Genomic DNA, 64913 nt, shown 5'->3' on the forward strand with positions numbered 1-64913 from the left:
GCCAGGAGGTCACCTTGGTATTTTCGGAAGGGAGGGACAGATTGTCCTCTGGCTCCGGCTAGAGAGGAGGAATTCTCGGAAACAAATGCCGACTCAGTGGAACCCCGAGGGAGGAGGGGGCTTCTCCCCTCCTGCCAGCGGGACCCCCTTCGGGCAGAAATGGGAACCATCCCCGGAATAGTCAAAGGGGTGAGGCAGGGGAACCGCAGCAGGACGGGGCTGGGGCACATGCCACAGGATCTGTCCATCAGAGGCAGGCAGGGAGGAGGCAGTTTTGGCCAGAGTACCCCTCCCTGCAGAGGGACAGCAGCTCAAGGCTGGGGTGACCAGCCCCTGCCCCTGTCCTTACTCCCCTGGGCCTCTGCTATTTTCTGCCTCCTGCTGTTTGCTTTGGCAGCCTGCCTGGTCACAGGACCTTACTGCTTCTTCCCTCCCCTGCCCTTTAGGGCCTAAAGCCCAAGGTCCTGGTGGGAAGAAGGAAGTGTCAGATCAGAAGGTGCAGAGGAAGAATGAGGGAGTGGGGGTTGAGAAGGAAAAGTGGGTGACCCTGGCCTGGCCACTTCTCTGCTGGCCTCCGTTCCCTCATCCGTAACTCATCAGGACTGGCCACCCCTACCTGACCCTGAGAACGCATCAAATGGTGCTTGGGTCTTCCCCTTGCGTCGATGTGGAGATTACTAGAATCGCTCGGCAGCAGGAATGCTCAAGATCGAACCGCAGAAGGCCCTAGACTCTTGGTGGCCCTTCAGTGCCAACGGGCCCCTGAAGGGTAGACGGGGGCAGAGGCAGGAGGCAGACGGAGTGACTTTTGCTTTGCAGACAGTTCTGGGCCCAGGGGAGGTGCTGCCCACAGCGTTCGAGGCCTCTGAGAAGTGGCCCAACCTGATCCATGGGCCTCTTGACCAGGGCAACTGTGCAGGCTCCTGGGCCTTCTCCACAGCAGGTACGTCCAAGGGTGGAGGCTGGGGCAGCAGGAAAGGAGGGCCAAGGCCCGAGCCCCCTGACGGCCCTTCTGCCTCCCCCCCTCCCCCACCAGCCGTGGCATCCGATCGCGTCTCAATCCATTCCCTGGGGCATATGGCACCTGTCCTGTCGCCCCAGAACCTGCTGTCTTGTAACACCCACAACCAGCAGGGTTGCCGTGGTGGGCGTCTCGATGGGGCCTGGTGGTTCCTGCGACGTCGAGGGTGAGCAGCAGAGGGCGTGGGCAGGGAGGAGGATGTGAAGCGGGGGCCTCAGGAAGGCAACCCTCAGGAGGGGCCAGGGCCACGCCCATCACATTCGCCTCTCCTTGCTCCTTCCTCCTTCTCCTCCAGGGTTGTGTCTGACCACTGCTACCCGTTCATGGGCAGCGAGCGGGACGAGGCTGGCCCCGCGCCCCGCTGTATGATGCACAGCCGGGCCATGGGTCGGGGCAAGCGCCAGGCCACTGCCCGATGCCCCAGTAGCCATGTCCATGCCAATGACATCTACCAGGTCACTCCTGCCTACCGCCTCGGCTCCAGCGTAAGTTTATACTTGGTTGAAGGGGCAGAGGCAGGAAGGCTGGCCAGAGGCTGGAGCCTCACGCCTGATCGACGCTCTCCTCCCCACCCCCAACCCTCCAGGAGAAGGAGATCATGAAGGAACTGATGGAGAACGGCCCTGTCCAAGGTAAACGCCCCTCATCCTGCCCCCTGGTTCCAGAAGCTCGTGCCTGCTTGAGACCGAGCACGGCACGGCAGCACCAGGGGTCTGCACGGCATTGGGTAGCAAGTCCCACTGGGGCTGGGAGTCAGTGGGACCTTGTCCCCTCCCCATGGGCAGCACCCTGGGCGGGGAGGGGGGTGGGGGGACACTTAGAGTCTTGGTATGGGTCTGGGCATGCGTCTCCAGACCTGTGCCGATGGGCTGAGCCGGGCCTACTTGGACCTCTGCCCACAGCTCTCATGGAGGTGCACGAGGACTTCTTCCTGTACCAGGGCGGCATCTACAGCCACACCCCAGTGAGCCTTGGGAGGCCAGAGCGATACCGCCGGCACGGGACCCACTCGGTCAAGATCACAGGGTGAGGGGCTTGGGGGGCAGAGAGGGGAGGGGGCCGCAGGGCTTGCACTGGGGGGCTCCGAGCCTACCTCGAATCCGTCCCGTCTCTCTGCAAAGCCCCGCTTCGAAGAGGAGGAGACCAAGACAGAAAAAGAGGAGAGGTTTGCCTCGCACCGAGAGTGGGGGCCTTTGAAGGTTTTCTAGGAACTGGTTCTCCCTTACACACTGTGATAAAATTCACTCCAGTGTAATACAGACAAGGATTCAAGGGTTGCTCAACCTCTCTCCATCTCAGCACCCACCCCAACTCTGCCTGACTCACGGACCCCCACCCCCGGGCTTCAGTTCCCCCACCTGATATACCCAAAGATGTTCGAGTCACTGATTTCAGTTGTCCAACCAATGAAATGTACTTTGCAGTGGGAGTCTGGGGCCTCCAAGGTACCCCAACCTTGCGGTCCCTGGTACCCAACCCTCCCTGGCTTCCCAAGTGAGGAGAGAGGGCAGGCAGACGTGTGAAGTTGTGAGGTCCTGGAGACCTGGTCCCCAAGATGTGGGGCCCTGGAGGAGGGAGGCCCAAGTTCTCCCCCTTTCCGCTCACCCCTCCAGTTAGTCCGTTGGTGCCCAACCCCACGTGGGCGTGGGCACACAGACTTTGAAAGGTGGGGACTGAGAGTAGAGAGAGGGTTAGAGCCCCGCCCAAGCCTGGAAGGGAAAGTGCCCTGGGGTTGGAGCCCCTCAAGGCAGGTGGAATCAGCGTCCTCTCCCTCCCTGGCTCTGCCGCGCCCTCCTCAGGTGGGGACAGGAGACGCTGCCGGACGGAAGAACGCTCAAATACTGGGTGAGTCCCTGCGGGGGGTGCGGCCGCGGCCTTCTCACCGCCCCCCACTCCCCCTGCCCGCCCCCCTCACCACCGCCCCTCCTCATCCCCAGACGGCGGCCAACTCGTGGGGCCCAGCCTGGGGCGAGAGGGGCCACTTCCGCATCGTGCGCGGCGCCAACGAGTGCGACATCGAGAGCTTCGTGCTGGGCGTCTGGGGCCGCGTGGGCATGGAGGACATGGCGCACCGCTGAGGCCCTGGCACCGCGCCGGGCTGGCCGGCGGAAGAGCCCCTGGGGGGGCGACGCTGCCCACCCCGCCCCGCCCGACGGAGCTCCGGGGGCGCAGGCGGGCGCCTGGGGTCTAATCCCCCTCGCGCAGGTTCCGCTGACGCAGCGCCCCGCCTGGGAGCCGCGGGCAGGCGAGGCTGGCGGAGCCCCCAGACCTCCCAGCGGGGACTGGGCAGGGCCTGGCCCGGGAGGAGCGGGCCTGCAGATCCCAGGCCCCGGGCACCCCCCCGGCTCAAGACCACGGAAGCCAGGACACCCCCAAGTCTCCAGCCCCACTACCCCATCCCACCCCCGTACTCTTATCCTCCAAAGATATTTATTTTTCTTCTCACGGTTTTAAAAATAAAAAGAGTACTGATAACTGTAGTACCTTGGAACTTTGGGGAGTGGAAAGCCAGGCCGGGGCTGGTATGGCATACGGTCAGACAGCAGGAAGGAGGGCCTGAGGCCTTGCTGGTCGGCAGGGGTGGGGAGGCTAGAAATCTTAGCCGCCATTCGGCCCTATTTGTCAGTGGTCCTGGGCACGGACCCACTTGGAGGTGGGGCATGGATGGCATGGCCTCTGGCCCTCAGAGAGACATGGGCCCGTGGGAACCACCTTTCAGACGCTGACTCAGCGCTGCCCGGTGGGGGGAGCCTGACCCACCAATCAGCAGAACTGGCGCCAGTGCCCAGCAGGCAAGGGGGGCACAGCCCCACAGAGGCTGGAGCCTCTGTCTCCGCAGATCAGCCTCTCCAAGCCACCCAGGCGAAGCCCCCCCCCCCCCCCACTGCCTCCTCCCCCTGCCCCTGGGCCATGCTGGACCTGCCTCTCTGAGTACTCTCCCTACCCCACCTCCCCAGGATCCCCGTATTTTTAGGCCACGAGGACCCATTCCACCAGCCTCCTCACCAAAGCTTCTTCAGCCGGTGCCCAGGCTATTCATTGTCCCTCAGATGTCCTGTGCACAGGCAGAACCGTCAGGCATTTGCACATGCTGTGCCCCAGTCTAGATGCCCCTCCATTCTATCCTCCGCTTGTCCCTCTGCTGTTTCAAAGCCAACTCCACTGTACCCTCATTCAGGTGGTACCTGAAGGGGCTGCTGATGTGCCAGGTATTGTGCAAGGGACCCCAGCTTTCCTAAACCACCACCCCACCCAGCATGGCCTAGACACCTCCTGCCTGGACTCATCTACACCCTGCCCTTTCACCCAGTATTTTCACTTCTCTGGGTGTCTACCTACCTCCTCTGTTATGCTGGAAGTTCCTTGAGAGCAGGGACTGGGTCGGGTTCATTAGGGGTCCTGGCACCCACACCTGTACCCTGGTATAAGGGGGCATTACGGTTCGTGGAATGGTTGAGTGGCTAAGCCCTGTTCTTTATCCCTCCACTTGGCTCCCAAGACCCCTGCCCAGCGGGTCCCTCTGGACGCTGGTGTCCCTTTCTTTCCAGGAGCCCAGGAGAGCTGCGCTTGGGGAGGGGGCTCCCGGAGGCAGCAATCGTCCTGGTCCCGACCGCAGCCTACCGAAAGGCAGAGGGAGCCTGAAGGGGTACAGCGGGAGGTCCTCCTCCGGGACAGGCAGCCCCTCGGGGCCGCGTCCCGGCATCACCTGAAAGGAATGCGGGGCTCCCGATAAGCGGCCGCCTTTGTCTCATTTCCTGTTTGCCAGGACGTCCCGAGCCGGCTCCCCTGGGCGGCCCGCCCGTCCGCAAGGAGCCAAAGCCGCCTTGGGGGGGTGGGGGGTGGCGGGCGGGGACGAGGGTGGGAGGGGAGTCCCGAGCCGGGCCCGAGGGGGCGCCCGCCCACCACCGCCTCCGCGGGGCCGGGACGCGCCCGGCTGCTCCCACCCCGCTGGAAAAACCCCCGTCCAGCGCCCGCGCGGCCGGGTGAGGCTGGAATTTTCTGCAAGGACCTTTGGCGGAAGCAGAGCGGGGTGGGGAAGGGAGGGGAACAGGGGCGCGGCCGCGTCTCGGGCCTCCGGCTGCGCCAACACGGGGTGGGCGGGCGATCTGCGGACCCGTGGCGGTCGGCCCAGCCCTTCCTCAGTTCTGTCCGCGGCCAGGGAGCCCCAGGGCCTCCCGGCCGCCCTGGAGCGGGAGAGGGTGCGGGTGCGGGTGGCGGAAGGGTGCTGGGGAGGGCTGAGCGAGTACCTCAGTAACCTCCGTCAGCCAGGGTACCTGCCCTTGGGTAGTTCATAAAGAAATCCTGGCATCCCACTCCCTTGCTGTGTGTCCTGAGGCTGGTCCCTTTCTCTCTCCCGGCCAAAGGCTTGGGTCTTGAGGCAGACCTGGGTTTGAACCCCTGCTCTGTTGGTTACCCTCGCCATGCTTAATCTTGCCGTCTCAGAGCCTCTGGTTTTCTCTTTAGTGGGGATGATAGTACTCATCTCCTGGTGGTGTTGGTAGGATTACAGGAGACAAAACATGCCAAGCATGTAGCGCAATGCTTGGGACTTATGAAGGGCTCAACAAATGGTGACAGCTGTAATCATTTTAAGGGCATTGGACTTGATAATGCAGAGGCTTTTCATAATGAGCTAAGCATTTATTGAGTGCTTAACCACAGCTTTCTGCCAGCACATTGTTCTGAGTGCTTTACGTATACGATCTCATTTAATACTAGAAACAAACTCCTATTTCCTTATTTTGCAGATAAGGAACAGAAGCATAGAAGAATCTTGAAAGTTGGCCGATGCAGGATTCAAACCCAGGAGGGCTAAATCCTCCTACTAATCGGCTTTGCGTTAGTGGTAGTGGCTGATTGGCAGTGATGGTCCAGTGTCCCTTCCCAGTCCTCTCCCTGCTTGGGAAACTCTTACTCGTCCTTAAAACCCCAGCTCAAACGCTCCTTTCCTGGCGTCCATGGTCTAGTTCACCATTCTCGGCACAACCGGAGTGAGTACCTGTTGACAGCCTTTGCTCCTACACAGGAATGAGGCAGGATTTTTTTTTTTTTTTTTTCTTAGTCCTGTCCTTTCCTATCCACTAAATGTTCTGCTTGGGCATTCATCCTGGTCTCCTGTGGGGCTCTGTGGGGTCCCGAGTCACCTGACTCTAGTCTCCCCGGAGCTGCTGAGTTCTATCGCTTCACGAGTACTGACGCCTCACATCTTCCTGGTATCTTTGCCAAATCCTCATCCTTGCCTGGTGCCCATTAAGGGAAAGGAATCCATGCTTACCGAGCCTGCAGCAGGCCGGGCCTTGGGTTGGGCGCTTCACATGCTTTAGCTCATTTGTTACTACGCACATCCCTGTAAGAAAGTATATCTTTAGAAATCGATGCCAACCGGAGAGGTGACTCTCAGACTGCAAGGGAGAGGCCAACTCCTAGATTGTGAGCAGAGCTGCTGGGCCCGAGCACAGCCCAAAACAGGGGCCCAGATACTGCTGGGTCTACCGACTGTCCCTCTCTCTCCTCTGCCTTTCCCTCTGCAGACGAACTGCCATGAGGAAGGACACGTGGCCAGTGATGACAGCTCCTGAGCTTTTCAGCCCGCAGCGATTTTCTCAGTTTGGGTTCCAAACAAGACCGATGGAACAGGGAAGGCTTCTGATCAGCCTGGCTGTGGTCAGATGTCCACCTGTGGGCCAATCACTTGTGGCCAAGGGACAGGATCATAGGAGTGGGGACAGCCCTGGCTGAAACAGTGTTTGGAGCAGAGGAGATCCCCAAAAAAGGAGAGGGCTGCTGTTCCAGGGCAAGTGGGTGAAGCTGAGCAGATGGCAGAAAAATGCCCATGGCAGCTAGGGATCACTGTTACTCCTACTTGACAGACAAGGAAGTCGAGGCTCAGGGTGGGGGGTGACTTGTAAGGCCACACAGCTGATAAATGGTGGCGCTGGATACGGACCACACTGTCTTCCAGTGAATTTGTAGAGATCCCCTTTGCAGGTCAAAGAGTGAGAGATTCCTCCTCCTGCCCCCCCCCCCCCCCCGCCAGCTTTTCCCCCACGACTCCCTGCTGAGCCCTGGGGGATTTCACCCACTTCCTGAAAATTCTGTGGTTCTGACCACAACCTGCAAGGCGGCCTCTTCCCAAGGTGAAGCAAGGCTGAGTCCAAGCAACCCTTGGAGGGTAGCATCCTGCTTCCTATTCCAAGGGTCGTGGCAGGGTCCACCTCTCTATGCGACGACGAGATGGTTAACGAGAGTTTGCCATTTCATAGATCAGGGAGACGGCTGCCAAATGAGCCTTACTGGACATATGTGCTATAGGCAAAGATGGTTATTACCCGCCCCCCCCACGCCCCCTCCCCCCCCGTCTTACGGGGAGGAAACGCTGGGGGAAGGGGAGGGAAAGTGAAGTGCCCTCCCCAAAGACGCATTGCTAGGAACTGGTAGAGAACTTCAACTGTCAGGCTCCAAAGCCTGGGTTTTCCCTGCCCTCTGTCCTTGTGCACACGCAGCCGCCCTTCATCTTGTACCCAAGCAGGCTCTGTGGCCTCTAACTCTGCAGGGATAATTAGGGCCTGAAGTTTGGGGGCTCACAGAAGCTGGTGGTCGCGGTGTGCCTGGAGGGAGGGGGAGTCATGTGGGTTATGAACACCCAGGATGGCTTGGCTTGGGGCTGCAAGGAGGTGTGAGAGTCTGCAGAGCAGGAGCAAATCACTGCTCATCCTGGAAAGTCAAGTTCAAAAGCCTCCTCCTCAGGGGCACCTGGGTGGCTCGGTCAGAGTCAGCTCAGGTCATGATCTCATGGTTCGTGAGTCTGAGCCCCAGAGCATGGTCTCTGTCGTCAGGGCAGAGTGTGTTTCAGATCCTGTTGCCCTCTCTCGCTCTGCCCTTCCCCACTTGTTCTCTCTGAAAAATAAACATTTTTTTTTTTTTTAATTGAAAGCCTCCTCCTCTGAGAAGCCTTCCTGACTCTGTATGGTCATCGCAGTCCTCTGAGTTCCTACCCCCACCCCACTTTGTCCAGCATAGTATGCCTTCCTGACTGTAGGCTTCTCAAACAGGGCTGTGCCTTGCCCTCTGTGCTCTTGGCATCCCTCCAACCTCTACTGGGCACAGAAGGGACACAGGAGCTGTTTGTTGGGAGAGTGGAGGAATGATTGAAGGAAGGGATGACCCTGGCGGGGCCCAGATGCCTGGTCACCCTTGGCAACAGGGCCCCCTGGTGGCTGAATCCGTAGGTCGCCCTACCGCAGCCCAGAGAGATCAGGAAGAGATCCAAGCTGACTGTGTACCAATGTTGGACATACATTCCCTCATAACTGCTCTTTGAGGCTGGAGACTGGCCCAAGGGGATAAAGAAGGAAGGGGCAGAACTGGGGATGGCTCTCAGTCTGTTGGCCTTCAGAGGCTTGTGGTTGCTGTGGCCCCCATTCTGCACCTGTTACCCACATGTTGTGCCCCAGCCTGTCCACGAGAGGTTTTGGCTTTGAGGTTTCTCTCACCTGTGGCATCATCCCCCCCCCCCCGCCTCCACTCAGGCTGCCCTGTGCCCCCCCTCCCCCATCCCCTGCCAGCACGCACACACACACACATACACACACACACTTCCCTTGGAAAGCCTCTAACTCAGAGCCGGACAGACCCAGGTTCAAATTCCAGCTCCCCTAAATAAATTCCCTGAATCTCACTTTCCACTCTGATCTTCAGTTTCCCAGTCTGTACAATGGGAACAGGGACCTCTGTGAGACATAAATTGAGAACTTCCCTAAGAATGAGGATATGAGGGAAACAAGCTGGGCCCACTGAGAGTTGGACAGAAGAAATTGATATGTAATGAATCAGAGCAGAGATGTCCAAAGTCATCTCAAAGGGCCAGGCTAGTGTGGTCCTGCAGAAGCTGACAGGCATTAAGTGAAAGTATTGACCCACCTAAAGTAATAAAGCATCCTCAAAGGTGGGTCCCCGTGACCCCAAGATACTGAGTTTGGCCAAGGAGAGACAGCTCTGGCTATTGAACCAGTGGCCAAGCTGGACAGGTGTTGAAATGGACAAGATGGGTGTTACTGATGGGCTTTGAATACTCTCTTCCCCCCCACCCCCCCGCCCCGGGCACTATGACGCTCTGGAGACCTGGAGGCTGTGACTCTCTTAGCCTGGGGCTATGAACCCAGGGTCTCCGTCTCAATGGTCTTTGAGACCAGGCAGATCCAAGAGCGAGCCAGGAGTGTGAAAACAGGGAGTGGTGGCGCCTGTGTCCAGCACATGTTAGTGCGCCCTTGCCTAAAGGCATTCAGAATCAATGACTTAAACACACGATGCCAGCCTGCATCACTCAGGGTCCCAACAGGAAACGGATGGCATACTTCGATTAGGGGAATTGGGGCAGCATTTATTTTTAAAAGGACTAATGACAAAGCAGGGCGTAGGGGAGTCACAAGGGAGAGTGTAAGAGCCTGGGGCAGCATTAGCAGCAGCAGCAAAGCTTTCACCCCTAAGCCTGCAGGGTCAAAGCCAGGGAGAGGTGACCCGTACTCAGATGGAAAGGGCTTCTAGAGCAGAGGAGACCTCAGAGAGAAGGAGCTGGGAAATAAACACCCCGATTCCACTCTCTTCCTTCCATCTCATCTCCTGCTGGGATCCCCATTTGCCAAACCCCACAGGATGCCCCAGCTGTGGACTTTGAAATGAACAAAAAATACACTTCTCTCTTATTTTAAGCACTGTTTTTAGAGTCTTTGTCACATTGGTCCAATCCTAAGCAATACGATCGTAGAGGAAAACACCTGCCAGGAAGTTAGAATAATCACGAATTTATATGTATCGTGAACTTATATTTATTTTGGTGAGACATATAAAGCGAATCTGGCAGGACTGTAAAGAGAAAGTAACGTATCTATAAACAAAGTGGGAAGTGTTAATTAAACTTTCGTAAAACCAGTGGCTCAAGTAGCAAAGCATTAGTGAGGATACAGAAGTTTGAAGAATATAATTAAGGAGCTTCATCAACTGGGTGAACATAAACTTCTATTACAGCCCCCCCAACACAGAATTGTTTTCAAGCTCAAGTGGAACATTAAAAAAAAATCACATACGTGGCATGAAGAAAGTCTACAATTTTTTCAAAAAATCAGTATCACTGCCAAGTTCTCTAATCCCAGTGTAATAAAATCAGAAACCAACAATAAAAGGTTGGCCAAGGAAATCCAATATGCTTTGTAACTTAAAAACTCATTTCTAAATAAGTCATGGGATAAGGAGAACATTATCATGGAAATTACAAGATATTTAAAACTAAATCACAATAAAGCTAAAGTGGAACTTGAAGGAAAAATTCTAGCCTGAAATGCATTTATTAAAGACAGGAAGGATTGACAACAATGAATTAAGTGTCTGACTTGAGACGAGGAAAAGGCCATCAGAAAACCCAAAGAGAGCAGAAGAAAGGAAATAATAAAGCAGGAAGGAACGCTATGGAAACCAACAGAAAGTTGAATTCTTTTAAAAAGACTTAGTAAATTCTTTCAAAAGCTTCAGCAAAATAAACAAATTATTTGCACAAAATATACCATATTAGGAACAAAGAGGATAGGACTAGAGATGCAGTCAAGCTTTTAAAAAATCACTTTAAAACACCATGGAGAGTTCTGACGAGATGTCAAATTAAGATAATAGATAAAACACAGGAAATAAACCCAGAAAGAAAAAGGAGCTTGCAAGAAATGGAAAGCAACAACATGATTAAGCGTGGGAAATTCAAATAAGAGCGGACTTAAGAAAAATTCTACAGGGGCGCCTGGGTGGCTCAGTCGGGTGAGCATCCAACTCTTGATTTCGGCTCAGGTCACGATCCCGGGGTCATGGGATTGAGCCCCAAGTTGGGCTCTACACTGAGCATGGAGCCTGCTTAAGATTCTCTCTCTCTCCCTCTGCCCCTCCCTCCTACTCCCGCACACACGCACTCTCTCTCTCCGAAATAACATTTTTTAAAAAATGAAAATTTTACAGACATTTGGGGAATAAAATAAAGAACGTAAGACCAAAAAAAAAAAAAAAAACAAAAAACTGGGAACAATCAAATTATAGGCAGGAAGCTAAGATCAGGGTTCAAAAGTATTCTAACTAAGGTCCTTGATTGTTCTAGAAGAGGACATTGATTAACTTTAGACTTTGTTAAGTTGAAGTGGGCATGTTAAAAAATTTTAAGGATGACTAATGAAAGAACAGAAATAGAATGTATTCTAAACCTGCAGAGAGGAAACAAAGGGAATGAAGACAGTCCAATTCGTCCACCTCCAGGCAGGAAATGACAAATTAAAAGAAGCAAAGGAAAAGCTTGGTGTGGCTGTCAGTTTCCAAGATGGCCCCAATGATCCTGCCTCCTGGGACCCACACCCATGTGGAGTCCCCTCCCGTAATGTGCAGGTGGGACTTAGTGACTTGTTCCTGTGTGGTAAAATATGATAGAAGTGATGGTATGTCACTTGCAAACAGGGTTGGCCGTCTTGGGAGTATAACCCACGTTCTGACAAAGGCCACTGTCCTCACTAGGGCTCCATACTTGGTTTAGTGCTCTGCTCTCGCTGACTTGAAATTCCTACAAATTTAACAAGGGTCCCCACGAGTTATGTAGCCAGTTTTGCTTCCAAGGTCAGGTTATCAGTAAGGTTGCCAGATAAAATTCAGGAAGTCCAGTCAGATTTAAATTTCGAATAAGCAATGAATGAGTATTTAGTATAAATATGGCCCGTGCGAATATTGAAATAGTACCTGAAATTTAAATTTAACTGTGCATCCTGTATTTGTTGGCTAAATCTGGCGACTCAATTAGAAGAGACCCACAGCTTTCATCCTGTTGCTCTCTCTGTGTGCTGTCTCTTGCGGATCACTCACTCTGGGGAAACCATGTTACAAGCATGGAGAAGTTCATGTGGCAAGGAACGGAAGCTTCCTGTCTCTGGCCACGGGAATGAACTTGGAAGCAGATCCCCAACAGACCCTTCAGATGGCTGTAGCCCTGGCCGCCAGCTTGACTGCAACCTCACAGATAGCCTGAGCCAGGATCACGTAGCTACGTGGTTCCCAGATTCCAGACCCTAAGAAATTAGGAGGGATAATAAATGTTTGTTGTTTTGAAATGCTCTTTTGGGGGGTCGTTTGTTACATAGCAATAGAGAACTATTGATCATACATGTGGTAAATGGAAAACACAAAAGAGGATTTAGAAATAACGTTCTAAATGCTAGTAATCACAAAAAATGTCAATGGACTGGTTTCAGCAGTTGCTAGATTATCGTAGTGCAAGAAAACACATAATCTAGCTATATGCCGCTCCTGAGAGACACCTAAAACAAAGCTGCAGAAATATTGAAAGCAAAAATATGAAAAAAGACACCTAGGGTATAACTGCCCATTGTTTGAGCAACAGTGCAGCCCAAACCTTTTGCACTTTGACACTGAATCCTGATTTGCTTTTTCCTTCAGGGAGGAGGCAGAGATCTGTTGGTCCAGGAGGAGTGTCTGTCCACCAGCCTCAGTTTATTTCCTGTGATGCCAAAGTACCAGCTGCAAAGGATGAATCACGATTTGGTCTCAGCCGATCATGGAATCTCATTTCTCTTGGTTAGTGATTAAGGAAAAGACGCTCAAGTGCCCCAGTTCTGGAAACTGGGATGTAAAGAGAAATCTGGAAGTGTTTCTTTCCCTTTCCCTTCTCCTGCCTGGCCCGTGGACACCAGTGCCTCAGAGTGCTGCAGCCTTTTTGCAATCTTGATGACAAGCGTGAGCACAAAGGCCTCCAGGCTAACGCTCAAGAGAAGGAAACACAGAGCAAGCCTGGGTACTGATGAAAACATACATCAGTTTGCTTCAGCCACTGTTGGGTTTTGTTACTTGCAGCTAAAAGCATTTTTATAACGTTTATTTTGAGAGAGAGAGAGAGAGAGAGAGAGAGAGAGAATGAGCAGGGGAGGGGCAGAGAGAGAGGGAGACACAGAATCTGAAGTAGGCTACAGGCTCTGAGCCATCAGCACAGAGCTCGACTCGGGGCTCAAACCCACGAACTGCAAGATCATGACCTGAGCTGAAGTCAGACGTTCAACCAACGGAGCCACCCAGGTAGCCCCTAAAAGCATTTCTAATAAGCGCAGGAGGCAAATACTAAGCCAAAAAAAGCTGGTGTAGCTTTATAAATCTCAGATGTAATGGACTAAAGGCATCATCATGGATAAGAGAGTCATGGTATAATGATTAACAAGAACAATTTTTCAAAGAAAAGAAAAATTCACCAGGGAGATATAATTCTGAGTTTCTTTGAAGCTAATAGCCTAGCCCTCAGGTTACATAAGGCAGAGTCAACACACTTTTCTTATAAAAGGACAGATAGCAAATATTTTAGACATTGTAGACCATACAGCCTCTGTCTCAACTACTCAACTTTGCCATTGTAGTAAGAAAAAAGCCATAGGTCATACATAAACAAAGGAACATGGCTGTGTTCCAATAAAACTTTATTTTATTTATTTTTATTTTTATTTTAAAAAATTTTTTTTTCAACGTTTATTTATTTTTGGGACAGAGAGAGACAGAGCATGAACGGGGGAGGGGCAGAGAGAGAGGGAGACACAGAATGGGAAACAGGCTCCAGGCTCTGAGCCATCAGCCCAGAGCCTGACGCAGGGCTCGAACTCATGGACCGCGAGATCGTGACCTGGCTGAAGTCGGACGCTTAACCGACTGCGCCACCCAGACGCCCCTAAAACTTTATTTTAAAAAAATAAGGAGTGGGCCAAATTTGGTCCACGGACCATAGTCTGATGACCACTGATAGAAAGTGAAACTTGAGACAATTCAGAGAAAGATGGATGAATCCCTAATCCTCCTGAGGATCTTATCTTTCCTTTCTCCATAGTTACTAAGCCAAGTGGCCGTACGATTCGTAACTATGTAGATTATTTGAATAACACAATTAAGAAGTTTGGTCACAAAAATTGGCATTCTTTTCATGCAGTATGAGAATGTTTACAAAAATTGTTCCCATACTAGGTCATGAAGCAAGTCTTCCCACAAAGTGAACTGATGTCTCATAGGCCCTTTTCTATGACCACAATCCACTAAAATGAGAAAACTGTAACAAAAAGGTAAATTCTCATTGGAAAATTAAAATCAAACCAAAGGCTCAATGGGACAAAGAAAAAATACAAAATATAAGAACTGGCTGATGATGAAAGCAATACATTTTGAAATTTAAGTGCAGCGAAAACAACCCTTGAGGGGATGTGTATCCTCTTAAATGCCTATATTAAAGATTGCACCTTGGGGCACCTGGGTGGTGCAGTCGGTTAAGCGTCTGACTCTTCAGTTCGGCTCAAGTCATGATTCCAGAACCATGGGATCGAGCTCTGTGTTGGGCTCCACGTTGAGCATGAAGCCTGCTTGAGATTCTCTCTCTTTCTCTGTCTCTCTCTTTCTCCCTCTTTCTTTCTTTCCCTCTGCCCTTCCCCTGTTCATGCTTTCTCTCTCTCTCTCTCCCCCCCCCCCAAAAAAAAAAAACATTGCACCTTAATAAAGATTTCCCACTGGTGACCTAAGCATTCCACTTAGGACACCAGAAAGAGACAACATAATCATGTCTCCCCCCCACCCCCCCCCCCCCCCACCCGTAGCAGGAAATAATAAAGATAAGAAAAAAAACAATGAAACAGAAAGCAAAGAACCAGCATGGATGATCGCCAAAGCAAATGACTTATAAAACAGGTACATTTGTAGTAAGCGTGGTTAAGAAAAAAGAGAGAAGGCCCAAATGAACAATGAAAAGAGGGAGTTACCTAGACAAAGATTTTTGCTGACCGAGAGAAACAACTTTGTGCGTATAAATCGGAAATTGAAGACGCGGTGTGTCTTTAAAAGATAACTTATCAAGACTGACGTAAGAAATGGAAATGAAGGGGCCCCTGGGTGGCTCAGCCGGTTGAGCATCCGACTTCAGCTCAGGTCATGATCTCACAGTCTGTGAGTTCGAGCCCCGCGTCGGGCTCTGTGCTGACAGCTTGGAGCCTGGAGCCTGCTTCGGATTCTGTGTCTCCCTCTCTCTCTGCCCCTCCCCTGCTCATGCTCTGTCTCTCTCTGTCTCAAAAATAAATAAAAACATTTAAAAAAAAAACTTAAAAAAAAAAAAAAAGAAATGGAAATGAAAAAGAAAACGTCACGTTAAAGAAACAGTTGTGTAGACTGTTCTCTCAAATCTCCCCTGGCTCTATAGTGATCACATCCTTTTCATTCTTAATATTTACTTATTTGTTCCTTTTTATATGCAAATCAGCCTCGGAGGTTTGAGTCTTTTTTTAATCTTTTCAAAGAACTCACCTAATCCTCTCCGCTGTGCCTGTGTTTTCTATTTCACTCATTTTTGTTTGCTCTCGTCTTCATCGTCTTCATCGTTTCTTCGCCCTGCTTTCATGGGGTTTACTCTCTGGTTCTTTTTTATTTTCTAAGTGAGAGAAAGAATTTTTCAGCTTCCCTGCCGTCGTCCCAGAGGAAACCGCTATTCTTCTGTCACTGTAGATTAATTCTGTCTGCTTTTGAGTTTCACGCAAATAGAATTATGGAGTATTTACTTTTTCTGGCTTCTTTCACTCAACAGTCATTCTGCGACTTTCCCCCGTGTCGCCTGTCACAATTGTTAGGCACGTGTGCTTGCGTCCGATGCGTTTTGGGATGTAGCATCCCACTGTCCGAATGTACTACAACCTATTTATCCATTCAACTGTTGATGAGCATTCGGGCTGTCTCCAAAAGCATGTTTTTAAATTTCCAGACATGTGGGAATTATTTATTGTCACAGATTCTTAAGTGGATTTTGGTGGGAGAATATGGTGTGTGTGACTGGTGTGTGAGACTTGCTGTGAGGCCGAGAATGTGCTCAATGTTTGTTAAACGTTCCACGTGTGCTTGGGAAGAGTGAGTCTCAGTGTTGGACTCTCTTCAGGTCGGGAAGCTGGGCTTGTTCAGTGTGCGGTTCAAATCGCCCATACTTTTCATCATTCTTTTTCTGATTAGAAACAGCAGTCCAGGGGCGCCTGGGTGGCGCAGTCGGTTAAGCGTCCGACTTCAGCCAGGTCACGATCTCGCGGTCCGGGAGTTCGAGCCCCGCGTCAGGCTCTGGGCTGATGGCTCAGAGCCTGGAGCCTGTTTCCGGTTCTGTGTCTCCCTCTCTCTCTGCCCCTCCCCCGTTCATGCTCTGTCTCTCTCTGTCCCAAAAATAAATAAACGTTAAAAAAAAAAAAAATTAAAAAAAAAAAAAAAAAAAAGAAACAGCAGTCCATAATAAAGAGAGGTGTTGTAAACTATCCCGCTTGGAACCCTGTATTGCCGATGTATTATTATTACTGACTTATTTTGCTTGTCTCTACCCTGGTACCTTTTGCTTTCTCTTTGTCTCACCTTTGCTTTGCATTTCATTCTCCTTCCTTGCTTTTTTATTTATTTTTTATTTTTATTTTATTAAAAAAAATGTTCATTTATTTTTGAAAGAGAGAGGGAGAATCCCAAGCAGGCTCTGTGCCTTGGGGCTTGATCCCATGAACCGTGAGGTCATGACCTGAGCCGAAATCGAGAGTCAAACACTTAAACGACTGAGCCACCCAGGTGCCCCCTTCCTTGCCTTTCTAAAAGTAGACTGAGTTTTTGTTTTCTTATTCCTTTTTCTGTCTGCTGGTTTGGAAGTCATTGACCCCATTCCTATTCTTAGAGTGGTTCTCTTAACATTTTGACCTTGCACCCTTAACACGGCTTATATTTAATATCCCATCCCTCTTGCCAAGCAGTACAATCACCTAGGAACACTAACCCCAGTATCTGTCCCTTCCACCTGCACCCAACTTGCATTTCAGCCTGTCCTTTTCTCAGCGCACAAATTTGCTTTCATGCTCAATATATCGTACGACGTGTGTTTAGATCTACCTACGTGTTTATCACTGTTTTTTTTCTCAACACTCCTTCTTCATCTCAGACTCGTCTTCTTCAATCATTTTTCTGCTCTCCAAGGTACATACTTGGACGCTCTTTTAATGTAGGTCTATTGGTGATTTAAAAACATTTTTGAGGGGGCACCTGGGTGGCTCAGTTGGTTAAGCGTCTGACTTCGGCTCAGGTCATGATCTCGCGGTTCGTGAGTTTGAACCTTGCGTGGAGCTCTGTGCTGACAGCTCGGAGCCTAGAGCCTGCTTGGATTTCTGTGTCTCCCTCTCTCTCTGCCCCTTCCCCACTCTCACTCTGCCTGTCTCTCTCTCTCTCTCTCAAAATGAATAAACATTAAAGAAAAACTTAAAAAAATTTTTTTTTAAATTTTGATATAATTGTATGTGGGAGCTGGGGAGGACGGTGAATCTGAAAACCATTTGAACACACTTGCAGGGTCCCCGTTCAACGCAGGAATCTCAGGCTCAGTTTCCCCAGCTTGCTCCCGGCCCCATCAGCACTCCTGTGGTGTTGAGTAGGCGTCTGCCTTAGGTAACACCTACTCTGACTATGCACCCCTCAGAGCCCTGGGCTCAGCTCACAATATTGCTTTGTCTCTCTAGAGATTTCACTTCCTAGAAATTTACCAGTAAAATTTTAAATTACACTTTTTTTTTTTCCTCCAGCATCTGATTTTTTGGGATTGGGAGGCCTTTCAGAGAGTACCTAGCCTGCCAGGCTGCCAGACGCAGGTGTCCTTTCCATGCAAGCTTGTATAATTTTGCTCCTATCGTACATATCCGTGAACAGTTGATAGTACTGATTTGGACGCAGTTTGGACAAATTCGCTAAAGTGTCAACAAATGTGCGCATGAGGTTTTCACCGTGTTTGATGAAGGCAGAGTGGGGAGAGAACAGGGATGGGCCCCGAGCCTTGCCCTGGGCCTCGGAAATGTTAGGGATAGCCTGTCAATCAGTACGTATCTCTCCAGCGCGTTCGTCTTCACGGTCTACTTTGTAGCTCCGCTCCGACAAGGTTGACTTGTACATTACTCTGTTGTTTCCAATCTTTCACTCTCCCCGGTGTTGTAATGAACATTCTTGTATTTGTCAAGAGTTGTGATTTATTTCCAGAACTAAAGGGCTAGGTCGGGGAGCATGCGCAGACACGCTGCACTGCACTAGATTTTGCCAGATTGCTCTTCAAAGTGGTTATAACTTAAACCCTTTTTGGCATGAACAAGAGTTCCCCTGTTCCACCTGTTCCCCAACACTTAATAGAGTCAGGCTGGAAATGTTGTTTGCATTACCATCCTGGGGAGTGAAATTCCAACTCATTATTGTTTTCATTGGCATTCTAAAAATTACAAGTAGGATTCAACATCATTTCACATATATTTGTATTGTTTGCCTATTTATGTCTTACCCTTGTTTTTCTGTTGAGTGGTTTGTAACCTTTTCATTGATCTCTAGAACTTCCGTTGTTTTAATCTTTGTTTATTTTTACTTTTTAAATTTTTTTAATGTTTATTTACGTTTGAGAGAAGGAGAGAGACAGAGGCGTGAGTGGGGGAGGGGCAGAGAGAGAGGGAGACACGGAATCTGAAGCAGGCTCCAGGCTCTGAGCTGTCAGCACAGAGCCCGATGCAGGGCTCGAACTCCCACACGATGAGATCATGACTTGAGGTTGAAGTCAGGCACTTAACCGATTGAGCCACCTAGGCACCCAATCTATAGAACTTCTTTATGCAACCTGAATATTAATGCTTTGTTGTGTACATTATATGTGTATCTTCTCCCAGCCTTGTGGCTTGGATTTTAATTTTCTTTATCATGTTTTTGTTATACAATACTTTGGAATTTTATTTTTTATTTTTTATTTTTTTTAAATTTTTTTTTTTCAACGTTTATTTATTTTTGGGACAGAGAGAGACAGAGCATGAACGGGGGAGGGGCAGAGAGAGAGGGAGACACAGAATGGGAAACAGGCTCCAGGCTCTGAGCCATCAGCCCAGAGCCTGACGCGGGCCTCGAACTCACGGACCATGAGATCGTGACCTGGCTGAAGTCGGACGCTTAACCGACTGCGCCACCCAGGCGCCCCAATACTTTGGAATTTTAATGTCGTCAAATCTATCTGTGTTTTCTTTATTGTTTATGCTTCTTAAACTTATTTAAGAAATCTTCATACTGTGAGGTCTAGAAAAGATTTTTCAAATATTTTTTAAAATGTTTATTTCTTTCTTTGGGGTGAGGGGAGGGTCAGAGAGAGAGACTGAGACAGAATCCCAAGCAAGCTCCACACTGTTGGCGAGGAGCCCGACTTGGGGCTTGCTCTCACAAACCGTGAGATTATAACCTGAGCCGAAATCAAGAGTCGGACGCCTAATTGACTGAGCCACCCAAGCACCCTAGAAAAGATTTTTTCTTTAGAAGTGTTAGGTTTTGTTTTTTTTTTTTTCACATTTAATATCCCTCAGCATTGACTTTGGTGATCACAGGGATATAGGAGTGCAATTCTCTTTTTTCCACATGGAAAACCAAATTTCACACCACAATATATTGGAAAGAACTGTTTTAACTATCTTTTTTTTTTTTAAGGAGGCTTCATACCCAGCACAGACCCCAGTGCGTGGCTTGTGGGGCTTGAACTCACGACCTTGAGATCAAGACTGGGATGCTTAACCTACTAAACCACCCAGGTGCCCCTCTTTTTTTTTTTTTAAAGTAAGCGCTACCCCTGACATGGGGCTTGAACCCATGACCCTGAGATCAAGAGTTGTATGTTCTACCAACTGAGCCAGCCAGGCACCTGATGAAAGGAACTGGTTGGAATGCCACCCTTGACATATGTTCAAACCTCCAGTCTGCACACTTCTGTCTCTGAACCCTCAATCCTGCCCCATTTATTTATTTGTACATCCTTCTGCCAATATCTCCCTGTCTCAATTACTTTAGTTAGTTGTATAAGTCCTGACATCTAGAGGGTGATTCTCCTCACTGTGTTCATTTTCTTCAAAGTTGCCTGGCTACACCCTTAGCTGTTCTTTCAGATGACTTTAGGATAATGTTTCCAAAAACATTAATTTAAAAGCCCCTTTGTTTAATCCTTTGACAGTGAAATAAATGTAAAGATTAATTTGGGGAGAATTGACATCTTTACAGTCGAGTCCCTCCTTCTACAGGCGAATTATACCTCTCCATCTATCTGTATCTTTTGAATGACCATCAATCAAGTTTTCTAATTTTCTGCATAAAAATCTTGCACATCTCTTAGATTTATTTGTAGGCACTGAAGAGTGTTTTGTGCCTTTTTATTTTTTATTTATTTATTTATTTTTTAATTAAAAAAAAATTTTTTTAATGTTTATTTATTTTTGAGACAGAGAGAGACAGAGCATGAATGGGGAAGGGGCAGAGAGAGAGGGAGACACAGAATCAGAAGCAGACTCCAGGCTCTGAGCCATCAGCCCAGAGCCCGACGCGGGGCTCGAACTCACGGACCGTGAGATCGTGACCTGAGCTGAAGTCGGACGCTCAACCGACTGAGCCACCCAGGCGCCCCTGTGCCTTTTTAAATGGTACCATTTATAAATAACACTTTATGTCTGTTGCTGGCACTCAAAAGTGAGATGGCTGAACCATCCATCAAGAATGTAAAGGATCTGGGATTTTACCCCATCAGACTCTTAGCTACCACAGCATCAGGGATGCCACAGAAGACACGAGACTTACAGGTCAGAGACAAAGGACTTCATTACTCATGGCTCAACGAGAAGCATGTGCCTCATGTTTGAGCCAGCAGCTCTGCTCCTCTGGTTCCCCAAGTCCCACAGGGATGTTGCGCATGCACTCAGTGGGTTTGCATATTCACTGAGGAACCCTGAGCTCAGGGAACCCAACTGTCTGATCTTTGCTGCAGAGGGAGACATTATCTTCACTACACTGGGTAATAAGCAAATCTGCCTTCTGCTCCGGAGGAAGAGATTTACTCTATATTCCAAAGATGGTGGACAAACAAACATCTTTGAAGAGATTGTCCAAAAAAAAACCCCCAAAAAACAAAAACAAAAGTCCCAAACCAAAGGTCAGTTAGTGCCTCTGTTTGCAAAGCATCCAGAAATGCAACCGACCCAAGGAAACTCTCAATATGAATCTTCTCGATAATTTTAATAGCTGGTCTGTAGAATCTCTTCCATTTTCTAGGTAAACAATCATATGATCTACAAATATATGATGACCATTTTGTTTCTTCCTAGCACGGGTTTGGGAATCCAGTATAGCTCTGAACAGAAGCAGAGGTAGTAAACATCCTTTTTAGGTTACTGACTTTAAAGGAAATGCCTTTAAGTTTTTACCATCAAGTGATACATTTACTGCAGGTTGTAGAAAGATACTCCTTATCAATGTATCACATTGAGGAAGTTCCCTCCTATTTCTAGTTTGCCAAGAATTTTTATAAACAGCTTAATTTTATCAAATGCACTTTCTCCCATCTGTTTCATGTGATTGTAGGATTTTTTATGTCTTTTAATCTGTTAATGTTGAGCCTTAAAATAATAATTTTCTAATGTTGAAATTATTCCGGCATTCCTGGAATAAACCCAACTTGGTCCTTATGCATTTTTAAATATATTGCTGTATTTAGTTTGACAACCTTCTTTTTAGGATGTTTGTATCTATGTCCAGAATTCACTGATCTAAGATCTTCTTGTCTGAAACTTCCTAGTCTCGGTTTAATATTAAGTTTTTACTAGCTGCACAAAACCCAATGGGTAATTTTCACTCTTTTTCTACTTTTTAGAGCAATTTGGATAAGATATGGACTGTCTGCTCTCTGAACATGTACCTGAGCCCAAGATACTTGATTGTTCTATCCACATGCCACTAAGAGTGGCCAGGAGAGGCATGGCTGAGCCTGTGAGCCACTCCCTGTGAAAGGAGGGCTCAACCTGCTTCCCCAGGCAGTGATGGAGGCTCAGTAAACAGCCCTCGCCCTAAGCTAAGGCCTTTACAGCCATCACTTTACATCACCAATAACAAAAGTGATACTTTGCCTTCCATAATTACTCTTTTACTTTATTTCCTGGCACGTCGGAAACAAGCCAAGGAGGAGAGGCACTATTGAAAGGAGACCTCTTTGGAGGGCCTTGGCAGGAATGCAAAGAAAGCTCAGGCAATTGATTCACGGGTAACCGACATGATTATTAATTAAAGAAATATTTCCCAAAGTACGGTACATGCACCATTGCTGTGAATGCTATTTGGTGGTAAATAAAACTTTTGTTATTTGTTTAATGTTTATTTATTTTTGAGAGAGAGACAGAGTGACAGAGTATGAGTGAGGGAGGGGCAGAGAGAGAGACACACACAGAATCCGAAGCGGGCTCCAGGCTCTGAGCTGTCAACACAGAGCCCAACGCAGGGCTCGAACTCACGAGCCATGAGATCATAACCTGAGCCAAAGTCAGATGTTTAACTGACTAAGCCACCCAGGTGCCCCTAAACTTCTGTTGTCTTAAGAACTGGGTGTATAGGGGGCATCTGGCTGTTAAGCAACCGACTTCAGCTCAGGTAATCATCTCCTGGTTCATGAGTTCAAGTCCCACGTGGGGCTCTGTGCTGACAGCTCAGAGCCTGGAGCTTGCTTCGGATTCTATGTCTCCCTCTATCTGCACCTCCCCCACTCACACTCTGTCTCTAAAAAAAAAAACAACAAAAAAACAAAAACAAAAAACACATAAAAAAACCCTACGAATATAGATTAGAAAATACAACTATCTAATTACAAACCACAAGAGATACAACTCTAACATGAAATATGCAATTTGATAGGTATAACTAGCGGAGTCAGTTTAAGCAAAAGTCATACCATAAGTAAATATTCTGTCTGCCGTTGGCTTGAGTGGCTGGTGTTGAGATGGGCAAGTTTGTGTAACCTGAAAATGTGGGGCCGGTCCTGGCTGGACGCTACTCCAGTCATCATGAAGAACATTGGTGACGGCACCTCAGACCGTCCCTACAGCCACACTCTGGTGGCTGGAATTGCCCGTGATCCCTGCAAAGTGACAGCTGCCATGGGCGAGAAGAAAATCACCAAGAGGTCAAAGATCAAGTGTTCTGTGAAAGTTTAGAACTACAGTCACCTCATGCCCACAAGGTACTCTGTGGCTATCCCCTTGGACAAAACTGTCATCAACAAGGATGTCTTCAGAGACCCTGCTCTTATTTTTTTTTTTTAATTTTTTTTTTTTAACGTTTATTTATTTTTGGGACAGAGAGAGACAGAGCATGAACGAGGGAGGGGCAGAGAGAGAGGGAGACACAGAATCGGAAACAGGCTCCAGGCTCTGAGCCATCAGCCCAGAGCCCGACGCGGGGCTCGAACTCACGGACCGCAAGATCGTGACCTGGCTGAAGTCGGACGCTTAACCGACTGCGCCACCCAGGCGCCCCGAGACCCTGCTCTTAAATGCAAAGCGTGACAAGAGACCAAGGTCAAGGAAGAGAGGTACGAGAGGTACAAGGAGAGGAGAGGTACAAGACCATCGAGAACAAATGGTTCTTCCAGAAGCTGCAGTTTTAGATCTGTTTCATTTCAGTCATTAAAAATACCAAAAAAAGAGAGAGTAAATATTAATACAGGTAGTAAGAAGATATGGCAAAAATAGAGATGCTGTTATGAGAATCACCAAAATTAGAAAATAATTCAAAGAAAGGCCTGTTTAACGAATAACAAGCTAGCCTCGGCCACCAACAATCCCCTGCAAACACATACACATCAGGAACATACAGAGAGGGGGTAGATTAAACAGTGAGAGAGAACTCCTTTCTAAAGAAATTGAGCAATTTTTCTCAAATGGACCAGAATTCCTATTCAGAGTGTTGGCGATCTAGAATAAATCCCTCCTTATGTTGGCCCGGGGTGAGAACCTGGGTGCCGGCTTGCCTCTCTGCCTCCTTTCCACATGCCCTAAAGCGAAGCCTGTGGGTTGATGTCCCCACTCAGTAAGAGTAAGGACAAATTTAAAACTTTTTCAGACATGCAAAGCTTCAGAAGACTTTCCTTCCATGCACCCCCTTTTAAAAATGTTATTTGAAGATATCCTCCAGCAAAACAGAGGTAAACACCAAGTAAGAGGTAACAGATTCACCAAACAGTAGAATTAACCCACAAGTGCAACGAATAGAAATACCAGAGGTCCATAAAGCCATCAGTCAAAATTAGAACAGGAAGTCCGGGTTTGGAGGAAAAAGTCTTTAAGAAGAAAATGGGCTTCATTCAACAAATAATGTAATTAAGACGCTGGAAGATTTTAGTGACCTGATTAAAAAGGCATATGTTTCTTTTCTCGAGAAGAAAAGAGAAAAGCAATTAGAAATTCCAGGAGAACAAAAACTCGTATAAGAAAGTCGTGGTCCAGATATGAAGTGAATTAAAATACAGCATGACTTTGAGTATCTGAGGGAGTATAGGAAAATACATTTGAACTTGAAGCCTGGAGCATTTCCCTTCAAGCAGCATTTAAATCATAAGATTACCGTTCCTTCCCTCTGGGTCCCCGGATGCTAGTTAGCTCTGCAGAGAATAATGTTTACATAATCACAATATTTTTTAAAAACACTTTATTGATTTTCGATTTTTGAAATTCAGAGACAGACAACACACAAAACCAGAACATTTTAATTATGGATACAGAACTAGATGCAAATGTAGTGGTTTAGCAAGAAGATTTAGGAGGAGGGAGGGCAGGTGTGATAAAGGAGGTCTCATCTTACACAGTGGGGAGTCAAGAGATATTTCATGAAATGAATGGCCTAAGAAAGAAAAGCTGGAAAATGCGTATCCAACCGAACTCTGGAGGGAAGTTACCTTTCTAAACTTTTCATCTTTCATAGTTGGGCATGGTGCCAGGCACTGTGAGTTCAGTAACCAGCTCCCCTCCTTCCCTTCACAGAACCCCTGCGTTTCCCTGGACACGTGGCTATCCAGAGAAACAGAATATTTCCCAGGCTTCCTTGCAGTTACCTGGGATCAGGTGACCAAATTCAGACCAACTGGATGCAAACAGAACTGATGTGGCTGTCCATTAGCTGGAATACGGATGTGACTGGCCATCTCTGACCGAGGCCAAGAGTTTTGGGGTAAATAATAATAGCTAACACTTAGACATATTCTAACTATGTTTTCTAACAGGTCTTTTTTTTTGTAATTAAAGTTTTTTTTAATGTTTATTTATTTTTGAGAGAGAGAGAGAGACAGAGCGGGAGCAGGGGAAGGGCAGAGAATTCAAAGCAGGGTCCAGGCTCTGAGCTGTCAGCACAGAGCCCAACATGGGGCTTGAACTCACAAACCAGGAGATCATGATCTGAGCTGAAGTCAGACGCTTAACCAACTGAGCCACCCGGGCACCCCCTAGTCATGGTGGTTTTCTAGGTGCTTTAACCTAATGAGGATGTGTATTCATTACCTTATAGCCGCTGTAACAAAATACCACACACTTGGTGGTTCAGAACAACACAGATTTTTTTCCCTTACAGTTCTGGAGTTCTGAAGTTTAAAATCAAAGTGTCATCTAAACTGCTTCTTTCTGGAGACTCAGGGGAGAATTTGTTCCCTTGTCTTTTCAGCTTCTAGTGGGTCACCTGCCTTCCTTGGCTCCCAAGTCCTTTCTCATGTCACTGTGGCCTCTCATTTCCATCATCGCATCTCCTATTACGATTTCCATTTCCTGCCCCCTTCCTTTAAGGACCCTCGTGATTGCATAGGGCCCACCGGAGCAGTCCGGGATAATATCCCCAACTCAAGAGTCTTAATCACTTCTGCCAAGTTTGTTTTTTGTTTTGTTTTTGTTTTTGTTTTTTTGCCATATGAGATAACGTTCACAATTTCTAGGGATTAGGGCATAGACATCTTTGGCAAAACATTATGCTCCCTCCCTCAGATTCATAGATAGTATCCCCATTTTACGGATGGCGAAACCCAAGCACAAAGAAATTAAGTGGCACGCTCAGGGTGACACAGCAGCTCAGAAGTGGCAGACCCGTCACTTAAACCTGGACAGTCTGGCACCAGAACCTGTGCTCATGACCGTGACAACACTTCTACCCTGGCTGTACTCTGGCTTCCCGAAGACTGCAGAACCCGTCTAGCCGGCGCTGGATGGCCTGTGGAGAAAAAGAAACTTCCATTTCCTAAGGCACTGTCATTTGGGAGTCTTCATTACAGGGGCTGTATTCTAATACCAGAGTCGATAGCTACTGTAGATAATTGAAGGTAATGATTTTCCTTGATCTCATTCCTAGTGATTTGAGCCTATGATGAGAAAAATGGGCTTTGTATTCATTGCAAATGTGTTTAAGTTGGAGGGCCCGGGGTGTGGATCAATTCACATCACAACCTTGCTTAAACCCTTCAGGGACCCCGCTGCCTTTGGGATGGAGCCCAAGCCCCTCAGCCTAGATTCAGGTCAGCTTTTCTTTCATCCATCTTTCTGTTTCTTGCTGCTTTTCTTTTAGGGAGGACCCTTGGACCCCACTGGCATTGACAGTGGACCCAGAACAGACCTTTGGCCGTGTCTACCCCTCACTTTTGCTCCTCTCACCCCCTCTCCCTGGAATCCCATCTTTCTTTCTCTCCCCCTCCTTTTTTTTTTTTTTTTTTAATGTTTATTTATTTTTGAGAGAGAGAGAGAGCAGGGGAGGGGCAGAAAGAGACAGACACAGAATCCGAAGCAGGCTCCAGGCTCTGTGCTGTCAGCACAGAACCTGACGCGGGGTTCGAACTCACAAGCTTGTGAGGTCATGCTCACCGACTGAGCCACCCAGGCACCCCTTCCTCTCCCCGTCCCGCTCAGCATGTCCTACTCAAAGCCCATCTGTGAACTCCTAGTCATCCCTCAAGACCCAGCCCAAGTTGCCTCTGGAATATTTTTCTGTTTATCTTGGTCTTTCTCCTGTTAAAGATTTTCCTCAAATGTCTGGCAGTTCAGATCATGGTTAAACAAAACAAAACAAAACAACTCAGTCTACACACACACACACACACACACGTACACACACCCCTCCCAGAAAGATCAGGCTTCTCTTTCTTTTCTTTTCCTTGTGTGTTCCTGGGTCAAAATAACCACATCAGCACACATTTACCATGATCATTGTTTGTAACTAATATTATTTATAATTTTAGGATTTAAGATCACTAGTAGGCTCCTGCACCAGTATGTGACTCAAAATAAAAGCAATACCAAATGACAAGATAGCCATAAGGACATCTGACAAAACCCTGATTTTTCCCATGATGACCACTCTGATTTTTTTTAAATATTAAATTATTTAAAAAAATTTTTTTTTTAACATTTATTTATTGTTGAGAGCCAGAGAGAGACAGAGTGCGAGCAGGGGAGGGGCAGAGAGAGAGGGAGACCCAGAATCCAAAGCGGGCTCCAGGCTCTGAGCTGTCAGCACAAAGCCTGACACGGGGCTCGAACCCATGAACCTCAAGATCATGACCTGAGCCACAGTCGGACGCTTAACCAACTGAGCCACCCAGGTGCCCCGATATTAAATTATTTTTAGATACTGTGTGTATGGAAGTATGAGTCTCTGTCTTGCCCCGCCACGGCTGCTCTGCTCCCCTGCCTGTCCGCAGTGAATCCTTACGTGACTCTATACGGAAAACCTTCCTGTTTTTGCCCTTAGAACCCGTGAAACGAGGCCCAGAGAAGCAGCATTAGTTTCCTGCGGCTGCTATAACAGATTACTGCCAACCGAGTGGCTTAAAACAACACAACTTTTTTTCTTGCCACATTTCTTTCTGGGGGCAAGAAGTCCAAATTGGGTCTAATGGGGCTAAAAGTAAGGGCTGAATTCCTTCTGGAGGCTCTAGGGGAGAATCTGTTCCTTGCCTTTGCCAGCTTCCAGAGGCCGCCCGCCTTCCTCGGCTTGCGGCCCCTCCCAGCGCTGGTATCACCCCAACCTCTGTTCTGTCACCACATCTGCTCCTTCTAACCCTCCTGCCTCCTATTACAAGGACACCCGTTATTCTATTGGGCCCACCTGGATAACCCAGGCTAATTTCCCCATCTCAAGATCCTGAATTTAGTCCCATCTGGAAAGTCCCTTTTGCCTTGTAATGTGTCACAGGTGCCTGGGATCAGGATGCGGACATCTTTGGGGGCCACTACCCAGCCTGTCACAGAAGTGACGTGACAAGTCCCGGATCACACAGCAGTAAGCTGTGAGCTAGGAGACTGACCCAAGTCTTTCTGGCCCAGCCCCTTCGCTCTTTGCCCCTGCCCTAGCCTGAAGATGCTCTGTAGCTTGTGAAGTCACCAAGGATGACCTTGGCCTGGCTCTGGGTGGGCCTTGGGACCCCTGCTCTCTCAGTGGATGTCCACCCCCTTCGAGCCACCCAAACCCTGAAGGAGGGCCAGCCCTTCCTGGGAAGAAGGGGCACAACTGAGCATCTGGCCTGGAGACATGAGGTCCCTGGGTCCTTCCCGTTGGCATGGCGCTTTGCCAGGAGCTCCCAGAGGCCAGTGCTGTTGGGCCCGAGGACCGAACCCCACAGCCTCCTCAGTGGCCTGCCAGGCTCAGCGCTCAGAATCCCCCACTTGGGACCCACGGCCCCGCCCCTGCTGGCCCACCCCTCATCCCTGCACACACCTCTGCCTGTTTTCTGATTTCTGATCTCCTAAGAGGCGCCTCTGCCCTGCCCTGAGTGTTCCCATGCACAACCCAGGCCTGTGGCAGCATCAGCAAGTCGAAAACCCAATTACATTCCGATTATTCTAGTCCTAGCCCGACAGAGGTTACTGTAAGTCACTCTGGAATTGAGAGGGACGGGGAGGCAGACCTGGGGCTGGTGCCCGGGGATAGCACTTAAAGATGGATGTGACAGGGACCTGTGGCTCAGAGGTTCGGGATTAGATCAACAAGGCCGGGGATGGCTGGTTCCAGGAAAGAGGTCATGTGGCCACCAGTTTGACAGACAGCTCAGGCAAAGCAAAGGCTTCAGGCCGGTCCTTCCTGGTCAGAGCGGGTGCCAGGGCTGAGTGCCCAGCCTGGAGATGGAAGGCATGAGGTCCCTGGATGCCTCCCCTGGGCACTGGTGCTTGGCCAGGAGTTGCCAGAGGCCAGTGCTATTAGGCCCGAGGACCAAAGCACCACAGCCCCTTGTGGGTCCTCCAGAGTGTCACTGGCCCCTCTGGGTATCGCAGGATTTTCTCTGAGCATCTGCCCAGGGGTCTCTCCCTCGTGCCCACCTCTCCAAACAACTGGCCTCTCTCCTCAGGCCATGGCTGAGGGAGCCAGACTCAGGACCAGAGGGACCTGGGGGCTCAAAGCCTCCTCCCTGACCAGGGTCTGATAGGGAGAAATATTGCTGCCTGGGGGGTAGAAGGAACCACTCCTGATCCTTCCTCCTGGAGAGCAGCCATCTCTGGGGTCCCCAAGGATGAACAGAGGATTGGCCTTTGGGATCCCTTTTAAGGGGAGCTGAGACTGGCTCTGTGAAGCTGAATTCTCAGCCACGAGTCCTTCCCCACGCTGACACATGCACCCCACGTATAATGGTTTGGGGCACCTGGGGAGCCCCGTGCTCACACCAGCCCAGGGGGTATGGGAGGTCCCGGACTATGGCATCCCAAGCTCTGGGCTGGGTTCTAAGCCTGGGCTGTGCTGGACTCCGCTGGGGCCCACTGCCTGGGTGGGTGTCTGCGTGGGTCTCTACCTGTCGCATTACCAGCTGCACCTTGTCGTTTTTGCTGCAGCTGGTGCTTGAGTGTCCCCGCACGATCTGGCTCCCACCCCACGTCGTAGCCCCTCCCCAGTCCTTCCACAGCAAGCAATCACAGCTCTAGATGGGCGGGGGGGGGGGGGAGGTGGGTAGCGTGGGGGATGAGATGAGTCATCGCTGTGGGGGCAGACATACCAAGCCCCACAAACACACAGTCGCGGTGCTGCGGACACAAAGGCATGCGCACACTCACGTTCCCACGCTCACAGGGGCACATGCCAGGAGGCCCGTGCTCCTCAGAGCCACAACTGCACATTCAGACACACACACACACACACACACACACACACACATACACATTCCTCATGGACACAACCGCACAAAGCGAAGCCCCATACAGACACATCCCACCCAGGTGACCCCCACGTCACCACCCCAGAGCCTGTTCTCCACTCACGCACACACTCAGAGACACAAACACACACACAGTCACATGTTAGGTTCTTCAGACATACACTCACAGCCCCAACTTCTAAATACAGAAACACACACACGTACACAGGCGCACACGCAGTCACACACACACACACACACACGCGCGTGTGCACTCGCACCAGGCACTTCTGTCTCGAGTCCCCTCATCCATTCCCCTGCCTCTGCCAGCACCCCAGGCAGGCAGGACAGAGCGCCAGAACCATAGGGACACTATGCCCGGCACCCATCCTGCCCAGGGACAGTGCTGTGCCATGGGGTCAGCTTCACTTCTCCTCCTGTTCTGGGGAGGTGAAGGTCACTGACCTGTCCCCTGTGTTCCTCCAGCTCCCCTCTCACACACTCTGGGCCCTAATGGTCCATCTCTAGCTCCTCTGAGAAAGGACTTTGGCTGCCACAGGGAAGATGGAGATTACATCTCAGGAATCACCTCCAGGGAGCAAAGGAGTGTGAGTTTCCTAAGGTGACAGAGAATGGTGGGATCTGATGTGTTAGGAAGGTCCTATCCTGAGGCAGGCACAGCCAAGGTGGCTGCCTGATGCCCAAGGGGTTACTCGTGGCCTACCTGTGGTTCCTGAAACGCCCAACCTCCATACCTTTGCACCTGCTGTTTCCTCTACCTGGAACCCTCTCTGGGGCCACCACAATCCCCCTTGCAAGGCTACCTTCTCATTTTTCAGGTCCCCGTGTTCTCGCTCCAGGAAGTCTGTCCTGATGCCCTGGCTGAAGCAGTCTGTCCTTCTGGGTCTCCTCACAGCAATCCTCGTGCGATAGCATACTTGCTGGCTTGGGAGCCTCCCACCCCCAGCCCGCCTGGGCGCCTCTGTCCGGCAAGGAGGTGGGTAAACCCAGAGAGAATCACAGGCCTGAACCCCACCTCTGCCTCTGCTGTGTGGCCTCGAGCAAGCCACTGAACCCAGTGAGTCCAGTGTCCTCATCCGGAAAATGGGGACAATAGCAACTACCTCCCCGGATTGGCCTGAAGAATAAGTGAGATCACGCATGGTGGGGCCTATGCAAGTGGCAGCTGTGTTTTTCTAGCTCATTGGCTGGCACACAGCTTAGTACGTGTTTGTTGAATTAGTCAGCCCCTCTGGCTTCCCTCTTCCTGCCCCCACCTACCATGCATCCATCTTGGGAGGGGGTTAAAGTAGGTACCAAGGAAAAGGATGGAGGGGGGCAGATAGAACGGGGCAGGGGGGGCGCGCTGGGAGATGGACGAGAAGGGCGCTCACTGCAGCAGCTGCAGCCGGAGCCTGGCCGGGGGCGGTGCAGGCACCGGCTCTCACTCCTGTGACCCACCTGTGCCATCATCCTCGTGAGCTAGGTGAGGCCGCGAGGAGAGTTGGCGCTGGGACCACCCCCTGCTCCGCGCTGTGGCCCTCCGAAGCTGCCCAGGGCCCGCCAGCACACAGTAGGTGCGCTCTGAACGCCCAGGGACCGGAGGCGTAAATGCCGACTGAACGCGAACGTATGAATGAACGGACGGACGCGTGAATGGAGGTGGGATGGAAGCAAGAAGTGGCAGACGAGGAGGAACGAGCGTCTCCCCCGCCCTCCCAGTCTCGGGCTGAGCGACGTGAAGCCGAGACCGGCTGGGGGCTCCCCTCCCCGCCGGCCCCTCCCGCCCGGCCGCACCCCCCCCCCTCCCCGCGGCGCGCAGCCCGGCGGAGCCCGCGCCCAGCCAGAGCCCGCGTTGGAGCCGCCGCTCGCGCCCAGCAGAGCGAGCCCAGGCAGCGCAGCCTTGGGAGGGGGCTTCCCCGGACCCCTCCCCCGGCCCGGGCCCCTGGAGCCCGACCTTCCGGGCAGGGAGGCGGAGTCCCCGGTGCAAAGTCCGGGGACCAGCAGCCGAGGACGCCAGGGTCCCGGAGCCAACAGGTGCGGGGCTTGGGGGAACCCCAGGCCCGGGGTGGGGGTTCCAAAGGACCCTCGGCGGGAGCCAGGAGTCTCGGGGCAAAACCTGGGTGCTGGGAGGCGGGGTCCCCAGTAGGCAGTGCCCTCCTCCCGGCAGGCTTCTGCAGAACCCCTAGCGCCCTCGCTCCCCCACCTACTCCCCGCAGCCTCCCACAGCGCCCGAGGTGCAGGGAGGTCCCGCTGAGGGAGTGGGCTCGCCGGCGCTGGGAGGGGGTACGAAGGAGCCCCCCTCGCCCTCCCCCCAGCGGTCACCGGGGCCCGGCAACCCTCCCACACACGTCCGGGGTCGTCCCTGCCCAGCCTTGGGAAGGAGGGGTCTGAGCGAAAGAGGAGGGGCGGGGAGCGAGGCCCGATTTATGAATGGAGAGAGCGGCCTGCGCGCCGGCCCAGCGACCCCTGGCGGCCGTCGGGGCGCATCGCGGCCCCGGGGGTCTGAGGGGCCTGGCCGCTGAGCCTGGGGCTCTTCTCTGGCTTCCAGGGAGGTGGTCGGTTCCTCCCTACACCTCTTCCGTGTGTGTGTGTGTGTGTGTGTGTGTGTGTGTGTGTGTGTGTATCCTAGCCGGGAGGGTCCAGGTCTGGCGGGCGGGGGGCGGGCCCTGGGTCTCTAACGCATCCCTTGACCATTTTTTCAACCAAAAAATTCAGGCCTGTGAACTGACTCAGGAGAGAACATTTGCCATCGGGATGGCTTCCCCTCACAAATCTATGGTGTTTGGTGGATTCAGACAGACCTGGCATAGTAGCTTGGTGACCTTGAGCAAGGGGCTCAACCCCTCTGAGCTGCTTCTGCAAAGCAGGGTTCTCTAATGGTAGCCCCAGGCGACCCTGAAGCCGGCTCTCCCCGCACCCCCTCAGTGGGTAAAGCACTAGACATGCATTAGACCTCACTACGCCTCACCGTGGCCCTGTGAGGCAGGTGATTATTACTCCTTTGGATAGATGGGGAAACCGAGGCTGAAAAGGGCGACGTAAGTTACCCAAGAGCAACTTGCATGGAATTGAGATGCGAGCCACATCTGTCTTTCTCCATCTATTTCGGGCTCACTGTAACCTAACAGCACTGTGAGAATTAAGAGGGAGCTTATATGCTAATTGCCTGGCACACTCCTAATGTTCTTTCTTCTTTCCTCCCCTCCTTTCTTCAGGAGGTTTGGGGCTGGGACCCCAGAGACCTAGGTGCAAGGGAAGTGGGCTGAGGCCAGGCCAGGGCTCCCCTCCCTCTGCAGAGCCCAGGATGCCCCTCGGCTGCAGCAGCTTCTGAGCTCATGGAGCCCTCAGCCACCCCAGGGGCCCAGACGGGGACCCCCACTGGTGGTGGGGAACCGTCACCGTCACCGGTGCCTCCTGACTACGAAGACGAGTTCCTGCGCTATCTGTGGCGCGATTATCTGTACCCGAAGCAGTACGAGTGGGTCCTCATCGCTGCCTACGTGGCTGTGTTCCTTGTGGCCCTGGTGGGCAACACGCTGGGTAGGTGTTTAGGTTCCTGTGGTGCTGCGGATCTCCCTTGGGGACTGGAAGGGGTCCTGGGCTTCACTTCTCTCTCTCCCCCTCCCCTACCTTCCCTTGGCTGGGTAGTGTGGGGGATGGTTTGGGTAGCGTGGGGGGGGGGGTTGGTGGGGGAGAGACACTGGCTAGGATGGGCGTGGCTCTGCCCCTGGCTTCATCTCCTCCTCTTCTTCCCACCTCCCCACCTGCCCTGCAGTCTGCCTGGCCGTGTGGAGGAACCACCACATGAGGACGGTCACCAACTACTTCATTGTCAACCTGTCCCTGGCTGACGTGCTGGTGACAGCCATCTGCCTGCCAGCCAGCCTGCTGGTGGACATCACTGAGTCCTGGCTCTTCGGTCATGCCCTCTGCAAGGTCATCCCCTATCTCCAGGTGAGCTCTGCCCGGGTGCTGCTCGTCACCCCTCTGTCATCCCAAGTCCAGAAACCACGGCCTTGCCTAGACCTCAGTGACCCTCAGACTTGCCTTTCAGACAGGACACGGTGGCCTGGTTCCTCTGCACTGTCATTCTCCATTATCAGCAGGGGCAGGCCATGAGGCCTGACACTTGAGGACACAGACACAGCCCCACACACTCCCCCTGCAGAGATCCCCTCCTGGTCACACCCGCAGACCCTCCCCCACACAGCCATGTGTGGACACATGTACAGTCACCTCCAGGCGCCTGGGACACAGTGGAGGAGAGAGGCACAAGCCCGTGGTGACAGACGCAGATGCACGCTGAGCCTGTTCTTTGATTTCAAGGGGGCTGGTTTGCGGGGGTCGCTGGAAAGTATCCCCCCTCCCCTACCATCCCTGGCCAGGGCCTTCCCTCCCCCAGAGGTGGGAATCAGGATGTCCAGATGGGGTTGGTGGGGTGGAAAGAGGGCTGACCAGAGGCCAGAATGGCCCGTCAGCTGCACCCCTCGACCCTCTCGTCGTACCCCAGAGGGCAGAGGGGGGGGCTCTTCTGGAGGCAGTGCCCACCTTCACCTCTGGCCTAGGCTTGTGTCTGCCTCCCAGGATGAGGCTCTTTCCTAATGGCCCAGGGAAGGGATGGCATCCTGGGCAGAGAGAAATGCCTCTCGGATTTCCATCGTTTTCAGGTCTTCCGCTCAATGGATTAACCCTGGCAACCCTGAGAATAAACACAGGGTGGGTGGGGGGGGGGGAAGCGGTGAGGACATTCACCTCAGGCAAATTATTTAACCTTTCTGTGCCTCAGTGTCGTCATCTGTGACACGGGGGTGCGAGTACACATCACGGGGTTGTGGTGAGGATAAAGAGAACAGTGGCACGGAGTAGTTTCCATGAGCGTAAGTTATTATTCATCGTCGAGGAGCCAGTAGGGGCCAGGTCTCGACCTGGACGTTTTCCATCCATGATTTCATGGATTCTCATAAGAATCCCTCCAGGTGGCTGACATGGTCCCGTCCTGCAGATGAGGCTCAGGGAGGGTGAGTGATCTACCCACATGCGCCCAGCCAGTGAGTGGCACGGTCAGGACGTGCACCACCCCTGGCTGCCTGGTATTTCGGGGCTCGGAGCCCCGTCCCTCACCCCACATCTGTGGGTGGCCCCCCCAGAAGGCTGACGTCCTGTCCCCATGGGGCAGGCCGTGTCTGTGTCAGTGGCAGTGCTGACTCTCAGCTTCATCGCCCTGGACCGCTGGTATGCCATCTGCCACCCGCTGTTGTTCAAGAGCACCGCCCGGCGTGCCCGTGGCTCCATCCTGGGTATCTGGGCTGTGTCACTGGCTGTCATGGTGCCTCAGGCCGCCGTCATGGAATGCCGCAGCGTGCTCCCTGAGCTAGCCAACCGTACCCGGCTCTTCTCGGTCTGTGATGAACACTGGGCAGGTAACGGCGGGAGCCTTGAGCAGGCATCCCTGAAGTGGGCACCTCTGGGGCACATACCCCTAGGGCAGGTGTCTGTCCGTGTACTTCTGGGGTGGGCTCCCCCAGGGTGGGTGTCTCCCAAAAGGACACCCTGGAGTAGCCTTCTATCGGCTACCCTCCCAGGATGGGTATAACCCCTTCATGGATGCCATAGAACAGCCACCTACCAGGGATACCTCCAGGGTGGGTACCTCCTCGAGTCTAGACATCTGCTAGGCGTCCCTCCAGAATGGACACCCCCAGGCCGGGCAGCTGCGGAGTCTCTCTGCCACGGTGTCTGTATCAGGCCCTGCCACTTGCTTGGGCTCCATGGCTCTAGTTGGGGGAGGGTGGCATTGCTAAGCACGACAAGCTGGACGCTCCCACAGTGGGTCCAGCCCTTTTATCTCTTGACCCCTACAGATGACCTCTATCCCAAGATCTACCACAGTTGCTTCTTCATTGTCACCTACCTGGCCCCGCTGGGCCTCATGGCCATGGCCTATTTCCAGATCTTCCGCAAGCTCTGGGGCCGCCAGGTGAGGCCCACTCTGGTGTCACTGTCCGGGCTGGGAGGGGAAGGGGGTACTGGTCTAAGGGAATAGACAGTCCTGTGCTTTCAGAACATGCCATCCTGGCTGCAACCAGAGAGAGGCAAGGCCTAGGGACATGGCAAGGTCAAGGCCAAAGTGCTAGTGCCTCCCCTGGAACTGGCTAGTGACTAATATCAGTTTCAGTATCTAATAGCTAATCATCGTTCTAGTAGCAGGAATGTCTTCACAACCATCTCAACTGACCAACAGCAGGTTCTGTCTGGGGTGGAGTGTGGGGGAGAGAATTGCTCAGAAGTTCCTGGCACCAGCAGGACCAAGTTCTGGGTCCCGTGCTTGGGCAATGAGAGGATACAGACCAGAACGTGACCGGCCTGCAGTCCGCCAGCACTTAACCATCCACCCCTAACAGCTCCCCAGTCAGGATGGCGGGAGTCACTGTGCTCATCTAATGGATGAGAAAACTGAGGCTCAGAGAAGGAAAGCGAGTCGATCGAGGAAGGTCATGTAACTCGTGGGTGGCTGAGCTGGCCCTAGACCCCCGGTTTCCTGAGCTGTAGCCCCGCGCCCCTCTGGCGGGGGGTGATCTAGGTGTCCAGTGGTGTGAGACTTCAAGGATATCTATGGCTGCTCCGGGAGCCTGCAACGCTCGTAGGCTTCCGGGCACTGACCTAGGCAGGGACTGTGTTCTGAGGTCCAGGCCATTCCGAGCTGCCCACCTGCTCACCCCTTGCCCAGGCCTCCCCACAGTCAGGCACAGGCCAGGGGGAGGCACAACTCACCCCCCGCCCTTACCCCTACAACAGGACCTGATGATCTAGAGTCTTCTGCCTCTCTGAGTTTCGGTTGCGTCATTTTTAACGAAGGGCCAGTGACACCTTCCCAGAAGGCACGTTGTGGGTGGGCTCACACTGAGCTAATGGAAAGTGAAAGTGCATTGTTCACCCTCCAGTCCGGAGTGTCAGTCTTCGTCGTGAATATTAGGTTTCTTCGCATGGCGGCGAGAGCGTTTGTTCCCTTCGCCCACCTGCACTCTGCCCCAGGGTCCACCCTGGGGGGCGGGACCCAGCAAAGGGGAAGGACCCTCCCCGGGAGCTCTGCCCACCGCCACCATCTCTGTGTGTGCTGGACAGATCCCTGGCACCACCTCGGCCCTGGTGAGGAACTGGAAGCGGCCCTCAGACCAGTCGGAGGACCAGGGACAGGGCCCCAGCACAGAGCCCCCGCCTCGGGCCCGGGCCTTCCTGGCCGAGGTGAAGCAGGTGCGAGCTCGCAGGAAGACGGCCAAGATGCTGATGGTGGTGCTGTTGGTGTTTGCCCTCTGCTACCTGCCCATCAGTGTCCTCAATGTCCTCAAGAGGTGAGAGCACAAGCGGGGGTGGGTGTAGGCCCGGAGGAAGGGGCTCTCTCTGCTTTGCAGGAAGACCGGCTCGGGCACTCACCCACGGTGTGGCCTTGGGGTGGGTCATCTCTCTTCTCCGAGCCTCCGAACCTCAAGTTCTCATCTGTATAACGTGAATAATAACAGTCCTGGCCTGCCAGGGCTATTGTGAAGATTCTTCCGTCTAGTCACCCAGCCATCTGATCGCAGGGGCTGGGAACAGTGACCACAGGACAAAGTCCCTGCCCTCGTGGAGGCTACATCTAGCGGGAGAGAGAAATAAGTCTCTATTGTCCTGGCAGGCAATGAGACTACTATGAAGACAGATAAAATAGGGAAAGAGGATAGCGATGGTGACAGGAGTTGGTGTGGTTGTGTGTGTGTGTGTGTGTGTGTGTGTGTGTTTTAAGATACGATCTTTAAAAAAAAAAAAAAAGCTCATCTGAGGAAATGACATCTGGCAGAGATCTGAAGGAAGGGAGAGACCGAGGGACGAGGCCCCACAGGCGTCTGGAGGGACAGGGCTTGAAGCGGAGGGAAGACGGGGCTTGGCACGTGAGGGGCCGCAGGGTGCAGGGAAGGAGCGCGGGCTGCTCGTCAGGAGCCGATCTCGGTGTGAGTTTGTGCGTGGCGGCTTCCGGGCTGTGTGACCTTGGGCAAATCACTTTCCCTTTCTGAGCCTTGGTTTTCCTGTCTTTTAGATGAGGGTAGCGACTCCTGCCCCACCTGCACACATGCACACACATCTACCCCATTTCTGACTGTGGTCCCCTCGGCCCTAGGGTGTTTGGGATGTTCCGCCAAGCCAGTGACCGAGAGGCCGTCTACGCCTGCTTCACCTTCTCCCACTGGCTGGTCTATGCCAACAGCGCAGCCAATCCCATCATCTACAACTTCCTCAGTGGTGAGTGGGCTGGGGAGGCGGAGCGACCGAGGGTGGCAGCGGTGCCCAGGACAACAGGCTGCCAACCCCCAATCCAGGCTGAATAAAGGGATGGCCCCTAATCCCTCCTGGGGAATCGTCGTGAGCTTGCTCTGGGAACCCGCATCAGGAAAGACTCGGCCCTGCCCAGGAGCCCTGGTCTGAGTGGAAGGCGGGCCTCACTCCCACCGGCGGCCCGCCCGGATCTAGTTGTACAGATTACGCAGACCAGTGAGGGGGTGGGAAAGGCAGGGGCTAGGCCAGCTCACCTCCACCCCCGCCTGGTGCCTGCACAGCGGGACCTCCAGTCGGCCGGTCTGGCCAACACAGGCTCCAGAAGGAGCCAGGCCTGTGGGAAGAGGTGCCGGGAGTGCCTGCCTGGGAGGGTGACTGTGTAACCGAGTCATCGGGGGAAGGGAGGGTCACCAGCAGAGACGGCCCAGGGCCAGGAAAGGGTTTCCCTATGCCCAGCTAGACAGGTACAGGCAGAGTGGCCAGAATACAGAGGGGTTTTCCCTGGATCCACCTGCCCCCAAGACTAGCCATCTTGTCCCCTCTCTGGAAGTCCCTGCATCTCCACTCCCCCAGCCGTACCCCAGGCCACTCCCCTCTGCTGTCCTGCCCTCTGCACCCCTTGCTCGACCTCCCAGACCCGGGATGGTAACACCTCCACCCTCGGACCCACCTGGGTTCAGCAGAAGAGTGGCTCACGAGACGTCTGGCCCCAGAACTAGGCCTAACAAACTGGTCCAGATGGCTGTTCAAGCCTGGGCACAAGTAATCTTTGAGAAAAGGTTGAAAGGCTGAAGAAGGAGGGGCCGGGGGTCCGTACCACAACCCTCATTGAGACTGAAGTATTCCCGGAGCTCAGAGGGGAGAACAGAAGAGATAAGGGCTGCGGCAGAGGCGGCAGCAGACTTCTTGCTGGCCATTTCCTGTCTGGGTTGCATTAACTGAGCACCTACTGTGTGCCCAGCCCTCCACTGGGGCCCCACAGAAGCATGGTCAAGGAGGTTTCTGCTCCGGACATAATCTATTTCCCTGGTGTCCCTTGGCTGACCGAGGTGGCTGTGGTAGTCCCTCCTTCCCTACTCTGTCCTCCCCTTGAAGCGAAGGGCTCTGGAATGAGAACCAGGCCTGAACTCTGGCTGGGTGACCTCGGGCAAGTCTCTGCACCTCTATGCAGCTCCCTGTGAGGTGATGATAAAAGCTGCCAGCCTCTCAGGGTGCTGGGATGAGAGGGGGGCGGGGGGGGGGGGAGGCAGGGGTGCCCGTCACCGTGCTTTGTGCAGGCTGCTGCTGTTCTTCCCATCACCATGGGGCACAGGTAGGGAAAGCCTAGCCCCGGCTGGGGGGCCTGAGCCCCTCCACCTACTCGCCAAGGAGGGCAGAGGTGGCCCCAGGCCCCTGAGCCAGACACCACGTTTTGAGACCGGCTCAGAGCCAGAGCGCAGTCAAGGAATCAGATGAAAATTGCATTTCTCCTTGGGAACTGCTCCAGGGCCTCTGTCCTCACTCTCCCTGGCAGTGACGAGGTCGCCTTCGGGCTTTCTCCATCCCAGCTCTGCTCCGCCCTCCCGCCCCCTCACAGGCAGCTTGGCTAGAGCTGCGTGGGTGTCCCTGGGCCCAAGGCCCTTCCTGCTTCGTCCATCTCCTTATGGCTGTGTCTTCTGTCTCCAACCAAGGCAAATTCCGGGAGCAGTTTAAGGCTGCCTTCTCCTGCTGCCTGCCTGGCCTGGGTCCCTGCGGCTCTCCGAAGGCCCCCAGCCCCCGCTCCTCTGCCAGCCACAAGTCCTTTTCCTTGCACAGCCGGTGCTCCGTCTCCAAAGTCCCTGAGCACGTGGTGCTCACCAGTGTCACCACGGTGCTGCCCTGAGCGAGGGCTGCCCTGGTGGCGGCAGGGTGTGCAAGCCTTGGGCTTGCACCTCTGGCTCCTGGGGGACCCACCTCCTCGTGGAGACTGCTGGATGCAGGGGGGAGGCTGGGGCTCCAGACCTGGTTTTCTGCCTGTTTAACTCTGGGCAAGTGACTTCCCTTCTCTGAGCCCTGTCTCCTAAGCAGGATTGATGGGAGGATTAAGCATGCTCGAGAAAGCGGAAAGCCTTTTGTAGATTGGGAAGTGTCATGGATAGGATTATCATATTCCTCTCGAGTGGCTGTGCCCCACGGTACCATCCATCCCCATCGTCCTTCCGCAGCCTGGCCTTCCTCCCAAAGATCCCCCTCCCACCCAATCACAGGCCTTCCCTGGAGTCTGCTGTAAGGGTCCCGGCAGGCATTCCCATCTGGCCGAGTGGCTCCGGCTAAAGCCCAGTTGTTCTGAGGCCCGTGCGAACTAATCTGGGTCCATCCAGCCTTCTCCCAGCGGGAACAGAGCCCCGTCCTCACCAGGCGCCCGGTGCACACACCATAGACTGGACTCCGTTGGCTTTCTGGTGTGATAGAACACTCTCCATGTGGCCATTTGGCATGGAGGCCAGCAGCCTGAAGCAATTGTAATTAAAAGCCTGGCACTGAATGTTCCCTTTCCTTGTCATTGCACAAAATCTGTGCTGCCTAGGTGAGGAGAGAGAAGGTGGGGAAGCTTGGGGGAGGGGAGCAGACAGGCAGCACTGGAATGCTAGTATCTGCTGACCGCTCCCACCCCCCACCCCCAACACACTGGATCCCAGAGGGGCTCCTAGCCAGGATTCAGAGCGCACGCGGTGCCGCCCCCTCAGGCGGTGCCAACCCTCCAATGCCCAGGACCCGGATCCTTGACACATCTGTCTGCTTCTGGGCCTGGCGGCCTCTGGGAGGTAAGGGAGATGGCGGCAGCAGTGTGCGGGGCGGGGAGCGGTGGGCAGACAGCAGGGTTCACAGACTGATTTACTGTTACCTTCCCCTTCTTGGAAATCGGGCTCGCATTTACTTTCTCTGAACTCACAGGATAAAAAAGAGAAAGCCGCAGACATGCTCCGTCTGCCACCAGGATGATTAGAGGGCTGCCAGAGGCCCCGATCCCCGTTGCCAGAGCAGGAAGTGGAGTGCAGTCTGAAGCACCGCTCTGCTGAGAGGGTGGGAGGCATCTGGCAGGGGCCGGCTCGGCCGTGCGCACCACCGGCTCTGCTTAACTTGATTAACGGAGCTTCGGGCTCCCTCTGACCTCACCCGTCAAGAAATGGGGCGAAGGCACGGTCCTGCCAGGGGCCCAGCCCGGGAATGCTTTCGCGCCCCTCCTCTTAGACATCACGCTTTCCAAGAGCAGGTGGAAGGTACGGCCTAAGTATGTCAACCACCCCTTGGATGACTCACCAACCTGGCGCTCGCGGCCATTTTCACAGATGTGCGGTCATTGCCAGGTGGGACGGGCTGCCCTCTCCTTCCGCACTCCCGCTGGCCTTAGGATCCAAAGCCGTGTGTGGAGTTTCGTGTAGCCGGGCTCGGAGGTCCAGTGGGCAGAGTGAGGTGTGAGGGCTGGACCCGAGCTCGGAACCACTTACCCACAGGGACCAACCCACGGGGACGAACCCAGGCCTGGGGCTCCTCGGCCCTGGCCTAGCACAAGGCGGACACTATGATTGGCACCATTCTAGAGGCAGGTTTCAGTAGACACTTGGCTCAGTGGGAGCAAAGAAACAACAGAAGCTTCCCCTAATGGCCTCATTTCTACTCTACCCTGCTGGCTGAACTCAGTCCCCTGGTGGGCCCGAGGTCTCCCTTTGGGGGGATTCGGATGAGCCGGAGAAAATTCAGAGGACCAGGATACCCAGGTGAGAGCTGCTGAAGCACCCGGGACCACCCAGCCCAGGGAACGAAGGCCCGGGGGACATATGGTGGCACGTTCCAGGTATCTAGAAGCTTGGCATGCAGAAAGGGGTGATACAGGTTCTGGGTGGCCCAAGACAGAAAACCATAGTCATGGGTGGTGTTTTCAAGGTGGCAGGATTTGGAATCCCATCAGGAAGAAGTGCTGCTTGTCGAAGAGGAAGCTTGTTTCCTGGAAGGGCACTGAGCTGTCCCCGGAGGATGGCAAGCAGAGGCGGGACTCAGGGTGGGACAACGGGGAGATCTAGCCCCAGGTGGAGGCTGGTCTGGTGCCAGGATTCTAGCACATGGCAGCCCAGGGGACAACAGGGCTGAACTGGCTGAGCCCGGCAAACCTACTGGGCTCACTGAGCTGCTTCCCCCAAGCACCCAGTGCAGGGACAAGAGCTTTCTTATCTTCATCACCCAAAGCAAAAGGATTATCACACTGGTGCCCATGATAAAGTCCCCCAACAAACCAGAATGTCTGGTGTCTTAGCTTTTGATTGAAATTCTGTCAGATCACTACAGACATTTGGTGTAGACTGGTTATCATGCTGATCTAAGGATCTAGCTGGCAAGCACAGATGTCTGTGCTTAATAAAAATGGGGGGAAAGTTATGACTTAATAAATGCAGTTTGTCTGCAAGATAAAACTAAGGCTTGAGATAATGAAAAAGCCATGCTGTGAAAAGTTTAGGGCGGCTGCCCGTAGCCTACCACGCCAGCCCTAAAACTGTTACCAAACACAGCTGGCTTCTTGAAGTGAACCCGGCCAGTCCCTACATTTCAACTTCACCCTGGCAAATGGACCAGCCCCACGTGGGCCATGTCCCCCCGGGACACTTCTTTCTGCATGGTGTGGTCTACGCTATGTACTTACATATGCGGTGAACGAGGAAGAGACGAGTGGCTGAATGGGCACGCACACGGGGGTGTGAACTGGAGCCAGGAAGTGTGACGGAAAACGCGGAACTCCAGAGTTCTGTCCTTTTATTGAGCTTACAGTTTCACTGAACTTTTGGCCCCGAAAGAAAAAACACACAACTTAAAAAAACAGCATTGGCAGTGGGAGGTGACAACTGTCCCCTGGGGATTGAAGCCGAGCAGAGAATGGCAGGCAAGTGAGGGGTCCGAGCTGCAGAGGGGTAGCCTGGCCAAGGGTGCCCAGAGAGCAGGCGGTCCAAGCCCCCGAGCAGGGCCAGCAGCCAGGCAGCTACAAGACAACACACGTGGACTTGGGGACACGGGGTGGTGGAATCCAAGCCACTTGGTCCCGCAGACAAACCTCCCTCGTGCTTGGTCAGCTTCCACTTCGGAGAAACTGGGTTCATCTGACAAGACGGTATGGGTGAAGGGACTCAGGTGCTAATGGCATGAGGCTGATGATCACTTACCCCTGGTGTCAGGGCGGAGAAGTGACAGCTAGAGGCTAGAGCCCAGCGGACTGGACACTAACAGGCATCTTCTGCTCCTGGCACGAGGCTGGGCCATTGAAATACTCAGGGCTCCAAGGGCATTCAACGTCCAGTCCTCTCTTTGGCCACCTCCTGTGTGGCCTCAGCCTAGGTCCCCGCTATTTGGTGACTGACACAAGACTCCCAGCCCTCTTCGGGAACAGCACTGCATCAGGCAAGGGAGAATCTTTTTCTAGGAGGGACAGGAAAAGCAGAGAGGCCCACATGCCTCTCCCGCTCTAAGGGGCCAGGAAAGGCCTCTGGTACACTCCACTCTACAGATGGGCTGGGTCATAGCATCCGAGAAGCTGTCATGGTGACGAAGTCCTCGAAGCTGAGCCGAATGGTGCCCTGTACAGCTGTGTCCTTCTCCCGGAAAGCCTCGGTCAGCACCTGCAGCTGGGTGCACACCTGGATGAAGCGGTCTAGCTGCATGGTGGGGTTGGCAGAGCGCGGGCAATAGCGGGAGACCAGGAGCTGGGTGAACTGGGGGCTCAGGTTGTAGCCCATTTGGGACAGAGCTGCAGGGGAGGGAGGGGCACAGAGAGCAGACACAAAACCTTACCACGAGCACCACCATCCACCAGCTCCGTGGCGCACGGCAGTGCAGGGGACTTGGAGGAGATGAGCGCCAAAACGGAGAGGACAGAGGTCCCTAGGGTCTGTCCAAGATGGTGGGAGCACAAAAGGGGCTCTAGCTGGATGGTGCCCTTAGCTGGAAAGCTCCCATCCCTTTCTCCAAATCTCCACTACTGCCTGTTCAGTCGGGCCCACGGGGTCCCAGAAGGACACGGGGCTAGCTCTTCTGTGACTCATGTGCATTACAGAAGGAAGCCTGCGCCCCCGGGACCAACCTTCCCGGGGCGGACATCAGAGGCGGTACGACAGAGTAGACATGACAAAGGCCTGCTCCGTAGTCGAGACAGCCCTTCAGCAAGTTGCTTACCCTTGCTAAACCCCTGTCTTATCATCCCTAAAATGGGAATAATACTTACCTTATAGGTTCTAGTAAGGATTAAAGGAGGTGATCCTATAAAGCACTTGGCACGGTGCCTGACACATAACAACACTTTGTTATTTGTTAAAAATAATCAAATCGTCTTCCTCTCCCCAGGCGAGGCTGCTGGGCAGTTCCAAGGTCACGGCCTGCGTGCCACTCTCTGTCCCTCCACCTGGGAGGCTTCCTTTGTTCCTCTCTGCACATCTACCGGCCCAGGCTAAAAGCTCCCCTTTTGCTACGTGGCCCTTGGGGAAGTTGCCTAAACTAAGCCTCAGTTTTCTCACCTGTAAAGGGGCAATAATAAGAGATCCCTCACCTAAGAGTGGGGAACAATAAACAGTAGCTATTGCACGGGCAGAACAAGTGATGTAACGTATCAGAAGTGCTTCACACAGTGCCTGGCACACAGCAAGCGCTCCCCAAGTACCGATTTTGGTGTAAACGTCACCCTCACCAATATCCGTGACAGGACCCGGCATGATCAGTACAGGTCATCTCTGTTTCCTTCAACCAGGGCACAGACATGGTGAGCTCACCCCCACCCAGAGCTCCTCAGTCTGACTGAAATCCACAGTCAAGCAAGGAAGGGGCCGGGTTCTCAGGAAGCCTTTCCCCCTCCCAGGTGGCAAAGCTCCCTGTCAGATTCTTATCACCCCACTAACCACCCATCTTGTAGAGTCCGAAATGGAACCAGACCTGGAGCTACGGCCTCAGGCCATCTTACCCGAATGCAACTTTTAGCGTGGTCTGGATCCCAGGGTTGGGAAGGAAACTGCCTTCTAGCAGAGCTGGTAACAAAAACCACCTTTCTGAGTCCTTGTACAGGGCTCTTTCCATTCTGCATGCTAGAAACTAGATAGGAAAGAGCCACACGGGCCACACACACTGGTCTCAAAGTGTCCTGGGCCGCCGAGCTCCCATCCCCGAGGCTCCCTGCTGGCTGGTCTCTCTCATCTAGTGGTGCCAGGAGTCCGGCCCCGATCCCGGAACCAGGTGCCCTCTTGCCCTGGATCTTGGCTCAGTGCCCCAGCCTGATCACAGAAGGGATGGGGAAGGGACCCGTGCTGAGTTTTAGAGTGTAGGTGGACATGTGGGAGTCAGAGGCTAGAGAAAACCCCCTTCCCTGCATAGGGAGTAAATGGAAAAGTCTAGCTCTGCCTGTGCAGAGTCCCCACCGTGGCCCTCACCTTGCTGCAGCTCGGTGTAGCTGATGGAGCCCGAGCGGTCCCGGTCATACTGCTGGAAGAGGTTCTTCCACTGCTGGATGAACTTCCACAGAGCCGAGAAACCATAGATGTCGATGCGGCCTGACTTTGTCTTGTCAAACATGTCTTGGGTGGAGACGGGGTGGAGGGAAGAAAAGCTTCAAGACTGAGGGCCGAGGGTCCGCGGGTACAACCCAGGCCAGGGTAGGAGACTCCACAGAGCCACGGGCCCGAGGCCCAGATGCTTGTACCTGAGACGTACTCTCATCAAGTGTTGACCAGCCCCTACCCTTGGCCACCCTCAGCTCTAGCCCTTCCAGAACTGCGTATTCTCTGTACGCTTGGCAGCTGACCACCTCTGTGCCATCTGCTACCAGGGCAGGGGGTCCCACTCTGCAGAACGGAAAACGGCATGTGACTCAGCGGGGTCCGGAACTTGAGAAAAGATCTCAGGGAAGGAGCTCTCAGTCTAGAGGATCTCACCTTGAACCCAACTTCCTGCCTGAAATCCTCCCTGGCAGGAAGAGTTCTCCTCAGAATGGCTGCCCAGCCACCATCAGGTCTCAGGTGGCACTGCCCCAGCTCGAGCCCACGGGGAAGGGCTAGGACTCACTTATCATCATGAGGCACGTCTCGTCGTTGAACGAGGACCAGTTGGAGTTGACCAGAGCCTGCTTCAGCTCCTTGATGGAGATGTAGCCACTGTGATCAGAGTCTACGGACTGGAACCAGGAGTAAGCCTCAGGATCCACGTTGGGAGGAACACCACCTGCAGGAAGGGGTGCAAGCCAGAGGAATTAGTCACAGGTCTCAAGGCCAGTGTGAAGAAATATTGGGGAGGGCCGGCCTCGGTGCCTCGCTGGTGATGGGTTTTCCTTACCCACAAAGCCTCACAGGTCCACCGACCCCCATCTCCCCTTAAGCCAACAGCCTTGTTCTCATGGAAGAGGACCTTCGGTGCAGACTCAACGAGTATTTGCAGCCGGCTTCTACTCTGTGAACCTGCTGGGCTTTTCCTACAGTGTTCCAGTCATTTCTCTCTTTGATCTTAAGTTTCTAAGGAACAGGGACTTTCCGGCTGACTGAGAATTCTCTGCAAAGAAGGATTATCTCTTCCCCAAAGACCGGCAACCCAAAAACATTTGCTGAGCAGCTACCAGGCACAGCCCAGGGATGAATATTTTGAGAGTCACAGCAGCAAGGGGCCCTCTGGTGCGGGAATCAGGTCTGATCCAGGTCTGATCTTCCTGGCACGGTGACAGCTGGCATATTCTATCAGGAGTCACCAGAGTGTGCGTGGCCACAGAACTCTACCTCTTCTTGTTCCCCGTCACCTCCAACGCGAGGACCCATCCCCAAACCTCCCTGGAGACATCTCTGACACCTCCTCACCCCCACACACCCAGAGAGAGCTGCCCGGTTCTGTGAGATCCACACACAGGTGCCTCCTCCCCGTTCCAACGCACCTGCACTGGTTCAGACACCTCTCACGTGGATTGTCGTAACAAACCAAAATGCCTAACCAACCCATCCTTACAGCTACTCTCCGCCACCCTGTCCCTTTAGAGTAATCTCCAAAATTAACTCAGTTCTAACCCATTACCCCTCGCCTCAACGCAAACCTCTTTCAAGGCTCCCCACCGCCTGCAAAATAAAGTCCAGCATCCTTAACACAGCATGCCAGGCCCTCCCGCAATGTGGTCCATTCTTGCCTACCTCTCGCACTCTGTCCCCCTCGCAGCTCTGTTCCAGCCGAGATGGAGCATTATATACTCACTCTTAGCCACCCCTGCTCATTCCCACAGCGGAGGCTTTGCTGCTCCCCGCCGTGTAACCCTTTCTCCCTCGTCTCTCCGCATCCATTTCCTGTCTCCCTGCAACACCCAAATAAAATGCCGTTCCTTCCATAAAGCCTTCCCTATTCTTCCATCTCTGGACCGGCTTCCTTCCCCTCTCCTTTGTACTCCTTCTCTCTTGTTTTTTTTTTATTAGTTTTTAAAAACTTTATTTTTTTGAGAGACAGAGTGTGCACGAGTGGGAGAGGGACAGAGAGAGAGGGAGACAGAATCCCAAGCAGGCTCTGCGCCATCAGCACAGAAGCTTGGATGCATGAACCGTGAGGTCATGACCTGAGCCAAAACCAAGAGTCAGATGCTTAACCGGCTGAGCCACCCAGGCGCCCCTGGATCAGGCTTTAGGAAGCACTGTTCCAGGGAGTCACTAGCTGCACTGGAAAGGAGACAAAGGCGGCCACATGAGGGGAAGCCGCAGATGGCGAGCAGCGAAAGGTCTGAGGCACATTTCTCCTCTCTCTGCAGCCCTAGAGATGATCTCTGGCCTCAGGCCCTATGGGGATAAGCCTCCCAGAGAGGGGCTCCTTCCCCTGCAGTGACCTCATGTGGGCTCACAGATGAGATTTCAGAAGGACGAGGGACTCCGCCATGAAGCTGCTGGGCTGAAAGCAAACAGCCAGAAGCTCTGAGCTCTGACAAGATAAATGCCACTGCCTCGGTGTTTAGAACCCCCAAGGTGTGAGCATCTCCCTCAGGGCCGCCCGCCTGGGAACGAGCACGAAGATGCTGCAGCTGCCCAGCGGGGCCGCTCCCTGGAGGCCGTGCAGGTGCGCCAGGGCGGTTCTAGGTGCCGTGCTGCTGGCTTGGTCTCCTGGGGGTCAGCGTTCTGTGAAGAGGCTGAGTCCGTGAGGACAAAGGGATCCAGGCACTCCCCCTCCTTGACCCCCTGTCTGCAGCCACTTGGAAATTTGCACTGAGCCTGAGGCCGCCCACCAGGATTCTCTGCTTTCACTGGATCTCCAAGCCCCCCTCCCCCCGCCGCCGACCTTGTCCAGTACCTCACCTTCACTATCTTTGATCTTTATTCTCCCTGCGGCATTCTCCTGCCTGTCTCAGTACCTCTCAGTGGTAAGGCCCTCGTCACACGTGCTACCCCATTACGTGCGGAATACCTCCTTGCTGAGATGTCCCCGAACGAGTCCTCTCACAGCACAGTGGGTACTAAGGCCTTCCCGCCGTGCCCAGCGTTCACCTGCACCTTCTCATCGAATCCTCATTAATAATCTCATCAGGTCGTGGCATTCACCCGTTTTACGCGTGTGGACGATGAGGCCCAAACAGGTGAAGTGATCTGGTCAGGTCAGTACGTGGTCTGGTATCAAAAGCCCGGGTTTTCAACAACTTCACTATCTTGCCTTTCTACACATAAGGGCCAATCTCCCTCCCCCAGAAACGGGTCCTCGCCGAGGTGCACTGCCTCCAGTTGCTTGCCGACTCCCCCGCCCCTCCCCTGTAAGAGTGCCGTACGCCCTCTCCACTGCCTGGTGGCTTGTGGAGCCCCTCCGCCAGAGGACTATCCATTCCCATCCTTGGGCTTGACCAGGGGCTGTGGTGGGGCCGACAGAACGCGGGTGGAAGAACAGGAACTTTCTTCCTCAGCGCAGGAACTTTAAGGGGCACTGTGCTTTCCTGCCAGCCCTCCCCATCTTTCCTGCCAGGGGCTGCTCCTTCAGCCTGGACGTGGAAAGCACAGACATGTGGCTCAGAACCTCGGCAGCCAAATCCTCAGCCGCCGACACGTAAGCAAGAGTAAGTGAGTGCGAGCGAGCGATAGAAGTACACGTCTGCTGTTGTAAGCCGAAGTGATTTTGGAGTTGTTGTTACCACAGCAAGTTAACTAACACGTTCCTTGTTCTGCTGTTGCAAGCTGGAGCCAGAAGCAAAATGCTAGGGAGCCAGAGACGAGACTGCCCGCACACCCACAGGAAGGGCAAGGACGGGCCCCAGATAACTCAGAACAAGGTCAGAGGCACCTGGAGTCCAAGATCCCTACTCACCCGGAGGAGGTCCCTGTCCGTAAGGCCCGGGATGCTGGGCACCGTAGGAATTCGGAGGTGGCTGGCCATAGGGACCCCCTGGGGCCGCACTACCATATAGTCCTCCTGGAGTCCCAGGACTGGGGTGTCCATAGGGCCCTCCACCAGCCGGTGGTCCATAAGGCCCCCCAGGGGCAGGACCCCCGCCGTAACTGCCACCAGGGGGTACCCCACCGCCATACTGCCCTCCACCGTGGGGGGGTCCAGGGTAGTAGCTACCCGGAGGGGCTCCGGGCGCTTGTCCTCCAGCTCCTGGGCAGCCCTGTAACAAGAGCAAAATATCCGTCAGAATGATAAGGCCGGAAACCAGCCACAGTCTGGTACTTTACAGTTACAAAGCACTGCCACTGCCACCGCCCTCTTGCAGCTGATCCTATAGGTAGGGCTGGAATTATGATCTCGCTGCTCAGACGGGCAACCTGAGGCTTCCAGAGAAGATAAAACTTAGCCAAGATCGTACTGTCAACGACCTGTGAAGTCAGGGCTTGCCCTCCTGGCTCCCCTTCGTATCACGCCGAGGGGCTCCGTGGGGGCTGGGATCATGTCTGGTTTGCCACTCGTATCCCCAGCCCCCAGTGCCGAATGGATGGATGCTCGGTAAATATTTACTGAACAAATGAGGAGGTGAATGAATCAAAATCCCAAATCCTCATCCTGTGCTACCTCCAGCCCTATGTGGCGAATTCACGGCGCAAATGTGATTTGCACCACACACCCTGACCCTCTTCGATCACAGACGCTGTATCGGCAGCATGGCTTCCTTATTCTAGAAGAGCCTGAGGCACAAAAGCATCTCACTCGTGACTCTGGGAGACGGGCAAGGGAGACCCTACTCCTCAGGCACCACAGTGAGATCGGTAAGAGGCAAAAAAGACCAGTCTGACTTCAGGCTCTGCCATTTATGAACTGGACTCATGACTTACCCTCTCTAAGCCTCAATATCCTTTGCTCTAAGTGGGAATAAAAATAGCGCCTATCCCAGGTTGGTATGTGAACGAAATGACACCGCTCATGTGAAGTGCCCGACACAGGCCCTGGCACTCAAAACACATTAACCATTAATAACAGCACCGTGCTAGGCAGGAGGAAAGCCAGGTCCAGAAAAATCACGCGTAGACCACGTGGAGGGGCTGGGACCAGGACCTGGGTCTCCCGGCTGTTGAGCCCAGGCCACGTGTATGGTAGCACACATACAAGGGGGTGCTCCCTCTCTTGTCCACGTCCCCACACCACTAGCCAGGGACCCGCAAACTCCAAGTGTTCAGCTACAACTCCCTAAATGACAGAGGGCAGCCCCAGCACATCTGCAGACAGGCTGGGCTCAAAGGCATAGGGAGCAGCTGGGCCCAGCTCTGAGGAGGGTACCATCTGGACGTATTCTAGATAAACCTGTAACGGACACCAGTGGACTAGCTGCTGAGAGCCTGGACTTCCTCTTTTTATTGTGTTTGGTAGCTTCTGGGGCACCTTTCCTCGAGGCTAAGGCCAAATTCACACTTCATCTAAAGGAGGTCGGATTGCTCAAGGAAGGGAGGCTTCTTGAGGGAGGGCAGGAAGAGGTCCTTCCACCTTCCCCACTCGGCATCGTGGGGGCTTTTCCACCCTGGAAACTGCCACAGCTAGCAGCAAGACTCCTTCACGGTGAAATCACAGACCAATCTCAATTCCAAACTCTGCACTCACCAGCTGAGTTCTCACCGTGGGCCACTGGCTTAATCTCCCCGTGCCTGTTTCCTCACAAGTAAAATATAATAATCTCTCCCTCACTGGAAGGTTCTGCTGATTACAAGAAATACATGCAGCAGAATTTTGTCAGTTTAACTCTTAGCTAAAGACTCTTCTGATAAAATGTAATTTCAACAGATAAAAGAAAGTTGCTTTGGTAGAAGCGAGGTGGGGGTTTCAGAGCCCCGACCATGCTGGCCCCCTCTCTTGTCAGATCCTGAGGGAGCTCTGTAGAAACCTTATGGTGACTCGAAAGACAGTTTGAAAACCACTAAAGTGGGGCACATGGGTGGCTCAATCGGTTGAGCGTCCAACTTTGGCTTAGGTCTCACGGTTCATGGGTTCGAGCCCCGCACCAGGCTCTACGCTGACAGCTCAGAGCCTTCGGATTCTGCATCTCCCTCTCTCTCTGTCCCTCCCCTGCTCTCACTCTGTCTCTCTCTCTCTCTCTCAAAACTAAACATTAAAAAAAAGAAAAAAAGAAAAAAAAGAAAACCACCAATGTAAGAAAAAAAGTTCTCACAATAGTGCCTGGCAAAAGCAAACGATCTATAAATCTTGGCTGTTGTTATTATTATATTAATTATCATCGGCAAAGCCCTGGACCAGATAAGTTCTTGGGGGGCGTGTATAAAGGAGCAGAACAGTCTGAAGGAGCAGTTAACTGAACAGTTAACTGAAGAGGCATGGAAACATTCTCCAACATCTACCAAAACAGCAGAAGGAAACGGGTGCTGCGAATGGATGCATAAGCCATGCGTCATGGGACCAGAAAGGAAAGAGGGAGAGATCAGGGGAGTTTCCAGGAGAAAGCCGCATTTGAGCTGGGACAAAAAGAAGGGAGTTGGAGCAGTGTGATGGGAGGGGTGCCAGGAGGTGGTCATCTAACCTAACCCCTTCAGTTTACAGATGGGGTAACTAAGGAGAGGGGAAGGGAACCGCTCGAATCACACAAATCACACAAATCACACCGAGCTGGAGGCAGAGGTGGAGGCAGACCACTCCCCGCCACACCCATGACCAGTAACTCCCAATGCCTCTTGCTACAGTGCTCTTTCCTTAAACAATAGGGCACAGGATTCCAGCGTAGGATGAGAAAAGGGGTGGGGGCCCTGCAGAGACTGGGCGCACCCAAAGAACAGGCCAGACCAAGGCAGGAAGTAGCTGCTCCGCAACAAGCCCTGTGAGCAAAGCCATAAACTGGACCTGGCCTAGGGCACCTGAGGCACGGGCCTTCCCCCTGGGAAATGCCCCCAGACCGCCAAAGCAGGTGTTGCCAGGCAGGTCTTCTGACCCTCCTGCTGTCACATTTCAGGGGCCTGCTGGGTCTGGTGCAGTCTGGCAGCAGCTAAACCCTTTCTGGTCTGCCCTGTGTTAGAGCCTTTACCTGCGCAGTTTACAGAGCACTTAGAGAGAGAGAGAGAGAGAGAGAGAGAGAGAGACACGAGTGCTCCTGGAAGAATCCTGCCAACAGTCCTCCAACAGAAAAAGGAAGATTTTTCACACCTGTGAAATGACTTCATTCAGCAAGTATTTATAGAGTGACCACACCGTACTAGGTATGGGGCGGAGCAAAACTAAATAGGGCCTATCCCTATGTGGCCCAAAGTGGTTATGATACAGTTTGATCCGTGCCATCAGAAAAGTCTACTTAACTGCTATCAAGGAGATATAAACAGAGTAATTTGTTCTGTTCGTTGAATGACGGATGAGCAATCAAATGAAGAAATGCATGAAGTGGATCAAGGAAGGCTTCCTGGAGGAGGCAGGAGTGATACTGGAGTGGAGGCGGCCTTGAAGGATGCACTCGCGTTCCCTAAAAGGAAAGCAGGAAAGGACATTCCAGACAGGAGGGAGAAGATTGATGAAGGCACACATCTATGAGTGAGCACAGAGAGGTGGGGGAATGGCCTGAAAAGCAGGGGCGGGGACAAGAATGCAAGGTGAACTCAGAAAGGCTGGCTCTTTACAGGCTCCTTGACCAAGCTCCCCTCCTGCTGCATTTCTGTTAGCTGGTGAGTTACTGGTGTCTTAAGGTATTTTCTGTCTGTCTCTGCTTCCTCCATGCAACAGTGGGCTCCCCAAGGCCAGACACTGGGCCTCATTCATCATGGTACCCAGGGTCCAGCACAGTGCCTGGCACCTGCAAGCCTCCATAAATATTTGAACAGATGAATACCACTCTAAAGAGTTTGGGCTTTATGCCTGAGGAAACAGAGCGCCATAGAAGGGTTTCCAATGGAGGAGGAACGTGATCAGAGCGTTGTTTAGAGGATTAACCAGCAGCGGGGTGGAGGATGAGCTAGCGGGGGAGGCAGCAGCCCAGGTGCTAGGCAGGCAGGGCTTGAACCAGACAGCGGACTTAGACATGGAGCGAGCAGGATGGATTCTGAAGCTATTTCGGAGATAGGCTAGACATGACTTGACGACTAATTCGATTAGGGAGTAGATGGAGGGGGAAGGAAAGGGAAGTGTTTAGAATGACTCAGGTTTCCAGCGTGTACCCACGAAGGAACTGGAGCCTCCAGGCTGCGGAGGAAGTTTGGGGAAGATGGTTTCCAGGGTCACGGAGTTGTTAGTGAAGGTCTGAACCAGACATGAAAACCGGGAGTCCCTGACTCCCTGTTCTTTTATGCTACTCCATGCTGCCAACCCTTTTGAGGCTTTTTCCGAGAGCATTTCATGCTGATCAACACAAGACTGTGAAAGAAAGAAAAAGACGGGAGAAGTCCTGCAACCACGGTTCCCAAAGCATCACAGAAAACCATCCCTAGGTCTTCACTAAACGCAAATAAACATTTGATATACTGGGGCAGGGAAGGGGCAATTCACACTGTACTGAGGTTCTGCTAGGTGCTTCCAGTTCAACTGACCCTCACTGATCCTCAGTCCTGTGAGGGAGGGCTATTGCCCCCATTTTACAGATGAGAAAATTAAGGTACAGAGTTTACTAATGTGCCTGGGACAAACAACTAGAACAGAGGAGCTGGGATTCAAAACGGGGCCTCTACTCCACCATCCTCTGCTGTGTTCACTCAATTGTGACTGAACAGGGACTGTCCTCAATGTAACTGTCAAATACGGGGGATTTCTACAGTGGACAGGGCTGAAGCGGGAAGGTGGACTGGGTGATCTTTCAGACGCTTCAAGCCCGGAAATCAGGACTCAGAAGAATCTTACTCTTTTTCCAGCCCAGCGCCCAGACCTGATTTGAGAAGCACAGGACTGTAAGAGACCCCAAAGGCCCTCCAGTCCAACCTCTCAGTAGGTGATGGAATCTCTGCTGCACCATCTTGAACCTCTGTTTGCATTCATGCAAGTAGTGGGGAGCTCGGCTCCCCCTACAGCACGTACTCAAGAAGCTCTGTGTTTTCCTTCGGCTCTGAGCATTCATTCATTCTTCTACCCCCAAGACCCTCGTGGAGTTCAGAGATATCAAAGGCGGGTGCATGCCGAGTCCTGAGGGGGAAGGGAGTAGGCAGGCTGCCTTGCAAACGGAGGCCTGTGCTCTGGGGCTGTCCCTCAAGTGTCTGCTGGAGGAGGCGACAGCCCATTCTAAGGGGTTAAACAATCAAGAAGACAGGAGTGGTCTGGGCATTCACAAGCAGAGCCTCCTAAAATATTTAAAAGGCCAGAAACCTGCAGCCAATAGACAGTGGGCCAAGAACTGTCCCAAGACTTCAATTACCGCCTCGGTGCTGACACTCCAAAATCGTCTGTCCAGTTCCATCTCTCCTGAGCTGCAGACCCACATATCCAACAACCTCCTGGATCTTCTCTCCAAATGTATCCCTCCCTCTGTGTCCCCATCTCAGCGAACAGTACCTCCCACCCAGTCACCCAAACCTGAAACCTGAAACCCCAGTGTCCTCCTGGGCACCTCCTCTTTCCTCCCCTCCATCACCCCAATTAGGCACTGAGTTTTTCTCAATTCTACCTCCCAAATGCTTCTCAAATCCATTTCCACCAGGTCGCTGTTCTCTGTAATCAAGTTTACTTCAACAACTTTGAAACTGGTCTCCCTGCCTCGTCTCTCCTGCTTCAGTCCGTTCTCACAGTGCCCCATGGTGCCAGCTCCAAAGCACAAAGGAGAGAAGACTCTTCAACAGCTCCCCTCATTAGTCAGGATGAAGTCCGCACTCCCTCGAAAGGCATACAAAGTCTTTTAGGATCTGGTCCTTGCTTACCTTTCTGGTCTCATTTCTTTTTTTTTTTTTTTTTTTTTTTTTTTTTTTTTAATTTTTTTTTTCCAACGTTTATTTATTTTTGGGACAGAGAGAGACAGAGCATGAACAGGGGAGGGGCAGAGAGAGAGGGAGACACAGAATCGGAAACAGGCTCCAGGCTCTGAGCCATCAGCCCAGAGCCTGATGCGGGGCTCGAACTCACGGACCGCGAGATCGTGACCTGGCTGAAGTCGGACGCTTAACCGACTGCGCCACCCAGGCGCCCCTCTGGTCTCATTTCTTAGCCGTTCCCCCCTCTTCACTACATATTGATCTCCTGAAATTCCTCCAAGATATCGGGCTCTCTTTTCCCGACCTTTGTGCACGCTAGTCCCTTCATTTTCTTCACTCAGCTAATGCCGATTGGTGATTCAGCTTTTGGCTTAAATGTCACCCCCTCTAAGATTTCCTCACCCCCCAGACTTAGTTAGATGTCCCTCCTGTGCTGTCCTAGTGCCTTACACTTACTCCCATTTAATACTTATCATACCGATTCTACAATTTATCCATCTGTATCACTCTTTCCTTGGAGTATTTACTACATGCCAAACACGACGCCAAGCACTTTACGTGGATTATCTCCTTTAATCTCTACAGTAACTCTTGAGGTAGGTTCTCTTATGACCCCGTTTTAAAGAAGGGAAAACTGAGCCTTGGACTTTTGCAAGAAACTTCTGCAAGGAAATGGCAGAGCAGGGATGTGCAGCCAAATCTCTCAGCCTCAGAGACCAAGCTCTTACTCACCAAAACCCATCAAGGCTGCCCCCCTCCCACCCAGGACCAAAGAAAGGGTCCTTGAGTTTTATGACTTTATGACTCCCAACACCCAGTCCATGCTTGAGGACCCCACGGCTGGAGGCAGTGGAAAATGAGAGGAGTTTTGACTCCCAACAATAGGATGGAATCCTCCAGGGCCATGTACTTACTGGGTGAAGCGGGGCTGGTGTTAACGAAGCCTTTGGATGCTCTAAAACAACCAGGCACTTTCTTGGAATACCCTGGACCAGGAGGGACAGGCAGAGAAGGGTATAATGGGGGGATAAAAGCATTTCTTCTTCTATTCTAGACACATTTCTCTTCGGGCTCCTCTTCAGTATTTCACTCTGAGCATAAGCCCAAGCAGCATGGTAACAGCAACTGCGGGAGCAAAAGCCATCACCAGGCCCTGCACACCCTTGGTATCAGCAATGTGCCAAGCTCCCTGCAGGCTTCATCATATTTTGTCTTGATTTCAGCCCTATGAAGGCAGAATCCTCCCTTTTATCATTCCTCCCTTTCTAAAGGTGAGGAAACTGAGGCTCAGAGCCCTTAGATGGTTTGTCCAAAGGCACATAACTATTCAGTGCTAGAATTAGGATTCTAGCCCAGTTGTATCTAACCTGGAAGTTCAGGCTCTTAATTTCTATGTCATTGCCTCTAGGATGCATACAAATGAACTCCAGATGCTTATTAAGATGTAGATTCTTGGCTCCTTCCTGGGCACAGAATAGGTCTGAGGTGGAACCCAAAGGTGTGCTTTTGAAACAAGCTCCTAGGTGATCGTGACACAAACCATCCACCGAGAAACAAGGCGTGATGGCAATGTTTTCTCAAACTGTGTTTCTCCAGAATACTAGTGTTACCAAAAAAAAATGACCAGACATTAAAAAAGCGGCCAGTTGGGGCGCCTGGGTGGCGCAGTCGGTTAAGCGTCCGACTTCAGCCAGGTCACGATCTCGTGGTCCGTGAGTTCGAGCCCCGCGTCGGGCTCTGGGCTGATGGCTCAGAGCCTGGAGCCTGTTTCCGATTCTGTGTCTCCCTCTCTCTCTGCCCCTCCCCCATTCATGCTCTGTCTCTCTCTGTCCCCAAAATAAATAAACGTTGAAAAAAAAAATTTTTTAAAAAGCGGCCAGTTGCGGTGGGGGTGGTGGTGGCAGGGAGCTCCATGGTTAAGTAAGTTTAAAAAATACTGCATATTCTGGGGCGCCTGGGTGGCTCAGTTGTGTCGAGCGTCTGACTTCAGCTCAGGTCACGATCTCACAGCTTGTGAGTCCAAGCCCCGCATCGGGCTCTGTGCTAACAGCTCAGAGCCTGGGTCTCCCTCTCTCTCTACCCTTCCTCCACTCATGCTCTGTCTCTGTCTCAAAAATAAATAAACATTAAAAAAAAAAAAAATACTGCATATCCCAGTCCTCTCTGGCAGATTTACAAAGCATATTAACAAATTAAGAATTCAGAGATGCCCCATGTTGAATAAACTTATTCAGTTGTATTTAACAGACTATTTCCTAAACCTACCTAAACCACAGAATCTTCCTCTATTAGCAATACCTATTAACATTTCATAAGATCCAACAAATGGAATGGAACTTCAGAAACCCTGCTAGGTTATACTTCCTCCTGACCTCGGCCCATGCCAGCCTTTTTTTTTTTTTTTCCTACCTCTGCTAGATACGCAATGAAAGGAGTTCTAAGTTCTAGCCCTCACTTGCTACATGTGACCTTGAGCAAGCCACTTAACTTCTTTGGGCTCCTTCCTCAGCTATAAATTGGGGATAATAATCTCTGCTAGAGATTCGGCCTACAGGACCTTCATCACTGAGATAATAAACGTCCAAATACTGTGTACAAAAGCCACAGAATGAGGCACTTCCTCGCCACTCTTTTGGCACGTGACTATACTCAGCGGAGTGCTAATATCCCATATATTTGTTTTCCAATTTTCCCTGCATGGGTTTTATCTCCTAAATTAGTATGACCTTGGGCAACTCGAGAGCCCTCCCTGGGCTTCGGTTTCTTAAAAGGAAGGTATTTGAGAAACCCCGCCCCACCACCGGCTTTCTAGGAGTGTAGAAAAAAATCAAAATAGTTACACTTTTAGAAGTACCAAATGCTTTACAAGCATGACTTCATTACTCTTCCTAGCAGCTCTATGAAGTAGACCCTATTACTGGGCCCTATTTTACTAAGGGGGAAACAGGCTCACAAAGGCAATACACCCTTGCCTAGCTGCTCAAAACTATTTAAGTGATAGAGCCAAGGTGTGAGCTTTCCTCTGACTCCAAGATGAACTTTAACCACTCTACCAATCTGTCGTCCAACAAAGGATTCTGGCGACAGAATCCCCTTGCTGTGATGTTCTTGGCTGGATCAAAATGGGCTGGAGGTGGGCAAGGGCATGTTGCTGAGGCTTCCGGGTTCTGCTGCCTGCCTAGAGACTTCAGATGAGTTCTGTCTTCTCTGGGATTCACTTTTCCTATGCGTGAAACGGAAGTGTGAGACTAAGTAAGCAAGGTCACTCGTGGAACCCGCGAAAACCACAGATTCTCCTGATTGTTCGCATGCAGTATGTCAGGGTGTGTTTTTCTCCGACGCCCCCAACGATGCCGACGAAACCAGTGCTCTCAATGTTCTGTTGGCGTTGGTGAGGCCGCAGGGAGCCCCCGCGGGACTCCTGAGAAGGTGTGGGGCCCAAGCGGAGCCCAGCCTGGTTACGTGGGGTCCAAGGTCCCCAAATCCTCGCCGGCGCGACGTCAGAGGGGGCGCGACGCGACCTCCCAGACCTGTAGCACTGCGTGACGTGAGACGGGCGCGACCGACCAGCCCTTTTGCCTTCTCTCCCGCGCGAGACCTCACTGAAGCCAGCTTCAGCGTGGGAAGGGCGCGGAGAAAGCCGGGAGAAAACAAAGCAGGGTCGGGGCCTGGATTCGGCGAGGCCCCTCCTGGAATCGCCCGCCCCCCACACTCACCTGCCCGTACGGATAGCTGGCCATGGCGACTCGACGTCACACGCCGGCGGTGGGCGGAGCCTCCCGGTCCTAAACCTGCCCCGCCTGGGCTTGGGGGGCGGGCACGCTTCTAATTGGGTGTCCGTCGCTGTCTATCTTGGGCGCACGGGCCGTCGGGAGTGACGCTACAGGGCGATGTTCGGGTGCCTCGCGGAGAGGCCCGAGGAGCTAAGGGCTGGGTGGAGGTTTCCGGAAATCTTGTTCGCTGTGTTTGCGGTGCTGTTGCTCCCTTTCCTGACCTAGCCTAGGCCCCAGGACTGCTCAGACCCGGGCATTTGGTGAGAAGCTTGGGTCGGTTGTTGCAGTGGTGGCCATGTTTTAACCTGGCAAATGGGACGCGTGATAGTGGTGTAGTTTCAGTTGTCAGTCACCCTTAAGTTTCCGCCCGCCGGAGGAGGGCCCAGGCGGTTGCCGTGACAACGGGAAACAGCCCCAGGCCTCCTGGAAAGGATGGAGGCAACAGCGAAGTACTTCGCTCTAATGTCAGGACACCATGTGCCAATTAGTAGGTTTGGAGTGAGATTTGTGGTCTTTGGAGAGGAAAATCCCCCGCCGTCAGAGGAGGAAAATTAGATCACGTAGGGTCTCTTCTTTCCTAAAATGGGGATCCTAAGGCCCAGAGAGACAGTGACTTGCCCTAGTCACAGTAGGTTGGGGCAGAGGTGGCCTAGAACTGGTGCCCGTGGATGCCCATTTCTCAGCTGGGAAGCCTTGGCTGGTCCACAAAGTCAAATCCTGGTTACTAAGTGACCGCATATAGTCGTACTTACTTGGTCTTGGTGGTTTAGGCTCTACACTTGTTTGCGTGCTTATTTGACTCATTTGTTAAGTTCTTCCATGTGAGCATGGATTGTGTGTGGTTTTGCTTGTCATAGCTCCTGTACCTAGTACAGTGCCTGGCACTGTAGTTTTTAAAAACTCAATAAAGGAAGTGTTACGAAGTGCTATCCATTCCAGCCCATCTATCTAACCATCTAGCCAGGCGTTTTCCAAAATCATTGTGCTGATCATGCTATTTGCCCACTGGGCAGACTACAATGGTTCCTCTTCATCTGCACCTACAAAAAAGGCCCAGCCTCTTCATTCTGGCACCCCAGGCCCTTCACAATGTGACCCAGTCTCATTGGCACTTGGTCCTGTCACTGTGCTGTAGTCCAGCCTGCCTCATGTAAGAGTTCTCTTTGATGTTTTCCCCAAAACTCATTCCTCTCCTTCATCTCAGAAAATTCACCCAGACTCCCAGGCCAGAAACCTAGGATTGTTCTAGTGTGGCCTCTGTTTCTCCACATATTTTCCCATTTCCATTTGCTCTGCTTCCAAAGTAGACCCACATCTACTCTTTTCTCCCTGTTTGCACTATCACTTTTTTTTTTTAACGTTTATTTATTTTGGGGACAGAGAGAGACAGAGCATGAACGGGGGAGGGGCAGAGAGAGAGGGAGACACAGAATCGGAAACAGGCTCCAGGCTCTGAGCCATCAGCCCAGAGCCCGACGCGGGGCTCGAACTCACGGACCGCGAGATCGTGACCTGGCTGAAGTCGGACGCTTAACCGACTGTGCCACCCAGGCGCCCCTGCACTATCACTTTAATCCAAGCCTCCGTCATCTGTGGCCTGCGTCACTGCAGTAGCCTCATGGTCAATGTCCTTGCTTTCACTCTTTCCCCACACTCCATCCTTCGTGGAGCAGCCACAGTGTTTGTCTTATATGTAAATTAGATCGTGTTATTCCTGGGCTTACGTTCCTCCAGAGGCTTCCCATACCTCTTAAAATAAAAGCTAAACACAGCCTTATGAACTTCATGGCCCCATGTGACCAACACCTTGCCTGTGTCTCCAGCCTCACTTCCTGCTCCTGCTGTCCCCCTCTGTTCCAGCCATGCTGACCTGGTCTTCACCCATGGAACTGAGCTCATTCCTACCTCCGGATTTTTGGATTAGCCCTTCCCTCTGTCTGGAATGCTCCTGCCTTGACTCTTCACTGGCTGGCCCCTACCTTGCCATCCAGGTTTCGGTTCAAATATCCCCTTGTGGGGATAGGGACAGTCCTTGACACCACATCTAAAGTAGCACTGTTCCCCCACATTCTAGTCATCTATCATCTCACACTGTTTTAGTTTTTCATACTACTTGTCACTGTTTGAATGTCCTATTTAAAGTTTACATGCATATTGCAGGATTGTTCTTTTCTTATTCACTCCTGTATCCCCAGTGCCTAGAATAGTGCCTGGCATGAATTTAATAAATGTTATTAGACATCACCATCATCACCGTCATCCTGTATTGAATGCTAACTATGTGCCCATTGTTGTGCTAAGTACAATGTGTTGTTTTATTTCCACTACGGCACTTTGAGATATATATTTCTGCTCGTTTATAATGAGGAACTGAGGCTGAAAAGAGGCTACGTGACTTCCTTACTATCAAAAAGATAAATGGAGAGGTCAGGTGCACATCTTTTGACTACTCAGTACTTAGTAGTCTTGTCTTAACTTTGTAAACCGCCTCCCTTTCACCCAGTCCCCCCAAAAATGGGTAGAATGGAATTGCAAAATCTCAGAAAGGCAGAAGTCCTGCAGTGTGGGCTGAAGGTCAAGGGGTATTTGCTGGGAGAGAAAATAGGTGATACCTGGGCGGCAAGATGCACACTCATTTCATTCCACAAAAATATTAAACCTATTGCATTCCCACCCCTTGCCAGGCTCTGTTCTAGGTGCTGAGGATTAAATGTCTATGAAAATCTCAAACCCCTAACCCCCTCTGCCCAGCAAAGTGTTCCTAGGAGAACATTCTGCTGGATGTCTTTGCTTTTTAGGTTCCTAGGAGAACGTTCTGTTGGATGTCTGTGCTTTTTTAGGGGCAAGAGTATCCAAGTCCTCTCTCAGGTACTGAGACCAGCCAACGCCAACATCCAGGGCTGTGCCTCGGAGGAGGTGGGGCAGGCCCAGGTGTGTTTATTTTGGAGCACGCTGGCTAAAAGGGGGATCAGGATCTTCCAAAGACCGAAAAACAATCAGCTCATTTCCAAAACCTCAACTACCTGAGGCAGACAGAGGTGGGTGGGGAAGTTCCTGTTACTGTTTCAGCTTCAGCCAAAGGGGAACACTTTGGATTCCAGTCCTTTTGTAAAGCACAGAGCACTTTGCTGAGTTCGTGGGAGCTCTGTGGTTGACCAGTTAGAGGTGAGGCAGAGCTTGGTAATGGAAGGGCCATCCACTGGGAAATGTCACCTCCCCTAGGGACACATCATCCGCCCCCCACCCCCGCCCCCTGGCATCCTGGCTCAGCTCCAAGCTCCAGTATTGCTTACTGAGAAGGAATACCAAGGGTCACCTAATTATTGTGGAATTAATTCTCTTTGATTCCAACTAGAGCCAGTCGTGAAATTTAAATTGCAGTCGGATGCTGTGGAGGAGAGGTTGATATGCAGCTTTCCGCAGAACCAACAGAAAAATGAGAACAGCAGACGTGGCATTTTGGCCACACTTCTTTTCCATTATGGGATCATATAGAGACTACACTGATATATTCTATTCCCATAAATTATTCAGGACAACAACAGAAAAGCTAGTCTCGTAATGGGGCTCACAGACCACATGTGAAGAAAGCGTCTAGATTCTGTTGAATTCTGGTGACAGGGGAAACTATTAATGACAAAAAAGGAAGGTTTAAATTCCAGAAGGCATCAAATTGGGGATTTTTCTCTGCGGAAAGAGTGCGCAGCAGCCTTTTCTCCCTCTCGCAGAGCGGAGCGTTTCTCACATTCTCACTTTTCAATTTGCTGCCAGTGAAGTCCCCAGCAGGCAAACCTGACCCAGCGGCCCCCTGCATAAAACCCTCGTCTCCCACGGCCTGTGCTGCCCACCATCCACATTCCAACCGCAAGACACGGTCCCCCTGTCACTCAGCACGCTGTGCTTAGCCACCTCTGGACCTTGGCACATGGTGTTCCCTCTGCTTGAGGTCCCTCAGCCCTGCGCTCCCCTGGCGCCTGGTACTGCCCCACTCTTCCACTTTGTTGTAATTGCTTGTTTTCCGTGGGTGCGGGGGCCACATCTCTCCTGTTTGCCCCGGACTCCCTGTGACAGTTCCTGGCACAAAGTAGTGAGAGAAAACAGGCTCACCAAGTTAGATGTTACCAATTTGAATGATCTGTATGCTGCCTTTATTTTTTTTTTAAGTTTATTTATTTATTTTGAGAGAGAGAGAGAGAGTGCATGTGAGCGGGGGCGTGGCAGAGAGAGGGGGAGGGAGAGAATCCCAAGCAGGGTCCCTGCCGTCGGTGCAGAGTCTGACATGGGGCTGGATCCTACGAACCCATGAGATCATGACCTGAGCCAAAATCAAAAGTCAGACACTTTACCCACTGAGCCACCCAGGCGTCTCTGTATGCCGCCTTTAAAGCCTGGAATATACTGAGAAATGAAGACCAAAGAATAACAGGGCAGGAATGTGAGAGAGCCGCCTAAAAGGAGTGGAAATCTTACGCCCCTCCTTCCTTTCTCTTCAGCTTACCCAGCTCCCAAACTTATGAGCAAAATCCATGGGTTTTTTTTTTTTTTTTGCTGACCACAGTAACAGAAGAGACTATAAAATCCAGCTTTCCATCTGGTTCTTCATGGTCCAAGAAAATAGAGCAATTCCAAACTCCAGGGAGACAAGCACTCAAATCACGACAGCTTAAACCAGCCCGTTACGGACTCCCCTAAAGAGTAGCATGAATTTGACTCTGGAAGAAAAGGAAAGAAAGCCTCATTTACTATGTAAGGATGGATTCCCTGGGGGCCCTCAAAGGGGGATGCGTGTGATGTTTCCCCATAGTAACATTCCCCTCTGGCCTTCAAAGCCAATGCGCTCAACCCAACAGCTGGTCCTGCTTTTCTCTCTCTACTCACGCCAATGTCCTTATCACGAGGCCAGTCATCAGTTAGCGCTTCGCAGACTGGGCCGAAAGTGGAAGCGGGCCTTCCAGTGGGAACGCTTTAACATCTGTCCTCATCCACTGTCCAATGCTGGCTGCTACTTCAATGCAAATATGATGCGTTTGCTTTTTCATGTTTTATGTTAGAACCAGGGTTAGCTGAGAATTGCTGATGAGGGACGAAATAAGAATCGGCACCTCGTTAATCTAAAAGCATCATGGGAGACACCGAGGCGTGCTCCAGAGCCTGCCTGATCTCATTCCCCTGGCCACGGGCACACCTCTGCTCCTGGCAGGAGGAAAATAGGGCAAAGGTTCAGAAAAGCCATCAGTGGGCTGGTCTCCCGGCATTTGGGGCCCTACTGGAGGAGGGAGTTTTCAGAACTATGCTGGACATGCCAGCTCCGGAGAGATGACAGCCAGTTTGAAGGCTTCAGGCAGTTTGGATAAGCATCTAGACTCTGGGTACATTTCTGAGCCTGCTCTGTGATCCCTTTGAAGTTTATCCAACTTAAATAAACCCTCCAGAAAGCTGGGACCAGTAAAAAGGCTTTCTTTAGAAGTCCCTCTGGACGTGCCCTGTTGCTTTCTCACAGGGCAGTCAGC

At 52.2% G+C, this 64913-nt stretch overlaps 3 protein-coding genes and 1 pseudogene across 7 annotated transcripts in view; 3 read left to right on the forward strand and 1 right to left on the reverse strand.

Moving 5' to 3' along the window:
- The window catches only part of TINAGL1 (tubulointerstitial nephritis antigen like 1), a 10101-nt gene extending 6600 nt beyond the window's left edge, over positions 1 to 3501 (forward strand). For all 3 annotated transcript variants that reach the window (XM_045476460.1, XM_045476459.1, XM_045476461.1), the window contains 7 exons: positions 820 to 943; positions 1037 to 1187; positions 1317 to 1506; positions 1608 to 1653; positions 1924 to 2047; positions 2821 to 2866; positions 2959 to 3501. In XM_045476460.1, the coding sequence (XP_045332416.1) occupies positions 820 to 943; positions 1037 to 1187; positions 1317 to 1506; positions 1608 to 1653; positions 1924 to 2047; positions 2821 to 2866; positions 2959 to 3099 (822 nt within the window). In that variant the 3' untranslated portion in view covers positions 3100 to 3501. The remainder of the gene's footprint in view (positions 1 to 819; positions 944 to 1036; positions 1188 to 1316; positions 1507 to 1607; positions 1654 to 1923; positions 2048 to 2820; positions 2867 to 2958) is intronic.
- Positions 3502 to 22886: 19385 nt separating this feature from the next.
- Positions 22887 to 23552, forward strand: LOC123599953 (annotated as a pseudogene).
- An 8310-nt stretch (positions 23553 to 31862) lies between these two features.
- On the forward strand, positions 31863 to 40848 carry HCRTR1 (hypocretin receptor 1). The gene is made up of 8 exons (XM_045476463.1): positions 31863 to 32072; positions 33254 to 33578; positions 33814 to 33992; positions 35215 to 35458; positions 35900 to 36015; positions 37161 to 37387; positions 38191 to 38312; positions 40016 to 40848. Exons 2-8 carry the CDS (start codon positions 33374 to 33376, stop codon positions 40204 to 40206), a joined length of 1284 nt encoding a protein of 427 aa, XP_045332419.1. The 5' UTR covers positions 31863 to 32072; positions 33254 to 33373; the 3' UTR covers positions 40207 to 40848.
- A 2244-nt stretch (positions 40849 to 43092) lies between these two features.
- On the reverse strand, positions 43093 to 59703 carry PEF1 (penta-EF-hand domain containing 1). Of its 3 annotated transcripts, none has more exons than XM_045476466.1 (6): positions 59347 to 59703; positions 49629 to 49929; positions 46392 to 46547; positions 45761 to 45904; positions 45298 to 45425; positions 43093 to 44094 (listed from the first exon to the last, which is right to left on the reverse strand). In XM_045476466.1, exons 1-6 carry the CDS (start codon positions 59368 to 59370, stop codon positions 44068 to 44070), a joined length of 780 nt encoding a protein of 259 aa, XP_045332422.1. In that variant the 5' UTR covers positions 59371 to 59703; the 3' UTR covers positions 43093 to 44067. The 3 variants fall into 3 exon arrangements, with proteins under 3 accessions (XP_045332422.1, XP_045332420.1, XP_045332421.1); XM_045476464.1 differs by having other exon boundaries at positions 45298 to 45361; positions 59347 to 59474; XM_045476465.1 differs by lacking the exon at positions 45298 to 45425 and having other exon boundaries at positions 59347 to 59474.
- Positions 59704 to 64913: the final 5210 nt, after the last annotated feature.

This window comes from Leopardus geoffroyi, chromosome C1, assembly GCF_018350155.1.
Source record: "Leopardus geoffroyi isolate Oge1 chromosome C1, O.geoffroyi_Oge1_pat1.0, whole genome shotgun sequence".
Lineage (NCBI taxonomy): Eukaryota > Metazoa > Chordata > Mammalia > Carnivora > Felidae > Leopardus > Leopardus geoffroyi.

Bases quoted from the DNA above. Each gene is read 5' to 3' on its own strand.
- HCRTR1 (XM_045476463.1), top strand. From the start codon at position 33,374: ATGGAGCCCTCAGCCACCCCAGGGGCCCAGACGGGGACCCCCACTGGT. The intron at 36,016-37,160 runs GTGAGGCCCACT...TGTGCTGGACAG, and splicing joins GCAAGCTCTGGGGCCGCCAG to ATCCCTGGCACCACCTCGGC. The intron at 38,313-40,015 runs GTGAGTGGGCTG...TCTCCAACCAAG, and splicing joins CATCTACAACTTCCTCAGTG to GCAAATTCCGGGAGCAGTTT.
- PEF1 (XM_045476464.1), bottom strand. From the start codon at position 59,370: ATGGCCAGCTATCCGTACGGGCAG. The intron at 49,930-59,346 runs GTGAGTGTGGGG...CTCTTGTTACAG, and splicing joins CCAGCTATCCGTACGGGCAG to GGCTGCCCAGGAGCTGGAGG. The intron at 46,548-49,628 runs GTGAGTAGGGAT...CCCTTCCTGCAG, and splicing joins CGGACAGGGACCTCCTCCGG to GTGGTGTTCCTCCCAACGTG.